Source organism: Vanellus vanellus, assembly GCF_965231255.1.
Source record: "Vanellus vanellus genome assembly, chromosome: Z".
NCBI lineage: Eukaryota > Metazoa > Chordata > Aves > Charadriiformes > Charadriidae > Vanellus > Vanellus vanellus.
Window position 1 is genome coordinate 71,105,723 of NC_138908.1, and position 60,369 is coordinate 71,166,091.

Here is a 60,369-nt window from a genome sequence, read left to right on the forward strand (position 1 = left end):
TGCTTTATCCATTTGATATTGCAAGAATCACTTGACCTAGTTTTTCTTACGGAAAAAGACTGTAAAAATGTCTGGCTCAGCAGCAGCTCAGAGTCAGGTCAAGAACAGGTGCTGATGGGCATTTGGTTTAGAAGTTCTACAGTTTGAGACAAATCCATCTCATCCACACATTTTTGGCAGCTGGACAAATGCGTAATATCAAATTAAGTTATTGGCAGCTCTGTACAACCAGCAGCCACTCTGAAGTAACACACAGGTATGAGAGCAGACCTGCACAATGCCTGGCTGGCAGCCACGCACTGATATTCTCAGACCTCCAAGTGCTGCATGGTGGATGTGAAGCAGTAAGAGCCCACACGCCGCACCTCCATCCAGTGATACAGAGCAATCCATGGGAGGGTGCAGCTGCAGCTCAGGGCGTGTGTGCCTGTTGTGCAAAGGCAGGTGCTGGGTTCTGCTATGGAGAGGGTTGTGCTGCAAGATTAAAAAGGCTGAGTCTTCAGAGGATGCAGGGAAGGAAATGATGGGAAAAAGGTGACCCTACTAGGTGCAGCTTAATCTACATAAATCAAAGTCCTTTAATGAGCTGTTCTTCAGATTTGTGTTCTGTGTGTCTATAATACAGCAACGGGCAGAAATATGAAAGGTCCTTCCTCCCATGTATAAAATCAGCTGCCTCCTGGGGACAGTGTCTCTTGTTCCTGGACCTTGCCAGAGCACCTGTGAAAATGTGAATGTAGCCAGAGCTTGGTTGAAAACCTAGCAGAATTTGGGATATTGGGAAGGACAGAGGTCTTGAAACACAAGTGCAATGTGAAAGGATGGATATTGCATTTTACACACATCTGTTCTCTTGGGAATCCAGCTGGCTCCTGGGGTCAATTGGGGAGGGCACTGGTGACATGGAGATCCTGTAAATATGTGATGGACCATCTTTGGACAGCCTTGCACTGGTCCTGAGCCCAAACTGTCCAGTTTAGCTAAAGTGACAGCAGACACCATCAAGGTCTGGCGCACGGGGATGTTTGTTTCCCATCACTGTTTTAAGTGGCTGGTATGGATGCAGCTACAGCGCCAAGGCTCCGCATGATTATAGACAAGGGGTGGGTGGCCAAACTGCTCAGACTGGGACAGTGCAGAGAATAAGTCAAGCAAAGAGGACCCAAGTGTGTAAACAGTAGGTTTAGGTGGATGCTGAGTATTTTTTGTTGAACTTTTGAGCCATGTGTTTGTCTCTTTTGGTCTTGTGTTTACCAGGTAGCGTAAAGAAAAAGCAAGGGGCAATTTGCTGTTTGCTCCCCAGGGAGGCTGTTTTCACCAGATTTGCTTTTTGGTGTGTCGTTACTCTCTTGGCTCCTGGTATATTCCTGATATATTCCTTTTAAAATACAATTCAATAGGTTTATTCCTACATATATTGTTACGGAAAAGGACTTCTATGGATAATATTTTAAATATCAGTAATAAAGTTTGCAAAAGGGACGTGATTTGGTTAAAGAAAACACAATTCCTAACAAAATTTTCAGCTCAGTAAATATATTTTTTTTAATTACTCTGATTTTGGTGAAATTACTGCTTTTGGAAAACAGCATAATCTAAATTAATTCATGAATATAGTACCTTTAAATCCAGCTAGAAATAAAAACTATTAATAAAAATCTGAATGGATTACAACTGGGTAGAATGTTAGTATTTCTTCAGTATCCAGTAATGGAAGAAATTAAAAAAAGAACATAACAGTGCATAGCAGAAAATTATGCAAATAATTAGCAGTAAGTAGCATACTAAAGCAAGAACAAGTAGCTGCACAATAACAGAATGTCGAGTGATGCAACAGGTCTTCCTGATTAGCTAGGCAGGTTGCTAACTAGATTCTTAATTAGTGCAGCCTTACATTTAGGCACCCATTCATGTAAGATTTTTCACAGCATTCTTCACTGCATAATCCTATTGAAGCTGTGAAAAGCAACAGGTGTTGAGTTTGGGTATGGCCGGCATATTAATTAGACCTGAGGAAAAAAACTTAAAAAACCCACAGCTGTTAATTGTTTCAGTCCAAATAAACTCTAGTACAGGGCTGAAGCTGCGTGTAAGGGTAATTTGTCATCGTCCGATTCAAAATCTGTATGGCAGCAGAAACTACTTTTTGTAAGTCTTTGTGGTCTTTTTTTAAAAAAACTGAAGAAGCCCATCAACATTTTCTTTGGGCATTGGCTGAAAAAGGCTAGCTAACGTTTTAACGGCAGTGCTGTTATACATGATGTAGTATCCGTACTGAAATACTTGGATATCTTGAGATGCTCAGCAGTTAGTGGATGTTGTTAGAACAGGCTTCAGTCTCTTACACAGCCAGTAGCAACTAGCTTGCTATGAACATTCCTGGCAGTACGGGAAGGAGCAGAAAAACGAATGGACTAGAATACATATCTTCTTCTTTTTTTTTTTTCTTAATTTAATTTAAGCTGGCAGTAGTAAGAATTACTTACTTATAGCATCCCAACTTAAGTGCTGAAAAAAACTCCCCCAAATACTGAGGGCAGAAAGAATGTATGTTCGGCCTGATTTTAAGTACTATGGGGCAAACAGTATAGAACACAAAATACAGGAATTGTAAGTCTTCTCAGTGGTTGGTGAGTCATAAAACCTCTGCTGGTGTCACCCACAGAGTTCGGAATCTTGCATGAAAAATAAGCATTTAAACAGAGCAGCTTTTAAAAATGGGATAAAAATGAAAGTGCCAGCGCCAGGAATGCAGAAGTAGGGGAACAGTTTAAAAGGATGAAAAGAGAAAGGAACAAGGAAGCAGAAAAGCAAAGGACAGAACACCATGGTCAGAGGATCAAGGAAAAGAGGAATAATTATAGGGAACAGGAAGTAATTGAGAAAGCAAGTAGAGGAGTACAGGGAATGTCTCAGGCGGTGAAAGGCGCCAACAACAACAAAAAAATAAGGGTGTCTTTGGATCAATACAGAAGAAACTGGGCTTACCTGTGTGAGCTGGAAGGTGTGTGACGGCATCATCCAGGGGAGGAGAACGTGAAAGAAACTGAGATGCGGGAAAAGGGAAGGGAGCTTGGCAGAGTGCCCCTTCTGTCAGCAAGAAAAGGGGATGGGAGCCCTGGATTCTGTGTCTGTGTTTTGTGTACATTTTCCACCTGAAGTGCACCCACACACGAGTGAACGAGGAGGCAGCTTTTCCTGCTAAGAACCTGAAAATCAGGAATCAGGCCAAAAAAAAGAATTAAAAGGCAGGGAAAAAAGCCAGTGCTTATTTTTCTTTTCTTTGTCTGTCTCATGATGCTTGAGCTGTAGGATTTGGCGATATTACTGAAGAAATGCAAATCGTATAATGTTTCTTAAAACCATTGGTATCCACCTAATTCACATTTCATTCTCATTTGTGTTGACATTTTGCGTACTTCCATTCTGCCTAAGAGTGAGCATTTTAAGTTTAAGCAGTATTTATGTGTCTGTGCGTTGAGAAAGAAAATAAACATACAGTTTCCCATGTTCTTTTCAACAAGGCCCACAATATAAAAAGCCCCGAGCAAGGAACTCTGTATGTTTAATAGCAGCTTAATCCTCTCTCACAAAGTGTTTTAGAAGGAGGCAAATAGAGATAATTTAACAAATTCTACATGTGTTCAGGACCCGGCTAGCTAGAATGAACCAGAGAAGAAAGGCTTTGTGAGATCATTGTAATTTTGCTCCACCCAGGCAAAGAAGAGGGCCTGAGGGTACCAGGCTGCTGCTCTGCACAAGGCTGGGACATGTTGCGGTGGCATTCTGCAGTACCGTGGCTAACCTGAGTGGCACAGAGATATCTTCCAGCTGGTTAGGATGCTGGAAACTGTTTTGGATGACCCTTCATCTGCACTCCTGCGTTGTTTCTTAGCCAGACTCAGTATTCGAGATGGGGAGCTTGAAGGGCTACGCTGCTGTCCTGGGTGAATGGTTTCTGATCAATAAGTTAATTCTTTCACAATGGGTCTGGGTGTCTCAGCCTGGCATACCTCCAGACCTACATGTAAGGGTTTAATTCTGGCAAAAGCCGTAGACCTGACTCAAAACCCATGCCAACAAACTTGCTGTTGACATGGGAGTTGGGAGACAGCGAATGATGTAAGTGGAGTTAATAATGTAGACCATTCAATTCTAGAATTTGTCCACAGTTTTTATTAAGTTTCAGGATATAATCTAAACTATTATTCAAATTAAATTTTAATCATTATTCCCTATCTGGCCCCTTTTCATTGCTGTAAACATGGTATATTTAATATATACATTTTGAATGCTAATACTTTTTAAACACAAGGTGTTTTCTCTCTTTGTGTTTAATCCCGAGTAGAGGCAAAGGAAGAGAAAATAGTGAGAGTCTTAATCAAAGAAAGTAATAAAAATTTAGCTTTGGTGGTTTGGGTGTATATCCAGGATTAATGGATACGTGCCATAAATTGTGCTCTGTTCATGCCTTCCTTTCATATATTAAAAATGGGGATAAAATGTTTTCCTGTGTCAGAAGATAAATCCATTACTATTCATGGGAATCTGAGATATCATTGTGATGAATGCCATGAGAAACTAATAATTCTGGGTGCATCATAGGCTTGGGAAGACTTGCACTAAATAAAGGAGTGGCCAGAAACTGAATGAGCAGGGCTGAACAACTGCCTTTTCTGTTAACTCTCATCCACCCATGCACTAAATGAGGCGGGGATCCTGTGGACAAAAATACCGAGCCAACATGTAATTATAGACTGCGCACAAGGTTATAGACCCATCTGCACAAGGAGGCAGAACTGAGTCTGTGCAACGACAAACTCATTTCTTGGACCTCCTAGCATTTGAGTGCTTCACTCCATAGTGAAGCTACATGTAAAAGCCTTTCCATGTAGGACGGTCTGGGGCTGCTCTACAGAAGTCATCAGGGTGTCCTTTTACAGGTCTATTAGTTTCCTCAGAAGTTGTCTTATTTCACATAAAATACACACACACACACGTGTGCGCATGCATGTGCATACACACACACACACACACACACACACCCCCCCGGTATCTGTGATGAGGTAACGTAGTGGTAAGGGGTCATCTAATTCACACAGCGAATCTAGGTTCCTTCACTGACTTTCCTTCCCCTTACTAAAGCACAGATCTTCATAGTCGAGGTGGATTGTGCAACAGGATCGCACATAGAGAGGGGTTTTGTTAACACCAGGGGAGGAGTAGCCAAGGGATCTGCAGTTATGTGGATCGAGAATATAAACCTCTTACGCAGGAATGCACAGGAGATCAGCTGCATTCCTGCCATCCAGAGCCTGCGGTAACAGCAGAGAAATGCTCTCAAGCTCCTGAATTAGAGCAGTCTTTTTTGCCCTCCCAGTTTTGATTTTGCTTAGTCTGTTTACTGGGACACCGCAGAGGTACAACACAGATGGAAACCAGCTCTATTTACCTTAACTGGGGTGTTCATGCTGAAGTCTAATTTTATGTCAATATTTTGATGTTTTCACTGCTGAAAGTTTTAGCAGACACAGCCAAATACTCCAGGATTATAGACTGAGTTTGAAGAGGGAAAAATATAAAGAGAAAGAACAGCTTTCCTTTTCTTTCTTTATGACTTTTAAAAGATAATAGAATAAATTACAGGTGAGAAACCCTTAAAATACAGTCTCTATTAAACTGCCTAAGTATAGATTTTCCTGTCTGGAAGATTTTCTGCTTACATTTCACTTTCTGGATAGTAATTACTGACAAACAAATGCCATATTGTAGTTGTGCTGCCTTTGCAGCAATAATAAAGGTGATTTTCACTCTGTCAGCTGCTCAGTGATAATTTTCAGAACTTATTGTACTGTTGTTCTACTTTGGCAGAAGATGGTGCAACCACATTTCTTGTCAGAAAGCATACTTTTATTCAGAAGAAGGAAAAAAAATGCATCCAGTGAACAGTATTGGCAAAATAATGAAAAGAAAAAATACACAATACCAGTAATTTTTCAGAGTGTGGTCCCTTATAAATACATTTCAACACCCTGTAACAATCACATTATATTTAATCTGTGCAAACAATGCACAGATTTTTAGCTTAAAGTATCCTGTGATTATTTCTTTTGGTGATTTGATGTATCATAAGACCAATTCAGTCAGTATAATCATTAAGGAAACACAGTACCTACAACACATCAAGGCTAAGAACATGAAAAAGCTATTCAAAATATATGACCGAAAAATCTCACACAGAATAAAATCCACTTATTTTTCAGGGGCACAAAAGAGGTTTGTGTTCTTTAATCCACGTTACACTATATTGAAAAGGAAAGTTCCTTTGTTGGTCTTTCTGCAACACATGAAGTTCTACAATCAGTTAAAACTAAAACAAGACCGGGCATATATGTTAGAAGTTAACACAAACTCTTTTTGACATAATTACCTGTGTAAAGCATAAAACTATTTATCCTATTGGTAGCTGACAAGTCGTTGTGTATTTCTAAGTCTCTGCATTCCCTCTTAGTTCTTTGGCATACTGCTAATTTGTTGCAGATACTTTCTTGAATGCCCCTGAAAAATAAATAAACCACCACCGGTGACTTAGCCAAATAGCCAGACACATTCATTGTACTTAACATACAAGGTCATGTTTTAAATTTGGGAGCTGGTGCTGATGTCTACACATAAAATTGGTATTTGTATGCCTGGATGCTGGTTGAAGAGAAATACAGAACAGGAAACTCAAGTTTGCATATAGCTTTTCAGTGTATTATCAGTGATTTTAAATACAGTATAAAATAGCTTATAGGCTATTATCTCTACAGTTAATTTTATGTTTGATATCCCCATAGCATTATACCTCCTTAGAGATATACTGTATTTTGAACCATCAATAAAAGGCGCTTGTGTAAGATGAAATCTCAGCTCCACTGAAGGTAAGACCATACATACCTCACTGACTTCAACAGAGCAAAATTTTTTTCATGTTTATGAGCTAAACTTGCTAGCTTGCTGCGTCTCACTGGTTTTCACAGTGTACCTTACTTCCCTTGAGGATTATAGGGAACTTGATTATCAAGAGAAGTTGCTTACACTGATCCAGCTGCATTGGTTGTTACAGTTTTTCGATTGTCTTGCACTACAGCAAAAGCATCACATGTTACTGATACACGTTCCATATTCCCCACAAGCTCACCCTCTCTATTGGGAGTTCACTGTAAACACCTTTTGATTTCTGGTGAGTTCTGATATATAAGTGCAAAGTGATATTTATTGTTTTGATTTATCCATTCATTTTACTTTGATTTGCTACGTGCTTGTTCAGAGAACAGAATTACCGAAGATCTTCAGAAATAAATGTTTCTACAACGGATAAGCCTGGAAACGTTTGATTTCTATACTCTCATTTAGCCAAGTCTAGTGTAAAGTATAGTACTTAGAAGAAAAAGATATCTATATATACGTATTTAGCCTAGAAGTTATTTCCAACCAGTTTATCATTGTTTTACAGGTCCATTTTAATGCCTAAATTACTATAGTGGCAATAACAATGTATCTTCAAGCTAAACAGAAATTAAATCTTAACCTACATGTTCTGAATATATTTTCAGCAACACTATGCTATAAAGTAGACTCTTCTATGGTTTATATCTCAGAGTGCTGTATGTAAGGCATATAACATTACTATTTTAATATTAGTCAAAAAGTACCTACAAAACGGTCAATAAATTTTAGAGAATGCTATTCCATCATTAGTACAACATAGAAAAAGAAACTTCAGCAGTAATGGTACATGGCTGTACATGTCAGTGTAGCTAACGCTATTGCAGTTGGAATGGCAGGTCAGCAATGTATTGTCTTCTTAGATGCCCACTTTTGATTTCCTGTTTTCACAACAGGATGTTATCACCAAAGGAAGCATTTCTTTCAGGAAACTGTCCTCCCCAGAGTGGCAGTCTCTGGTGTTTAATAGACCAGAGCCAGGGTAAAACTTGTTCCCAGAGTATGTTGTCCTCTGTATCCATAGACCTGCACTGGCCTCTTTGGGTATAGCTAATTGAAGAGCTGTTTTTACATGAACTGTCACAAATATGGAAAGGAAGTGGAAAATAGTAACCTTAACTTTAGCTCATATTCCCTGAATTTTAATTGCTCTGATAAATGGCAATACAAATGTCATACAAAGCAAGGGATGACAAAACCCTGAAATCCTAAAAAAGATTAATTGTACATTTATAAAAGCGTAACCATTTAACTTGTGATCAGCTTTAGTGACTTCTCTTGCTTTCACAATTAGGAAGCCCAAAATAGATTTTGGTCTTCAATGAAGCTCGTACTTGCATAGAATTCTGCATCAGTTGTTATCATAGATGCAATCTGAAATGGAAAATAAAATGCAAGAATATTATTATTGTGTAGTACTTCTACTCTAGGATAAAGTTATTTGGTGTAATTTAATATAGTTACTGTATTGTTTGAAATGTTCAACATACCATCACCAATATCATCGTAAATCTCGCCATCACTGTAAGTTAAAAAAAGAAAAACAACATATTTAAAAATTGAGACATCAGACATATTACTATTTGCATGCAGATACCAAATAGTGTAGCAGTATAGGGCAGACATGCTATCAAGGAATTCAATTGCTAATTAGGAAAGTGCAACCTTTGTGGTAACAGAACAGTGTTGAACAAGATAGTTAAAGGATTTTCAGTGAAGGGTAGAGCTGGATACATGAAAGGCATGATTTATTAAAAGGTTGGGGTTTTTAATTAAGTTTTTAAGTAACTATTTAACAAACTCATAGAGATATTTCCATAAAAATGAAATACTGATTTTTTTAAATGAAAACTGGAAAAGATGAATAAAAAAAATCAGTATGCCCTTGAAATTCTCATTTGTTTCTGTGCTTGGCAATGCCATAAAGGTTTTGGAGGGGCAGCTTTTTGATAATGAATTTAGGTAATATCTATAAATGATACATGCTCATGAATAGGAATTTTCAAAATATGTCACTTAGATATGTGAACAAAACCATGGAAACCAATAAGGATATTTCTATGTATAAGTTAAATGTGTGTGTAAGTGTTTGCAGGCCTCAATTCTAAAAGTGACATCCGATTTGATATTTAAATGTTTAACATAAAGCCCATTGAAGGAAGTGGAAAGGCTTTGTCTGACGTGAGTTTTGGATTAGAACTTAAATGCTGAACTCCATGCAATGGCTCTGCGCAACACAGAGCCAAATCTGCTCAATCCCAATAAGACCAAAATAAAAATAAACTTAAAAATTGGTCCATTTTAGTTAAACATTTGAAAATGGCATCAATACACTTAATCAAGATTAATGTGCAGTTGAGTAATAGATTTTAGTACCAGTAATGCTTAATTTATGTAATTTTTCACGGTTTAAGCCAAAGTTTATTGTTAAGCAATGAGGACTGGGGCCCTGGAAAATTTCCAGCATGGATGTATATGACTAATTCTTAAGAAATCTAAACTCCATAAAGATAACTTAATTTGCAGGACTAGAATCACATACTAAAATAATTACATTTCACTTTTATTTAACAAACATTTTAGAACAAAATTGAGTGTTATAACAAATTTTTCAAAAAGATAATTTTGTACTTACTTCATAACTAAATTGCTTCTCAGAACATAGCCATCTGTAAAATTGAAATATATATGTATTTAAGTTAAATTTAAGTATTCATGTTATTTCTTCTGTTGCTAGCACTAATGAAATGCAGTTTTTCTCTTTTAGGTATTTCAGACAGAAAGACATAATAGATGGGGGGGTGGTTAGCAGATCGAGAGAGGTCTTCCTTCCCCTCTACTCTGCCCTGGTGAGACCGCATCTGGAATATTGTGTCCAGTTCTGGGCCCCTCAGTTCAAGAAGGACAGAGAGCTGCTGGAGAGAGTCCAGCGTAGGGCAACTAAGATGATTAAGGGAGTGGAGCATCTCCCTTATGAGGAAAGACTGAGGGAGCTGGGTCTCTTTAGTTTGGAGAAGAGGAGACTGAGGGGTGATCTTATTAGCGTTTATAAATATATAAAGGGGGAATGTCATGAGGATGGAGCCAGGCTCTTCTCAGTAGCGACCAGTGATAGGACAAGGGGTAATGGATTCAAGCTGGAACACAAGAGGTTCCACTTAAATTTGAGAAGAAACTTCTTCTCAGTGAGGGTGACAGAGCACTGGAACAGGCTGCCCAGGGAGGTTGTGGAGTCTCCTTCTCTGGAGACATTCAAAACTCGCCTGGACGCCTTCCTGTGCAACCTCATCTAGGTGTTCCTGCTCCGACAGGGGGATTGGACTAGATGATCTTTTGAGGTCCCTTCCAATCCCTAGCATACTGTGATACTGTGATACTGTGATAACAAAGTACAATAGATATGCAGTAAAGAAAAATTTTGTTATGTCCAATTTTAGTTTTAATTATTCTTGTCTACTTGTTTAGTATAATGTGGTGCCTTAGATAGGGAATCAGAATACCATAGTAGCTCCAAGACCAGTTAGATGGCTACTGTGCCATGTACTTTCCACATTCATAAAATGTCATTTCTCTTGTTTCGTTGCAATAGTTTCCATTGTGTACAGAACTAGTGCTGAAAGGAGAAAACACTAATACAGGTTATGCAAGATTAGGTTTTCATCTTGTGTTTTAGTTTCCTGGTTGCATGAGAGTGGCGTAAAACAATAGGTATTAACACAAAATATGTTACAGTTCACAAACTATACCACAGAAATGTGGTATAGTAATAACCACATAATAATATTTATAATAATAAATAATAGAAATATGTATAGTTTCCTACAAGGACAAAAATGTCTTTCAAGATGTACACCAATACACCAATTAATTATCATTCATTGTAACGGTTTAAAAATTTTTAACTGTATCATATTGATACGAACTGTTTATCTAGATAATGGAAATACCTTAGAAAAGCTACTCACTAAAGAATTGTTCTATTACTCTGTCACATTATCATAGAATAATAGAATGGTTTAGGTTGGAAGGGACATTTAAAGATCATCTAATTCCACCCCCCCTGCCATGGGCAGGGACACCTCCCACTAGAGCAGGTTGCTCAAAGCCCCATCCCGCCTGGCCTTGAACACCTCCAGGGATGGGGCATCCACAACTTCCCTGGGCAACTTCTTCCAGTGTCTCACCACCCTCAGAGAGAAAAATTTCTTCCTAATAGCTATTCTAAATCTACCCTCTGCCAGTTTGAAGCCATTACTCCTCGTCCTATCACTGCACGCCCTTGTAAAAAGTCCCTCTCCGGCTTTCTTCTAGGTGCCCTTCAGATACTGGAAACTAATGAAATTAGATAAAACTATACATATTCTTCTTCAGTATATTTAATCTCCTGAAAAAATTATTTGCTTTGGTAAAAGATATCTACTGAAATACTTGTCAATTAGAGTAACATACACAAGCAAAGAGAAAGCCATAATGATAGCTACATATTTGTAGGTAAGCATGAGTATGTTCGTACAAAATCAGGACAGTTCTAAAGGAGAAATGTGATCTTGTGTTATATTTGAAATTACTATATAGATTTTCTTCTTTTATTCATTGAGAGGCTTCAACGGTCACATTAAAATTATAGTGTATTAGTAATTCATACACAATTCATAGGTTTTATAATAAATTTATTAGCTTGACTGGTACAGTTCCTTGAATTCTTTGAGCTGCTACTGCTCCGTGAACTTAGAGGTACCATTATACAGTACAGAAAGTATCAGTTTTCTGCTCATATTTCTGGTGGCGATCCTTCCGGTCGGTCTAGCTGAATCTCCAGATCTTACTGTTTACCTTAAGAAATTATTTCCTCCTTTGCATAAATTTTTCTTTTCTGATACTCCAGACATGAAAGTATCTTTTGTTTTTTAAAATGCACAGTTATGTCCATCTAAAGAATCTCATATTTTGTATTAATCCTTTGTTACATCCAAGCCCTAATTTTATTGTAACTTAAATTGTCCTTTTCAAAATCTGTTACTTTACTGGTAGGGGAACCTTCCCTTGTAAATTGGCATCAAACACAATGAACTAGTACTGTTTCAAAAAACTGCTGAATTATCACAGTTTTCAACTGATATATAAAAATGTCTTATGATTCCTACGTGGAACACTGGAAAAAGTACCTGACGAGTAATATCCAAATAGTAATACATAACTAATTCTTATCCACAGCTTTTCTTCATAAAGAAAAAAATTGCATAATTCATTTTAACTTTGTGTATTTCCATCTTAAAATAGGTAGATATCAGATATTGCTATAAATATAAAATGTAAATAATTTTTTTCCCCAGAATATGCTGAATTAATTGCTATAGATAAAGTAGATGAGCAATTTGCTCTGTGAAGGCCATAATATATTAAAAATACTGCATTTTTAAAGAAAAATTCTGTATTGTGCTAGAACTGAAGGTTGTATGAAAAAAACATTAATTTAATGTGATAACATTTTATTTGACACTAATCTCCTTTACTTTCTGTTTAAGACTTAACGGTTATATGAATGAAAAAATAGTTCTATGCATTTAATATTTGATTGCAGCTAGGTAAGATAAAATTTGCTTCCTTTGCCAGTATTTATATCTTCAGGCTCATGAAGATTTGATACTTACATAAATCCTATTACAATTTTTGCCCACTAAAAATGTTAAACTGCAGGTAATCTTCAATAGTCAAAGAACCCAATGCTGCAGATTTTCAGTCACCTGCATATTCTTTCAGGCTGATTGCAAGTCGGTACATGTAGGGAAAGCTCTATCTATTCAGGATATTCTTAGCCTGGTTGTCTTTCCTCAGATTTTATTGTCTGGGATAAAGGCATGGACATCGATTTTTTTTTTTTTTTAAATACCATCTTTTTAAAATGCTCTTTAAGCAGAGTTCAATAATTTCCAGGACTCCTGAAGTCTCCCTGGTAGTCATTTAAAATCGTTTGACTAATCTAATTTTCTCCGTTTCTTGTTTTAATTTCCTCAAGTGAAATACATGAAAGCAAAATTTCTTCACTTAGTGTCATGGTGTATAAACACAGTGTGCTTGCAAGCCAGATGTGCATGTGCCTGTCCTTCCCCCGCTGCAAAATATAATCTAGGTTCTTCTGATGGTTGCTAGCCCCTAAGTATGTGGGAGATCCAGCCGCTGCTGATCTCACACTCCATCAAACTTACTAACCCAAAACTACACATCTAAAGTTTCAGTTTCTAAGTAATCTATTCATATTAATGTGGCTTCCACAATAGGGACCAATGCAGCAGGTCAGCACACTCCATCTTGATTACTTAGCACCACTGAAAGCTATGACGCATCAGGCCAGCTACTCTCTGACAGTGTGAAGGGATGTTGGAGAGGATACAACTTACATTTTTAGGCATTAAAGTCCATATATATCCTAATGTTTAAGCAAAATCTATGAAAGTAAATTGAAGTTTTTTGTGTATTTCAAAAGGCACATGGGTCAGACCAAAGCAACAGTAAGAAGGAATTTGAGAAGGTAAATGAGAATCAGTTCCTTGATTCACTTTTGAAATTTCAAATCATTTCATAACATTTAAAATAGGTGATAGCAGAATACATTCCTAAGATCACCAGCCCTTGCTTAAAAAGGTGAGAAGACATTATTATATAACTTGCAGTTTTGTTTAACTGCTGGTACAGGCATGAAGGTATGGAAGTGCTTCATAAGTTAACAATCAAATGGAAGAATTCACGTACAAGAAAGTAACAAAACTATCTTTAATTGTTGATTTTCAGTCTATCTAGCCTTTGAAAGGTAAAAGCATAACTTCAAGATAATGAGGAACTAGAGCCACTAGACAGCCAAAACTGTCATGCACTTAAATAAAGTAAGATTCAAACTGCACTAATTACTGTGAAAATTGACAGAGAGTTTCAGGGAGGATATTTTTATTTGTTTTGCTCGTTTATGCATAGCAAAAAAGTAGCTCCTGTCACTATTTGAAAGGCTTTGAAGACTGTGTGAGAAAAACAGCCAACTTGAACTACTTTCTATTTTGTTGTTGGCTTGATTCAAAAAATGCAGCATTGAAAGCTGCTTTTAGGAAAGTGGAAGCACTAGCGCGATCCATATTTTGAAAAACATGTGTGTTGTTATGCAAGAAATTCTTCCTCACCCTGCAGGCCTGCCAGGAAGAAGGCTACACTCCAGACTGTAACAGTTGAATACAGAGGGGAAAAAAACAGAAGGAAAGTTACTGAATGCCCTTCAGAGGTTTATGGCATTGGACCGTCTTCTACATAGGTCAGAGGTAAAAAGTAAAGGTGAGTGGCAGGATGCTGCTACTTTGAATGTAGTCTGTTCCTACATAAAGTGAATTTTCATTAGGAGATCTGAGAAGTATTATAACTGAAGCACATTAAGAAATCAAAATCAAAAGTAGATGGTCCAGACTTCTCCAAAAATGCAAAAACTTCTGCCAATGCACACCCTGGACAAGGGTTTCAGAGAAACACTGAAAGGCCTCACGCAGTTCCCAAAACCAAGTAGGCATGCCAATGAGGTCATATGCCTTGGATCAGCTGTGGGCTGGGGGGAAGACTCCTAAGCCATTTCCGCACCAGCCTGTTGAAAAGATTAAACTCCATCTCTGGCAATCCAAAGTAAGAATATTGTTATTGATTTTCCCTTGGTTGCAATCAATAGGCAACTACTTCCCAGAGGTGCAGCAAGGGTTTTACTTTTACTAGATTCTGTGGGGTATTACAGCTATACTCTTTTTGGCAAGTAGAGGGAGACAAGCAATAAAAACATCTAATATTAGTTGATGCAAATCAAGATTTACATAAATAAGTTGTCCTTTTTATCACATTTGGTGTCTCCAGTCTATTGGAGTTTTATTTTTTTAAGGCAAGCTGATCTTAAAACACAATAATAACAACAATCGACCTCTTGTTGACCAGCAGGCAAGGAAAAAGACAAGTATTAGGCTCTGCTTTAATATGACAGAGAGGAGGGTTTTTTACATGTCCTAACTCAATCATTCTCTGGCAATTTTATTTGTACTACAGCTTTTTAATAAAACTTACATTTTCCTTCTTCATTCCTGCACAGGACCTTGGTATCATCTGTACTTTCTATAATTTCAAGTGACTCCCCTGGTTTAACTTGTAAATCTTTAGGTCCCCATCTTCTCTGGGGTAAATCCTGGACTGTGGTGGTAGAGTAAAGAACTTTAATTTCACCTTCAAACTGCAAAAATAAAATAAGGAGATGCTGATTAAGAGCCATCAATGTAAAGCTTATGATCATGCAGTTTTTAGACCAATATATTCCCATTTATGACTAAATTTTAGAAAATCAGGCAAATAATTGTTTATGCTATATAGCATGTGCCCATGCTTGCCATTTGGACTTACAAATGCTCAAATCACAAGTAGTAATACTTTACCTTTCAGAGGCAAAAGAATGTATTATTTACAAATTAGGGGATACAAATTAGAGGACAAAATACAGATACTTTAATCTTTATATTTTATGTGAAAAAACTTACTTTGAACTTTTTTCTGAACTCTTTCTCTTCTCTTTCCATCTTTTTAAGCTTTTGTGCATCTTTTTCATCTGATTTATGTTTTCCAAGGCTTGCTGATTTTGATGAACTAAAACAAGAGATAAAACAGAAAAAAAATGATCAAAACAAAATTAGCAACACATCTGAGATATTGACAACCTTTCTGATAATTTTAGTGGAAATGCATTTGCCTTCATGTGTCTTCAGTATGTTTTTGTTTCTCTAAAAAAATAATATGGTTAACACAATAGAGATTTGATTTCAAAAGAAATAAAATGTTGTGGTTGTCTTTCCTACTTTTCTCTTTTAATGAATTCTGATGTTAATATATCTATCATGTAAGTGAATATGGAAAATTGTATGAAGTATCTAGCTGTTACAGCAATGAACACCAAAAATAGGTTAGGTAAATAATGCCCACCACTTTAGAATTTCTATGCAAGGAGCATTTTTTGTGAAGTAGGCTGAATAACACATGGCAGTAGGCTGAATAACACATGTCCCACTGTGGAGGCAGCTGGAACATCTCAGCCTGTCATATGGCAGCTGTGTTAGTCCTATGTTCCCATAGAAGACCTTGCTACCCCAGGTAATCTGCATTACATGACCCATTTCAAGTTCTGTTGTTTTTTTCCACATTCCACATCCACATTGTTGACTGGGTGCCAATAAGCATGGAAGGCTTTCCTGATGCTGTACCTGGGAATTTAAAGTCTGACTACTTTTTGATCCTTTCTGATCTCTGTAGGAGTTGTGGATGACAGTTTCACTGATGATTAATGGGTGTGTGTGAACTAAACTAGATTTAGGTTAAGAGTGCCACGTGTTTTCCTTTGCATACACAGTTCAAAGTGCTCTCTCTGTTTTAATGCCTCCAGACTAGATTACTGTAGTGTATTCTGTAGTTCCACCTGAGTGGAGTTAGTGACAACAGAATGTGACAAGTTGCAGTCATCTTCACATATGTATCTGTGCTAATTACACATCTGTGCTACAGAGATGGCCATAACTTCCTGGTCCAGGGATAAAAGTTTTCCAAGTTGAACTTTACACCTGCAGATGTGTTTCATACTTATAACACAGGGCACTATCTCCGTTCCTCTTAAAATACTACAGCACCTGGGATCAAGTACTTATCCTAACAGGCCCCAAATTTTGATAGGAAGAGGACTGCATGCAGGGAATCTGCAATGAAGTACCTTTAGGTCATGCATTCATTTCTACCTCTTGTCCATCAGGGACTAAATTTGTTGAAATTCAAAGCATGGTCATTTAGTCTATAGTCTGATTATTACTTCAATATGAAATGGAGGCAGGGACCATTCAACTGCCATTGTCAACAGTGGCGTTAGGAGAATTACAAAACCTGACAACACCAAATAATGCATATATTAGTAGCAATCTGCCTCTAGTAAATACTTTGAAAATGTTTCACAGTGTATGACTGATTTCTAATCAGGGGAATAATTCCTATTTTCACTTGCTTGAGTTCAGGCGGTGGACCAGGGAAGTCTGAAGAATCTACGTCATCATAAACATCATTGTCTCCACAATCTGAAACGATAGTGTTTAAAAGAATAGAAAATTATTATGCGATCCTTGAGTAGTAAATACATTGTGTTACAATCTCTGGTTGTGTAGCTAAATTGGCAAGAAACTGTGGCAAGTACTGTAGCCATCTATCCTCTATAGTAACTGTGCGTTCTCAGTTTTGCACAATGTACTGTACAAAACAAACACCAGCCAACCTTTTCAGAATAAGACTCTTTATTAATAATAATAGGCATTCACTGATATTTTAATCTTCTTAAGCTGAAGGAAGTTTTAGCACATGTTGGCTAATGCAATAGCCTTTAATCTTAATTTTAATTAGTCCATTTCCCACTGCGTTGCATCAAAGTATGTTTTGGGGGTTTGATGTTAATGTACACTCAGGCACTTCTGTAGCACTTTGGTCAATGCAACATTGCTTAGAAGTGGATGTGAATCACTTGTACGTTAGTTTTTAGGCCATCTTGCAATGCCAAAGCATTGAAAAGAATTCTTACCCCAAGAACATACTTTGAATCGCATTCAGCATATTTGTAGAGAGGAAACAATTGTTCAACTGATCAAATCAATGGCTAGAAAAATCACAGTAGGAGATAAAAGGTTTAGAGGTGAGTTCAGGCAACAACCCCAAAAATTGTAAGAACTCGCCTTTTATTCCATGGAAAAGTATTTATGAGTATATGTTATCTTACAAAGACATTGCAAGTGATAAAAATAACAACAAGCATCTCTCTTTGCTTTTGAAGTCTTGCATTAAGTGTTTCTGTGCAAGTGTATCTGTTCACACTTAATGCCCAATAAAATGAACTAGTGGAAATCTCACATAGAAAAATCATGACTTCTTTTAAAATACATTAAATTGTTTCCTAGAGAGCTTGCTATGTATTTGTATCTCCTTGTCTTTAGCCAAATCAGTGACAATATTTGAAATTTGTTTGCTGGAACTGGGTAAGCAATGGGAAATCCTGTTTCCTTCCTTGGATGTATCTTTGTGACTAGCATGATACAGAGTAATGTATACAGAAAAAAGGATCAGGAATCAATATGGAGACCGAACAATAGGCTATTAATTACCTTTTCCAAACTGCTTTGTTGAAGGAGACATGCTGAAAAAAAAGATGTCTATTAATTATTTATATCACATTAAAAAGCTTTTGCATCATTTAAATCATTTAGAAAACTTGCAACACAAGGGCTCCAAGTAATCTTCAGACATTTTGAAGCTCCACTGACACCAGCAATATTCATGGACTAAATGTATTTTTACCACCAAATAAAGTAAGCTGGTTCAGAACTAAATGAGAGAAATGGTGGTAAAAACACCAGTTACTGATCTAACCTCTAGGCAAGATGGGTAGAAGACGGTCTTTGGATTTTTCTGTTTGGCATATTATTCCTAAAATTTGAATTAATGAGACTAGATTTACCAGTTTACCTCAGATACGTTGTACTGATGAGCAAAGTACATTTTAACTGAGGATACAGCAAACTTACATCACCAGAGTGGCACAAAGATGATGGATTATTTTGGGGATCTTCACACACAAAAAGTTTTGGTATGTTTTAATTACCAGACTTGTGCAACAAATACAGCTTGTTAAGAGATTAATTTTCTTATGCAGATGAAAAGAAAGGAGGTCAGTGTTTTTGCAGAAAAGTATCATTCTGAGCTGCAATTTGATGCATGATTCATTAGACTGCTGTAAGAACATGTTAGTAGCATATGATCAATCCTTTGTTAGAATTAGTTAATGTGCACTGTGATTTCCTGGGAGAGTCTTACAACAAATCTCCATTATCTTCTGCCCCATTGACTTTGGTTGTTTTTTCTCGTACACTTTTCTTTTTGCCATCTTTGACCTTTAACCTCTTCAAGATTCCCCAGGACCAGATACCATTCTTATCTTCATCCTGTGATACAGACCTTTGGAGTATGCATGCAATTATCACAATGTAAAATGTAACATTCTTTATAAAGGTCCAGTTTAAATTCTCCATTGATGCATATAATTCTCATTAATGCCAACAATGTATATACAACAAGGTGAGGACACTTACCTAAAAGCTAAACACAAAATGCGAATCTAGAAATATGTATGTAAGTTCATCTGTAGATATTGAGATATATTTGTAGGTATAGATATTAATCTAGTGGCTTATTGTTTTCATGTTGTTACTCAGCAAGCTAACATTTTAGTTTGTTGCTTTCACTTCAGAGCTAGTCTGTCTAGCTGGGGATTTGGGGGTTTTCATGATTGCAGCTGCTTTTGCTGACATATCAAAATTAATTACAGAACAGGACTTCTCCAAAAGACCAAAGAAGCGTTTTTTTTAGATTCATGAATCCATCCTGATGTAAACCCACTTGCTGATCATCCTAATACATGCTAATTATTGCACCTCATTCAAAAATAGTAAAAACTGAAATGAAAACACTTTGTTAAAGAAGCAAATTATTTAAATGATATAAAAACATACCTAGTTGCAGCATCTTCATCATCAATCCCATCATAAATTTCTTGATCAGAAGGAGGAGGTGGGAACATCTCTTTAAGAGATCAAACAGTGAATTAATGCATTTATATTTAATGCTGCTGAACAAGGTATTCATTACTGGCCTCTTAAGTATGTCATATGTGTGTGCAGTTTGTGCAATATCCTTGCAAATGGAATCTTTTCTGTAAACCAGCACAGCCTATTTATTAAAACAGTGATTAAGACTAATCCCAGTTTGGTATATGATCCACAGCATTTAAATGTGGCACTGCCAATCACAAGACCATGAACACTGAAAACAAATGCATTTACACTGTATTCCATGAAATTCTAAATGTCTGATTTTGGCCCAGTCATTATGACTGATGACTTAAATTTTTGTGTGTGATTCAAGTGATCACTGAAGATGTCAGACCAACACACTCAGCAGTTACATCTTGTGTTCATCCACAGAAGTCAGAGCCAATGCAATGTAAGCTTCCCATTTTGGTCTCAGTTCTGACCTTTGAGCCCCACCTCTTTCAGTGCAGGGTTAGCTCAGTTTCCATGTCCAATTCTAGCCACTGGTCAGAGTAATCACTGCAATCTGTACGTAGCTGGCAGCAGCTTCATTCAGCACTGCCAGGGGATGCTTCTGCCATGACTAGTATCTAAACTCTAAGCTGAGAAGATGAGCTGTTCTCTTGTGATCAACAGAGAATGCTACATAAATATATGTACTACCAAAGGGGAAACTGGGTTTGAATGTGTGTTCTTGACAGTGTGAAATTGCTGCAGTCATGCTGGTTAGGACTCCAGAGTATTGCTGAAACTGAAGTTCCCCTTGACTCTGTCAGCAAAATGCAGCTTTAATAGGTAGTATTACTGGCTATTTCAGAACTGGGTATCTTCTGCACTAAAGCTCTTGGTCATGTTAATATTTTGCCAGTTAGGTCTGTGCTGTTTTGTGGGATGATTTACCTTCACACAAAATAAATTAAAGTTTTGACATCTTCTGGCATGCTTCCGATACACAGTAGCTGAAGACAAAACAAAACTTTTTTCTTGCCCAAGTTCCCATAGGTGGAAAGAAAGTTAATTTGGCCCATATACCTCCTTGATTGTTACCCGTTAGCTAAACACTTAGCATGCTTATGGATAATTACTGCATTATTTGGAAGCTGCAGAGGTCTGGATCTGAAGGTAAGCATGACACAGAAACAACTTTCCCAAAAACTGTATGTAGAACTTACTTCCAGCTCCACTGTGACCACCACTCTGACTGGAAAAGCAAACGAGAGACGTTTTAGAGAAAAACAGTCATCCTTTGGAAAAAGAAAACACCCTGATCACCCATCACTTTTGTAGTTTTTAGTTCTAAACCTTTGGCTTTGACACTCATCTACATTGCCAGCTGACCACTACAAATTCTGCACTGGAATCTCAGGCAGTGAATTGTGTGTTCTATACAGACAACAACTAAATGTGCCAGTTCTTTCTTTCTCTCTTTTTTCACCACACTCACACCAATTTCTTACACTGAAATAGTAGTTGCATTCTCACAGATGCTAAAGAAAATGTGTCATGTAATTAATAAGTGAACTCGCTCTTAGATGAGGAGAGATTAATTTTTAGTAGATTCAGATTAGTAAAGCAGGAACAAATACTTTCAGATATTTTAAAATATCATTTACAGTAATTCAAAGGGTTTTAAGAGAGTTATCAATACCATTTTTAGTTAATGTAAAAATAAAAGGACAGTATTTTATAAGTAAAGCTCTGAAGCAAATTCTCTATTTGCATAAATCAATGCAGATATTTCAAGCCAAGGAAGGTGCACATTTTCATGCAAGCCCAACATTCAACCTAATTGTTAGTAATTGTTAGCAACTGTTAGGAATTTCCAATAAAGCGTCATTTTCAAGGAAATGCACATTGATGTCTACAGCTACAATGATTTACTACATCTAGAATATATTTTATATTCCTGTTGATATCTTTAAACCAAAGTACAAAATATGACTTAGGAACATAGGATAATTCACATTGGAAGGGATCTCAGAAGGTCATGTAGTCAATAAAATGATGTCAATAAAAATATAACCTTACTGAACATTAGAGAGTGCATCCACACCACTTACATTCATCCCTTATGAGGGGATTTCCTTGAGATGAAATGGTAAACAAATTAATTTATTGCTCAACTAGCTTTCATTGGGTGATGCTTTAAACCTCTAACCGCATGTTTCTAGTATTTCAAAGATTCCATATTAGCTCAGTGTTCCAATGGTAATTGAAAAAAACCCAGATAGGTTCACAGTAACAGAGATTATTTCCAGGTCAGAGCTTTACTTAAACTTCTACATCAAAACAAGGTATTTGTTAAACTCCTGTGCCAAAAAATCCTGAAATACCACAGCCTTAGTCACTTATTAATTTTGGAATATTAACAATACTACCAATAATGAGATAATACTATTTGGTCAAGAGGCTTTTTTTTTTTTTTAGTGTGGCATTCTTACAGAGGTTTCAAAACGTGTTGATGTATGTTAGACCTTCCAACAATTCATGCTCATGAACTGAACCGAATGCTATTATTCACTAGAGAAGATAAAAATGTCAAAATACAGCTTAAAGGATTCCATGAATCTGAGACATTCATTCATTGTTCCAAGTTCCTTACATTGTTGTTTTACTATGCAACACTGTATTATTGTCTGCTTTTGAATTCAATAAATTTTCTAAATTCTTTGCATTGAGGTCAGTAATTGTAATGCTTGCCATATTGAAAGGGATTGCCCAAAGATACCGCTGCAATGAAGTACCTCACTCTCAGATTACCTAAAACCTATAGCAACTAAAGCAGCTCTTCTGGCTGGGTTATGATGCTATCAGACCAATGTGCAGAGAGGAAAACTGATACTGAGCAACCTGGGAAAATATCAGATGCAATACTATATTGGTTGCTTAAAGAATGCCAGCCTGAAGGCAGATCTTTCCAAGTGCCGTTTCTGGAGCTCATGGGCACGTTCTAGCAGCTGAGGATCAGCTGCAGCCAGCAGCCAGCTGGCTGTGGTCCCTTTATTCCAGCCAGGCCTCTAAGTTGAGGTTCTGGGAAGCAGTAAAAGCAGGCGTAATGGCTGAGTGTTTCAAGATGGTTGTCCTACACATTGAAATCCTCCACACCCATATGCAGATCTCTTATCTGAATCCCTGGGTATGTGTTTCTGCGCATCAGGACAGGTAATGGAGAATGAGCACTGGTTTGTTGCATCACATGACAGAAGCAGACTTTTATGTGAGGTCAGGTAATGGAGCTACCACCATCATATTGGATCATGTGGTAGCCTTGACCCTTGTCACAAGAGTACTAGGATATTTCTCTAACAGCAAGTTTGATATGCTGCTGGAGATGGCGCTTCTCTAGCTGCAGATATATTTGACATGAAAAATACGGCATATAGAAGTAGAGAGTCTGCAACACAGCACCACATCACAAATGCATGTGAGATTGTGTCATAGCAGCGAAGCTTCTCATGAAGTCAAAAAAGTATAGGTCATGGGAAGTTACAGGCCTTATTTTCAGGACTAAACACGTGAGCCACACTGTCTTCTGAAGAGCCATCCTAGTCATGCTTCTAAAGACCCTTCTCTTTAAAAGGAAAGAGGTAGTAAGATTCATAATTTGAGAGCAATGGGGGTGGTATGGAGTTCCCCAGTGCTGTGTTTCCACCGCTTTTAGAGTCTTTTGTTCTTGCACATTAGGAAAAGCAGTATCTGACTTCAAAAGATAGAACAAGGAAAGAGAGGGAGGGAACTGCACTTCCTGCAGGTGATTTTTAATCCTGCATGTTTTGCTTTTTATTCTCTTTTGGAATGCAATGCTGTAGGTCCTAGTCCTCTTCCAATAGCATGGATTCCTCCTGAGTATGGGTGCTTACAGATGTTGGATTCTAGAATACATTCTTGTTCCTCTGACTATTTCAGTTTGAATAGCTCAGTTACATGTTTCTGATGTAACTGGCTGTTCTTTTGTGACAAAGAGTCTGCTTTGTTGTTGTAAAAATTCCTCTGTCTATGCTGACTTGAGTGAATCATTCACCCCTTTTAGTGTGTTCCTTATACGTACCTGCTAATACTGTCCTGCTCTCCAACATCATCATACACTTCTTGGTCACTCTCTGGATTTTTCACAGCAGCTCTGGTAGATGGCTGTTGCTTTCTTCTTAAAGAATCATAATCAATCTCCACGATTGTTGTTTTAATGTATCCATCTAAATGAATCAAACCATGCAATTAGGCAGAGATATTTTGAAAGCTCATGGTAAAGGGATGAGTTTAACAGAAGGTTCAGAACAAGTGATTGAATTGTTTCATATGATCTTTGAACACATTCAAACAAATGCCTCATTCCAATCACCCTCAGCTTGAGTCTCCATCTGTCTACACAAATACAAATCTCAGATTTGTCTCAGATCTCTGCCCAAACCCTTCTCAGCTGGTGTCATGTTAACTTCACCTTTATTTGTTTCTCTACTACAGCGGAAGAATTTTCTGTACAGACTCCAGGAATCATGGGGCAAGCTCACTTTCTCAACTAACCTTGGGACCACTGCAGTCTTGTGGCATATTTTAGGGCAGTCATAGAATCATAGAATCGTCTAGGTTGGAAGGGGCCTTTAAGATCATCGAGTCCAACCATTAACCTAACACTGCCAAAACCACCACTAAACCATGTCCATAAGTACCACATCTACCCGTCTTCTAATTATCTCCAGGGATGACGATTCAACCACTTCCCCGGGCACCCTGTTCCAATGCTTAACAACCCTTTCTGTGACTAATATCCATCCTAAACCTCCCCTGGTGCGACTTGAGACCGTTTCTTCTTGTCCTGTCACTTGTTACTTGGGAAAAGAGACTGACCCCCACCTCGTTACAAGCTCCTTTCAGGTAGTTGTAGAGAGTGATAAGGTCTCCCCTCAGCCTCCTTTTCTCCAGGCTAAACAACCCCAGTTCCCTCAGTTGGTCCTCATAAGACTTGTTCTCCAGACCCCTCACCAGCTTTGTTGCCCTTCTCTGGACACGCTCCAGCACCTCAATGTCTTCTTGTAGTGAGGGGCCCAAAACTGAACACAGGATTCGAGGTACAGCCTCACCAGTGCTGAGTACAGGGGGTCAATCACTTCCTGAGTCCTGCTGCCTACACTATTCCTGATACAGGCCAGGATGCTGTTGGCCTTCTTGGCCACCTGGGCACACTGCCAGCTCATATTCAGCCGGCTGTTGACCAACACCTCTAGGTCCTTTTCTGCCAGGCAGCTTTCCAGCCACTCTTTCCCAGACCTGTAGTGCTGCATGAGGTTGTTGTGACCCAGGTGCAGGACCTGGCACTTGGCCTTGTGGAACCTCATACAATTGGCCTTGGCCCATTGATCCAGCCTGTCCAGATCCCTCTGTAGAACCTTCCTACCCTCAAGCAGATCAAGACTCCTGCCCAACTTGGTGTCATCTACAAACTTACTGAGGGTGCACTCAATCCGCTTGTCCAGATCATTGATAAAGATGTTAAACAGAATCAGCCCCAACACTGAACCCCAGGGCACACCACTTGTGACCAGCCAGCAACTGGATTTAACTCCATTCACTACGACTCTTTGGGCCCAGCCATCCAGCCAGTATTTTACCCAGCAAAGAGTACACTCATTCAAGCCATGAGCAGCCAGTTTCTCCATGAGGATGCTGTGGGAAACCCTGTCAAAGGCTTTACTAAAGTCCAGGTAAACAACATCCACAACCTTTCCCTCATCCACTAAGTGGATCACCTTGTCATGGAAGGAGATCAGGTTAGTCAAGCAGGACCTGCCCTTTAATAAACCCATGATGACTGGCCCTGATCACCTGGTTGTCCTGTATGTGCTGCGTGATGGCACTCAAGATGACCTGCTCCATAACCTTCCTAGGTGCTGAAGTCAGACTCACAGCCCTGTAGTTCCCTGGATTTTCCTTCCAGCCCTTCCTGTGGCATCACCTTTGCTAACCTCCAGTCAACTAAAACCTCCCTGGTGAGCCAGGACTGCTGATAAATGGTGGAAAGTGGCTTGGTAAGCACATCTGCCACCTCCCTCAGTACCCTTGGGTGGATTCCACCCGGCCCCATAGACTTGTGTGTGTCTAAGTGGTGTAGCAAGTCATTAACCATTTCCCATTGGAATATGGGGGCTTTGTTCTGCTCCCCATCCCTGTCTTCCAGATCAGGGGCTGGGTACACCGAGAACAACTGGTTTTACTATTAAAGACTGAGGCAAAGATGACATTAAGTATCTCAGCCTTTTCCTCATCCTTGGTCACTATGTTTGCCCCTGTCTAATAAAGGACAGAGAATATCCTTAGTCCTCCTTTTATTGCTAATATATTTATAGAAACATTTTTTTTTGTCTTTAACAGCAGAAGCTAGATTAAGTTATAGGTTGGCTTTGGCCCTTCTACATAGCCTCACAACATCTCTGTAGTCCTCATGAGTGGCCTGCCCTTACTTCCAAAGACCATAAACTCTCCTTTTTTCCCTGAGATGCTACCATAGCGGTCTGTTTAGACATGCCAGTCTTTTTCCCCAATGGCTTGTTTTTTGGCACATGGGGACAGCCTGCTCCTGCGTCTTTAAGACTTCCTTCCTGAAGAACGTCCAGACTTTCTGGACTCCTTTGCCTTTCAGGATGGCCTCCAAAGGGACTCTACCAGGCTCCTAAACAGGCCAAAGTCTGCTGTCCAGAAGTCCACGGTGGCAGTTCTTCTGACTCCCCACCTTGCTTCTCTAAGAATCAAAAACTCTGTCATTTCATGATCGTTATGCCCAAGATGACCTCCAACTGTTACATCCCCCATAGTCCTTCTCTGTTCACAAACAACAGGTCCAGCAGGGCTCCTTCCATAGTTGGCTCCATCACCTGCTGTGTCAGGAAGTTATCCTCAACACACTCCAGGAACCTCCTAGACTTCTCCCTCTCAGCTGTATTTTATTTCCAGCAGACATCTGGTAAGTTGAAGTACTCCACGAGAACAAGGGCTAGCAATTATGAGACTTCTCCCAGCTGCTTACAGAACATGTTATCAGTCTCTTCATTCTGGTTGGGTGGTCTGTGACAGACTCCCCCCATGATAGCTGCCTTGTTGTCTGTCTTTCCCCCTGATTCTTACCAATAAAACTCAACCCTATTGTCAATAACCCTTGCTTCTTTGCTGCCACATGGATCTCCCATCTTCTGCTTTCACTGAGGCAGCAGATCGAAGGACCTCACTAGCATACAGTCCTACAAACATTGGGACACTACCCCCAGGCTTATCTCTAGCAAGCCTGGTTTCATCCCTTTCTCCCTTCAAATCTAGTTTAAAGCTCTTTAAATGAGCCCTGCAAAATCCTGCGCAAAGATCCTTCATGTCCATGACATTAAGATTCTGACAGGTCATTAGGAGGGAGAGACACTTTGTTTGCAGTGATTTTTCTACGGGTTGGTAGACATGCTGCAGCTTCATTGCTATCCTCTTGTCCTGGGTCTTTGTAAAAAAGATCTGGTGATACCCCTGGGTGCAATGGCTCGGGACAAACTTACAGCAGAGCAGCTGGCCTGAGATTGGGAACTCTGTCTCTGCTGAGGGGAATTTTAGACAGGTGTACTGCCTGTACAGAAGACAGACTGAATGGATTTTCTCGGAGTTGAAAAATACTCATGCATTTCTTGAAAATAGAAAATCCCCCACTCCACTGCTTCTGAGTGAATCCAGTTTTTAGTGTCCTTCCCCTCAAATCTGTAACGTATTGATAATTTTCATTTATTTGACCTTTACTGGCCTCTGCACATTGAAGGCTGAAGCGTTGGTGAAACAAATTGGGCTGTACTGTTGACACTTTTCAGTGAGAAGCCTTGTAGAGCTTGCAGTTTTGCTGAGGCAAGAATCAGTTTATGAAAAGTAAATTAATTAAAGGTAAGTTAATTAATCAACTGCATATGCTCAAGAAAACGCCCTTCTCCCAGCCCTCACCAAGATTTGTTTTCCTAAGTACAAAATGATCCATGCAAAAGACTTATTTACAAAACTTTAAAGTATCACAGAAAAGCTGATATTGGAACTTACCTATTGAGATCATCTTGGCCAAGTAGGGACCACTACAGCAGGTTGCCCAGCACCATGTGCCATCGGGTTTCGAAGACCTCCATGGATGGAGATTCCACCACCTCTTTGGGCAACCTGTTCCCTTGCTTGATTACCCTCACAGTAAAGAAGTGTTTCCTAATGTTCAGACAGAATTTCATGTGTTTCAGTCTGTGCCTATTGCCTCTTGCTCTGTCACTGGGCACCACTGGAAAGACCCTGGCTCCATCTTCTTTACACCCTCCCATCTGAGCCGTCCCTTCACCAGGCTGAACAGTCCCAGCTCTCTCAGCCTCTCTGTACGAGACACAATCCAGTTCCTAAATGCCTTTTTACCTCCAGTACTACAAAGTGCTCAGCTGGTATTGTCCGGTTCTACATGTGTGAACTGTCTTACTGAATTTATTGTTGTTTTAGTCTCCTTAAAAATCAAGCAAGTGCTTGTAATAATTTTCATTGATTTTATGGATCAGTCTTTTAATGTTTTTGCTGTAACCCAGGAGCCAGATTATCAACCCCTTACCGTACTTATAGATCCACTCGTGATATTTATACAATTGGAGAAACATCTTGGATTGTAGGCAAAATAAAATCTAGAAATCAGTTAGAAACTTTCCATAGCTATAGGAACAGGCAAACTCTTGAAACAGGACCTTATATTCTCTGCTTCTATTTTAGGAACACCGATGTTCCTTTTAATACAGAGACATGAAAAAATGTGATCCTTGTTACTTGCACAGAGCCAATTTCTGATGCTATTTGGAGACTGACATGGAATTACCTCTCAATAGGTCTATGACAATGCTGACATATTGTTCCAAACTTATTCTAGTGCCTGTAGATGTTACATTATGTTGTACAATAACTTCCTACTATGAACTAAGCCTTGCATGCCTGCTAAGCATGGGAGGGTGAGTTGTGGTAATTATTTACTTTGGTGGCCAATGACTCAGCCTTGGTAAGGCTACTGCTTGGTGTAATGCTCACATGTTTGCTGTCATACAGTGAAAACATTGAGGAGCACAGTGAAGAAACAGAACTCACAACATCCTTTTATCCTGCCCAGCCACTTTCCTTCTGGGTTGTCTGTGAGGCGAATAATTTCAATCTCATCTCCCTGTTTGACAGTCAGCTCATTCTTCCCTCCCTTGTGGTCAACACAAGCTCGTGCCTGATGAAGGACTTGGATGGGTCCCGTTAGCTGCAGAGAAGACACAACAAAAGAAATTACATATGTGCAAAAATGAAGTTCTTTCCCAAACATTCAGACAAAAGAGAAAATAACTGTAATGATGACTACTCGTTTCGTTGACATTTAAAATAATCCAGGCAAACAAACAGAAAGGCATTACTCCTGTCCCCAACTACCCACTTTAAATTAATAATCAGGAATGAAAAGAGAGGGCAACGGCATAACAGTAAAGCAGTTGAAGAAGTGACTGGCAAAATCACAGAAATACAAAGACTAAAACCAACAGGCTAACCTATGGAGCCTTTCACAGGTTCACAAAACAGACATATGTTTAATTGCAGTGGGCAGCTCCACGTAGTTCCAGCAGAACTACTCATATGAGTAAATGTTCATTAACATAAGTACATAGTGTTATGTGTTTACAATTCTACTCTATAAATGATCCTACAAGTACTCAGAAGAAAGTGTTTATTGTGTTTATCACAGTGTTTGCTGGAATTCAGGATTCTCTTTGTGAGATCTTTAGTATATGTTACGGAGAAACCACTTTGAATTTAAGTATCTTTGGCTTTACGATATACATGATCTTTCAGAGGCATGTGACTGTGACTACAAGAATATCTATCCTGTATAGGGGTTGAAGAAATGAGAAAGAAAATATGCAATAAAATATATTTGTTTGCATTTAAGAATAACAACATACTTTAATGGCCACAAGAGAGCAGTCTTCAGTCTGAAAGCATTCAGTAGACTAATGCCTATCCTTCACAGGAGTGGTCTGAAAAATAGACTTGGGGCCTGACAAATGCCAGCTAACCCAGTATTGTTAACTATTAGTATTTTCCTTTAATATTTGCTTCTCAATTCATGTCATTCTCTCCACAGCAGACCAAGGCCATGGTGTGAGAGAATCACCATGCCTTTACTGTGTACAGAGAATAATAGGAAGAAAAACAAAGCCGCTTACTATGTACAATGATGCTGAAAGAGGCACAGTGGGCCATTGTGAACAGGCATTAGTTAACAGAAAATGGCTGGCAGATTTGTAAACTGTGATAGCATGCTCACCACCAGCTATATAAAAAAGATACAAATCAGAAAGAACTCTCTCATCGTTTAGCCTGTAGGCTTTGACAGTGACTGTAGCTCTCCTACATGTGCCCAGTTCCCTTCCTCCCCACTTAGGCTGGAAGCCCCTTGAGGTCTCTTTAGATCATGGCAAGGGCAATGTGTTGTAATAGAATGTTGAAATCTCTTAAGGGCTGGATACTGTTGTATCTGACTCCAGTGACAGAAAAGAAACTAAGTATTTGGGATCCAATTCCTGCTTTTTTTTAAGGACTTTTAATGCTATTCTAGTGATGTAAATGCTTTTTATACATAAAAGTGAAAGGAAATGTTTCTTAAGGCTTTTTTTACATAGAAAGACCATGAGAAGGGAATTTAACGAAAACTATATAAGCACTGAAAAAATGTCTTTGCCCTCAGTAGAGAGCCTGAAGTCAAGCACATGCCAACCATAAAAGGGTAGCTTAAACCTTTATTCAGAATTAATCCAGGTGCTTGAACTACCAAACATAACAAATAGTTTTGTAGCCAGCTGAAAAGTGTATTTTGAACTCAACAATGCTAAGTAATGCTTCTTACATGTCTTTGGCCAGATTACAAAACAAAAACTTACTTTAAATTTCTTCCTTATTTCCTGCTCTTTCTTTTCTTTTTCCTTTTGTTCTTTCTTCTCTTGGTCCATTCTTCTCTTTTCTTCCTTGTCCCGCTTCTTCTCTTTTCCCCTTGGTGATCTGAAAGTGCATTGCCAGGACTGAATGTAGCAGTGAAGCAAATCTCACTACAGCGTTCTTACCCAAGGTTAACAAAGAACTACATGTGATGGAAGAAGTCTTCTCCCAGTGTAATGAAAGCTCCAGATTCTAAACCCTAGGGTGGCAGCAAGAGATAGAGTAAGCAGCCCTTTCTCTTATATCACATATGTAATTTAAAGTGGCTGTCCTCAAGAGGACACTACGCCAGAAAAGGTTATCTGGAGGTAAGAGACTGGCTCTACATGTGGACGTCCAAACATTTCTCGGCTAATTTTGGCAAGCAAGGTTGGAAACTGGTAGCAATCTAGGTGTTGTGGCACTGGCTGCAGCTGTTAAATATTTACCCAGGCCATCAGTGCTTGATGCAGCCTGAACTGAATCCCGAGCTACCACTGGACTGCATTTTTGAACCTAATTGCAACCTATCCCAGCAGTCTACGCAAATGACAGTCAGTCTTCTGTGCTTCATCGTAAATGTGTCTGTCACGCCAGGGTACACTGCCTGCTGTGCCTCAGGTACTGGATAGTACTGAGATCTGGGCCTTGGGAAGTAATTAGGGCTACACCTACAGCTCTGCCATTTGCTGCCAGTGGCTTGGCCGGAAGGGCTATGCTTTACAAACCCTACGGAACTGATTGAGTGAAGCTCCCTTCTATTCATTTTTTGGTACTTTTGCTAAACTGATATGCTCAAATTATATTAAAAAAAAGACTGAATGAGGATGACTTGTTTTGGTTATATAGTTTTAAAATTATCTATTTTCAAAGGGAATTCAACAATAATTTCTTTTGCTGAAAGTCATTCTACATCTGAAACAAGGTATTTTTGAGTAGGAACTTTAGGCTGTTACTTATTCCAAGGGATTTAGAGCTTTTATTTGGCCATTGTGATACAGTGAATCCCACACATTCAGACATTAGCAGGGCAAGAGGGTCCTCAAAGTAAAGGGCTAAATGGCAGAAGAATGACTAGAGTTCATATTCTGGCTCTGTAGCTATGCTAGGGGACTCAGGCCATGAGAACTGTAAATCTGGTCTCTCATAAAAGTTCTAAGTACATTTATGTAGAAAGCAAGGAAAACAACCACAACAAAAGATCTATCTGGGACCATAGCACCTAGGGGCTAAGCTTATTTTTCCTCCTAGGCTGTAATTCCAAACAGTGATTCAGACATGTTCCTTAGATCAGAAATCAGACTTTTGCTATCTAGATCAGAGTAACCTCATGGTTTTACTGCAGTAGTTTTTCTAGCCCAAGGCATATCAGTTCTAAGTAGGAAAGAACCTGTGAAAAACCTGACTTTCTCTAGGTAAAGTGAATGAACACAACAATAACTGGCAGGGACTGCAATAGAATCACACTTTTGTGCCAGATGAATTATCTTTGTTAGCAAGCTTTTAGTAATAAAGGTACAATAGGTTATAGAGTTCAGAATTAGTACCTGATGTCATTTATGTCTTCATATGTCTCTCCATCACTTTCTTGACCCTATAAGAAAAAATCAGTTTTCAATGGCCTAGATACATTTGGAAAGACATGAAGAAAATGGACCTGATATGTAAGCTTCATACAAATGATATAAAAAAATTTACAGCAAAATGTAAATGCAAATTAATTTAATCTTCCCAAACCAAGTTACTACATTATTAAAACCCACTATGCTTTTTTTCTGATTTTTTTTTTATGATACCACAACTCTAAGGTCCCAGATTGTTACAATCACACTAACATCTTGCTTAATCCAAAGTGAATATTTTAATCGTGATGTTAGTCCCAGAAATCCTTTATCTGTGTTGATGATTGCACTGCCATGATGAAGGTGCCAGAGTTAGCAGTAGTTAAACTGGAATGCTAGGGATCTAAATGGGACTCAGACTAGGGTCCCAGAGACTGTTTTAGTCCTAATGTACCCAGGTACTTAAAGACACAATACAAACCTGTGCTTAACTGAAACAAGCAGTTTATTACTAGACTAGAACAGGGCCCTTGTTTCTGGAAAATTTCAGCGAAATTAAATGTCACTGGAAATAGAAGGTGTGGTTTTGCTTTTTTTAAAATCGATTTTTGGCATCTAGCCAGCTTTGATAATTAGTTCCAGTTTGCGTTGCTTACCCGGTTTTATTTCTGTGCTTCACAATAAGTAAGTGCTTCTACAATTTACTGTCAATATATACTGGATTCATTCTCTAATGCATTGAAGGAATTTTACTAAATTTGTAAGTTTATGCTAAAAAGGATAGGTTTATCATGGAGGATAACACTTACCCCCTCAGTATTTCCATGACCTATGTGATGAAAAATAAAAACAGGGTATTTATTTTTTGCTCTACAGAAAACAATTAATTCTGAGTTAACTATTTACAAGCTGCTAATAATACCAGGGATATTAACTAGAAATATGTGTGGGCTTCTGGCCTTTAATGAAGGTATAAGTTCAAAAATCAGAGGTTTTCCAGGTTGCTTTTGCAGTACATTGCAAATATCTACAAAATAACATATTTCACCATGTATTTTTAGAAGTGGAAAATTAGTTTTAAGGATTTTTTTGTGACACTGATGAACTTACCTACACTATTTGTTTACAAAATGCCTATTTATACAAGAAAGTCATTGTTAAAACCCTAATAAATCCAAACAGGACTCAAAGAACTTGCTTGCACTAGCCCAACAGCTGAATAAGGAGGCCAAAGGCCCTTTCGCTAAGCCAGCCTCTATCCTGGGCTGCAGGAGAAGAATCTCTGTGAATCTCCTGCTTCCTCCTTACTCTGCAGGTAGTTAGGTAAGAAAAGAGCCTGGGCTCAGTTTCAGCTCCCCAGCCCACATTGCTGTGCGGCACGGATGGCTAGCACACTAAACGATGCATACTGTGCCTGGCACAGACCAAGTCCTCTTGAAGAGAGATCAGCAGGCAGATTGAAATTCTTTGTGTCACAATCTGCTTCTTTGGCTGCTCCTGGTACAATATAGTGACTCACTGCCTCTTATTGAAGGCAGACCACAAAGCAGCATTAAAAGCACAGTCAACAATTTTTCTTTTTTTTTTTTTTCTTATCCAGTATAAAACAATGCCTGCTTCACCAGAGCACACAACTTCAACTCTGAAAGAGCAGCATTCATTTTGGTTCGGATTTGAAAATCTGGTAATTTACGGTCCCAGCATTTTTCTAACCAAAGAAAGGGGGGGAGAGGCAAGTTATTTAAAACAGTTCCTGAGAGTCTGTCGTATTAATTATGGAACAGTTAGTGTTATGAGACAACTACCTTCACCCATAAAACTATAGAATCAGCATAATTAGTTATACAAGTCACTCATAAATACAATAATAATGATGATAATAATAATAATAATAAATAGAATATGATTACAACTTCTTATAGCTGCTATTAATGAACATGTATGCATCTTACCCTGTGAAAGAAATTCAACATCATCATAATTTTCTTCATTGTCTGGATTTCTGTAAATATGAAAAAGTGGACATGTGAAACCTATGAAGATGGTTTTGTGATTGCATTTTCTGGTGATGGTGCTTTCTTCAGCTATTTTATGCAATGGTTGGACAGTCTGTTGAGCACTATATGCTACTTAAGTACCTATGAGATTCCCTAAATTGTTATTCCTGACTGTGACTCAGTTTTTCACATGGGGACACCTTGATCATGAGTATAAAAGGAGAAAATGAGCCAAAGGTACTCAGATACCATTGAGATGAGTGCAGTATGAAAGATATAATAGGCAGATGGGCTGATTGAATGGAAAGAATCTGTTGGGCTTTTTAACCATCTTTCCAGGTGCAGGCTTCCGACACAATGGACAAGCAGAAAGCCAGACTTTTGCACAGTGTTAAACATAGCTTTAAGATTCGCTCCTTGACTTGTAGAGCTTAAAGTGTAAACAAGAGAAACAGCGGTATGAGGTTAGGCCAGGTCAAAAGTCTCTGATGTTGTTAGATTTAAAAGTGCTGTCAAACTGAGATAAGCAAGAAATCGAGAATGTAAGTAATGAGAACATCAGGGACTTTATAATAACTTATAACAGTTGAAAGAAAACTAGGACCGACAGTCATCATCAAAGAGGTGCAATCAAAGAAAGGACTTGAAAGCAGAAAGTGATCATTTAAAATTGACTTGATGGAGAAAGCACCAAGACAGGGTGAAAGAAAACATGTCAGCACCCAGGCACACATTTTCAGCGGAAGGTGAGTCCAGAGGGCACGCAGAGAGCAGGACAATCTGGAGATAAATTTTGCAGGGTCCTGAAGGCAAAGAGGACACAGTTGGCTCCCAAGCATTTGGCAAGAAGGACATCCAGGATGGTTTCTGCAGGGGCTGCAGGGTGGCTGGCATTGCCTGTTGCTCTGGCCATGAGATGGGGCGGTGATGGCAGTGCCGCAGGGCTGCTCCCACAGCCCTGACCACAGCAGCAGCAGCAGCGCTGGACTAATGTTGCCACACTATCTGTGCCGAAATACAGTATGCGTGCTGACACGCACCTCTTTAATGCTTAATATATTCTCCCTGCCTGCTGTTTGCTGCTATTTGTAGTAACTGCTGGCCAGAGAGCAGCTCATCATTCAGGCTCAGCCTGGTTCCGGTCAGTTTTGACACTAGACCAAAGCGCTTTTAACTTTTTGTCACTGGGAGGTTCCCCTTTTCTACACAGCTCTTCAAAGAAGTATGAAGAAAGGAGCCCCGTATGTGACAGAGGCTTCTCAATGTTACCACAACATGCCACAACGTGGCTTCTGGTGCAGCATCACAACCTGCCCCCCTCCTCTTACCAACAGGGCAGAAAAAATTGTTTTTATAGATAAAACATTTTAGGGAAACAAAGGAGTAGATGGAGGGTTCAAGCTGATAAAAACTAATTCCAAACAGTCCAGGGACAGAGTAGGACAAGGAAAGTGGTGTGGGACCACTCCCCCAGAAACAAGGGACACCTCCAGCCTTAACCTGCTGCTGCATGAGCCAAGCAGTAGGCAGAAAAAGGTGAGAAAATAAAGACCTCGGGGTTTGCGTTCACTTACGTTGATTCAGAGCTGGGCTTGATGTTCCTGGGAGGCAGGCTGGGAGCTGCCGGGGCCTGCAGGGATGGGTGAGAGGCTGGTGGAGGAGGTGGCAACTGAGTAGCAGAGTGTGGTGGATGTACAGGTGGGGGGAGTGCTGCTGAGGAAGGTGATATCTGTTTCAATCCTTCATTTTTAGGGTCTGAAAAAAATCAGAACAGACTGAATTTATCAAGGAAACAGCTGAGGAAGGAGCCTCGCTGTTTACATGAAGTATTAGGAAAAAATATCAATACTGCACACACCCCAGAGCAAATATATTTTTTTGAACCTACTTCTTAGATGTATTTGGTGCCTTATCTAGGCACTCATCTAGAGTAGAGAGGCTCTGTGTAGAAGAATGTACTGCCTACAAAAGGCCTTGAAAATGTCTTTGCCGCGACATGAACAAGGCACGACTACATCAGTTCATCCAGTATATAAACTCCTGTTATTTAAATTATCATTTTATTCTACAATTTGCTTGAAAAGACCAGCTGCAGAGTTTCACATGAGCACTGATGCAGTCTTGCTGGAATTTTCCTTGCTCAGAGATAGAATTTCAAGGGAAGGGATGATTGGCATTGATTAAGAGTTGTACAGGTCTCTGTACATATTCAAAAATGTTTGTAACGTAAGTTGTAAAAGGCTGGACTTAATTTTCTAGCAAGCCCATACTAGAAAAATGGCAGTTTGAGAAGCTGCAGAGAAGCTACACCCTCATCAAACAGGTGCAGCCTTGAAAACAAGATGATGCAGTGCACCACGCACAGAAGCCATAATTACATGAGTGGGCTGGTGTGCACATGTGCTGCAATGAATTCATGCTCCGTGTACAAGCCACAACCAAACCAAAGTAACCATTACTTTTAGAATTCATATTGAGAAGTTATTCAGCACAACCAAATTAAATGACTATTTGGATGCCATCATGTTAAACCTAGAATTTTGTTTCAAATAACACAAGTGCTTTAAAAGCTACCCAGCAAGAATTGTCTCCAGCTGTACAGAGGGAAGTCGAACAAAATCTAAGGAATAGGAAAGCAGAAAGAAAAAGCAAATTCACAATTCAGTTAAAACCAATTACAATTGAAAAGAACCCCCTTGTCTTCTGGAGATTTTCTTCAAATTCACACCTCCATTTTGGAGATTAAAATCTTGTCAAGAAAAAGAACCTTTCACCACATTGGAAAAAAAAGGTGATTAAAAACACAGAACGACAAATATTTAGTAATGCTTATCAAGAAAGTTACAAAAACTACTGAAAGAGCTTTCTTTAGCTGTTTGGGAGTTGGAAATTCTGTCCTTGGGATAGACAGAAGGGAATTGATAACTATTAGAAGGACCTCTCGCGTGTCTTACAGAAATCAAAGTGAAATTACCAAGCCTTGACAGTGTTCTGCTTACTAACAAAGAAATAAAAAAATTCTGAATAAATTTGACTTCATGGCTGCTTGGAGCAACTTGTCAACATACGTGTCAACAACAGTGCATTTGAAACCTTTTAAGTTACTTAAACAGCAAAGTACTAAAAGTCCCAACAGTGCTGATTACACAGGTGAATTCTTTGGTGTTTTTGTTAAGGAACATTCATCTTGCAAAAGCAGAACTTTACAATTTAAGATATGCCAAGATTAAAGTTGTACAGTATGACATGCCTTGTTATTCATATATCTTTTTATCATTTTATTCAAAAGTATAGGCCAAAAGTCAAGTGAAATAATACTATCTCCTAGTACTGAAGAGGCTACAGAAGGGTTAATGCATGCCAGATGGAGAGAGCACAAAGGAGAAGAGTGAGAATGATCAGAAGTCTAGAAGACATGAATTCCTGGAGATATTGAACAAGTGGTGGTTGTTTAGGGGAATATGATAAGACTGAAGGAGAACAAAATTAAACCTAAGTCTCTGGCAAAGAAGAAAGGGATAATTTTTTAAAATTTCTTTTTCTTCATTTCCACGGTAGAGAAGGCAAGAAGTAATGTGTTTAAAGGCCAGAAAAATTTGTTAGGAGGCATTTTCTAATAGTGAAGGTGGAATTCCCATGGCTTGAGATCAATGTTGAAGAAGTAAGATAAACTTACAGCACAATTAAGTTCTAGTGCAGTTGGTTTTACCCTACACAGAGGGATGGACCAAACAACATCCCTTCCAATTCAATGATAACATCCTGTGTTTGTTGTCCTATATTTTACAAGACATCGCATTTAAAATACTTGCCCCTATATGGAACCCAACAGCTAGACATCTACTAAAATACTATTTTGGCTAAAACTTGTCTTCCAGAAAGATGTCCCCCTTGTTTGAAGATGAGAGAAAGAATGTGCCACCACTACAATGTTTGTTTGGTTAAGTTTGCTCACTGTTAAAATCTGTATCTTATTGTTTTCTAAATTCATGAGGCTTCATGTTCCATTACTTTTATTTCTACCTCTGCTTAATAGATCAAAAGCCTTTTTATAACCACTGTTTTCTACCCATAAGGTATTGATACCACTGAACTTAACCAATATCTCAGATTTCTCTTTGATAACTTTAAAGACCTAACCTTTTTAACCTCATCTCAAGGCATATTTTTGCCCATCTAGCAATTAATTTGTAACTATTTCTATAGCTCTCCAACTTTTCCAGCATTGTAAAAAATCTGGCACTGGAATTCTACACAGCATGCACTTGTCTGCCACATGCAGTGATGAAAATTACAAGTCATTCTTCATCTGGCCATACCTCTACTGATTGCATCCAGAGGGTTTCAGTATTTGCTTCCATTGCCATCCCTCCTCCTGTTTTGGAAGTGCAGATGCCTGAATATCAAGCTGAGGCCCATTAGCAGAGAGCTTTTATTCAAAAACTTTGTAACTATATGAAGATTTCTTAAATGCTAAACTCCAAGAATTTAGGGTTACAAGCTGACAACCATTATGCATTAGACTTTTCTGTCACATCGTCGTCCTTACTCAACTGTGGAGCTGTTTATGATGTCTTGATTTTTTCCCAAGGCATTTCCTATCTCCTTTCATAGATATGACTTACATTCTACATGTATATTTGCATTTGAGTAAAGACAAACTTTTTTACATGGGCTGAGATTACCTGATTGTGCTTTTGTTGTGTCTGAGTCTCTGAGGACTGCGTGTTCACATTTAACTCTTCACAGTCTTTATTCATTCACAGATTTTGTCAGCTATAGTCTCTTATTGTTCTAAAGCCCCTGATAAAGGTGAATAGCACTGTCAATCTAAGCACGTAGCTGCAGTTGAAGTCTTTTAAGCAGATTCCAACCAAATAAAGAAATCAGAAGGGCGGGGTTTTTTTTTTCATAAAAGCCATGTTAATTGGTATTATTTATACTCTCAGATTTTTGTGTTTTAACAGGGAATCCTATATCAGTTTTTACAATGTTACATTTATGTTGCCTTAATACATTGTTATGTATATACACAACATGCATATGTGCATTATGTCATCATACAGCATTACTTCAGTGTGATTAGTTTGTAGGACTAAGCTAAAAATTCTGCCCAAGCCTCTGTGCATAATACTTCTTCCATCTGATGTCTCTTGAGAGCCAAATCCAGGCAATAGGAAACTGAACCAGGAAAAGACACCACATGCATTTTAGATTAAGTGCTTATTTTTAAGTATAAGGGCTGAACAACCTGTCCCTTGTAATTTATGTATATTGCTGTAATCTAACAATAACTAAATGATCATCATAGTAATGGAAAGGCTGCTTTTTTATTTTCTAACTATTAGAACTGACTTTTCCCTGCCTTTAGAATTGTAATTACCTACACTTACACTGACTGAGACTGATGGGGGCGTAAACTGCTTTAATTCTAATACTGAAAATAATGGGATGAGTTAGGTAGGAAGGTGACATTCAGTATGACAAAGCTGTTATAATCAGACCCACAAAGCCAAAGCTATCATAACATTTCAGTAGTATTTTGTTACTTATTTTAATGGAGCATTTCATTTGGACTCCAGTTCAGTCTTTTTGTGTCTCTGAGACACTTGGTACTCTGAAGACATGGATAAGCCCTGCGCCAGTAACGGAACTGAAGTCAGCTCTGGACACTCAGAGCAGGAAATCAAATTGAAACTACATCTTGGCTTCATATGCACCCAATGTACTCTCATCACAGGAAACAGTGTTAAGGACCATCACTGTGTGGTAGCTTCGACCACTAACACCTCAGTTTCCTGATAGCCTTTTCTCTCTTCTTGGGAGTCAGCTTTTTCGCATGCTGTGCTGCACAGAAGAAACAGATGCAGAAACTGAAGCTCTTCACAAAGAAATGAAATAACAGATGAAAAGGAACGAGTTCCTCAAAACCTGTGCAGCTGTATAGCTTCTAAGAGAAATTTATCATAGAAACTGTCCATAGAAAGTACCAACTGTCTGATTACACTGCTGCTTGTATTAAACTTCTTTAATTGTGCTCAAAGCTTCAGCAGGTACAGCAGAACTGCACACAGAACACTGCAAATACTTCTCTTGTGTTCTTGGTGAACCTTCTCAAACAACTTCCATATATGCAGCAACCAAAAGGTCACCTACATTCTTGGAGTTGTCTCGATGTAAAACTTGTGATTTTGACCCTTGCCATTCCTGGCTTGTGAAAGAGAAATATTGATACCTCTTTGCTAGCTAACACAACAATTAGAGAAAGAACCCATCTTCCCTTTATGTCCAGATGTTCTGTGTTCAACAATCTCAGGAGAAATCAACCTGTGTATAACAGTACTCTATAATTTCCATGCCTCTCCTGTGTGAACTCAAAGAGAAATTAGTGAAAACCCCCCAATAAATCCAGCTATTTGGAATCCATATACTCTGTGTAGTCAAAAGCAAATTTCAGGGCAGGATGAGAAGAAGATATCCATATTCTTACCTTGGTGAAATCTTCAGTGCTGTTCTGAGATGCTGTATTACTCTGTCCTGAGATGCTAATACCAGAAATACTTGGCAAATTGAAGGGAAATCCCAGAAGTGCCTGGAGTCCTTATTGGAGGAACACATGCAACAAGCAGTACTCAGTGGATTAGGCACCTGATGGGAAGCAGTACTGTGGCCAGGGCCAGTTCTCCCCAGCCCTTCTCAAAATCATAAAATCAATTTGCCTCATGTGCAAGGGTGCTATGGGCTCCAATACTGACAAAGCTGAAAAGACATGTCTCTCTATTTCTTCCCTAAATACCAGGGAAGATATCACAGTTTGGATGAGAGACTGGCACATAGGTGAAGAACAGTATCTAATTTCCAAACTGAGCAGAACAGAAGCAGTCAACGAGAAAAAAAAAAGCAAAGCATTTTTAGCACTCACACCTGCAGTTCAACATCCATTGACTGAAGATACAAACCCTGATGATCAATTCAACCTGTACTGCAATAGAATGTGATTACTTGACACAAAGCTTTTAACTGGCAATGATGACAAATAATAATTTTGATAATCTCTCTTAAAGTAGGAAACTATCCCATCCTAGTAAAGAGTGGTCTGGCTTCAGCTATTCATATTTTTCTCACACCTTAGCTGAAATGCAGCAATAACGTGTACGTGCTCTCAAAGTCATTGGTGCTTAAAAAAATCCAGTTAGCTCAGAACAGCTGTATTGCATCTTATCAGCAACACACACTCTTGCAAATGCATTAGCCTGGCCCCCAGCCTCTACACAGTCTAGACTTAACTGCAACGACAACTCTGAATTGTGTTTAAGGTATCAGGCTGTAGCATCTAGGCCATCCATTGCCTCAAACCAGGAATTTCTAGTCCAAGACTGCATAGTAAACAAAACTGGAACTGAACAGCAATGCATATCACACTACCTTCCATTTCAAGTTCACTCTGATCGCACCTACTCCACCATAGATACATAGCAATATACCTATGTGGGAAAATCCCTTCTGAAACAAGGCAGTATCTTGCACATACAGGGGAAAACCTGTTTCTTCACTTCATATCCTAAATAGCAGACCATCTCCCTCTTTCTTTGGCATTGCTCTGGCAAGACCTTATTCCCTTTGACCCCTGATGCAGTGAGCTACTGATGAGGTGCTGACTCCTTCTGCTTTTATTAATGTGAAGAAAACCTGATAATGATCAGCTACTGCAAGGAGACTTCAAGCCTTCTGCAGAAAAAACTTGCATGGAATTTTAAATTTCTTAATGAATTTATTTAGTTTTTATAAAAAAGGACTTCAGGATTTTTCAAGCTGTTACATAGTCAAGAGTTTTGCATTTTGAAAGAAGCATCCTTTTATGAAATAAAATGCTTTTAAGCTACTCTGCAAATGCAATGTCGGTTTTCAGTTTTACTGCAAAACACTTTACCATTTCTACATGCAAGATCTGGGAAGTTTTCTGGGTTTTACAGTGGGTTTGCTAAGAACCTGCAACAGCATCTGCAGCAGCTGATCACCCACTTCCTACTTTATTCATAATTTGCAGAGAGCTGTTCTCTGCTCAGCTTCCCTAACCCGCATATTCATTTAGATACAAGCTACAGTTTCAGGTTTCAAAATTATGCTGCTTTGGAGCTGCTCAAAGTAAGCAGGCAAGCTTACGACATTACTGAAGCTCAGTGCTTTTGATTATGCTGTTGTGACACATACCGTAACAACAAAGGCACAAAGATTATTGGAGACACTGCTCACGCCTCAAAAACAAAGATCATGGAAAGTTTTTGATTATTGCCCTCCTCGAGTCCAGACTCCACTTAAAGAAATGCCTGGGTACAATCTTTTCTTCATTTTCTTTTCTTTTCTTTTCTTTTCTTTTCTTTTCTTTTCTTTTCTTTTCTTTTCTTTTCTTTTCTTTTCTTTTCTTTTCTTTTCTTTTCTTTTCTTTTCTTTTCTTTTCTTTTCTTTTCTTTTCTTTTCTTTTCTTTTCTTTTCTTTTCTTTTCTTTTCTTTTCTTTTCTTTTCTTTTCTTTTCTTTTCTTTTCTTTTCTTTTCTTTTCTTTTCTTTTCTTTTCTTTTCCTCATCTTTCCTGATTCTACTTCCAGTTAGAGGGTGAAGCTGCTTTTTCAGCTTTGTACAAAGGATATGACCTCCAAAAAAAGGGGGAATTCTGGAGGAAGGGGAAAAAAGGAAAATCGAGACCTAGTGTAAGTCTCCATCCATTTTAAGACTGCTTTGTTGATCGTTGCTCATACATCATGAAAAACATGATCAGAGCAGATGGAGAATTCGTCCTTTTTTAAATCAGAACCTCTCATTGATCTCAATTGGGAAATCTTGTTTCCAGAGCAGATGCACAGACTACCTCAAGTGTATTTTGCATAACACTTAACACCTATTCAATGCCTCATATTCTCAAAATGACAGAGATGACATACTAAGTCCCAGACCACATAACCTGGTAGGGGATTTTTCCCATTCTGTGTGAGAATGTAGAGACAAACAGATGAAGGATAAACAACACCTGAAAGTGAGCGTCTAAATCTACATTTAAGGTTGAAAGCTTAAAAATATTAAGCATGCTCGTAATATTAGTCCCAAAAGAAAATCCACAGGTTTCATCCAAAGAACTTCGGTATGTAAAAGCTTGCAGGGCTGAGCCTTATGATGGCTAAATATGAGGTTAGATATTCCTAACACTTTGTCTGGGCAGTGCTCACTGGCATAAGGAAAGTGATTTCAAGCGGATGTGTAATCATACACAGAAGGCTGTCCTTATCTAAAGGGGAACACACAAATAATTACCAGTTGAAGTATAGGTAGAACTTTTCATTGTCTGATAAAAAGCCTTAATGATGACTTCTTTTTTTAATAAGAAATATTTATAAACCCAAGCCAGTTAATTTTATATTGCATGGTATCATTTCATATGCAAGAAAAAAGCAATTGGAAGTATTCAGAGATGAAGGACATGCAAGATACCAATAGTTTAAAATAAATTTTTGGTAAATCATTTATATTTGAAAGAGAACGCAAAAGAAAATGCATACAATGATGCAAAGGTAAGCAAAAAAACCCCAAAACGTACTGGAAGAAATGTACTTAAAATATGACTATTTAGTTCCCAAACCAACAAATTGATGAAGGGGTTGATAATTTCATAAATCTGTTTTTCTATCTGAAAAAATAATTACATCATATGTAGCATGCAATTCTAGTTAGAAATTAATCACAGGAGTATAAACACTGATATATGAAACGTCAGTTACATAAAAAAATCCCACACAACAAAGTCTTGCATTCAAATAGTGGGTTTTTTTCACATTTTGTCTTCAGGATCTGCGAATAAGGAGTATCATTGTTACAAATGTACACATTTTAGGAGGGTTCAGTTTCAAGTGGAAACTGATGGCCTCAGAAATGTTCATTAATAAAATTAACCTTTTAGGATAAAATTAATTTTTAATATACTGTTTCAAAGGCTTCCTATCATCTTTACTATGAAATGCTTAATATTTGCTTTGTCTCTATTAGTATTGAATATTTACTTTAGTATTTAATAATCAAAGATCAAAGCTTTCAGGAATGACTATCTGTTTCGTATAATGAACCATTTGGATGACTAACTTAGTTAGTCAACTTATTAACTTGTGCGTTGTTACTCATGTAATGCAACAAAAGATTCATTCAAAGTGTTTCTTCCTGTGAACCAAAACAGGTCTAGGAAATAAAAAGATGGAAATACTTGTTCCAGTATTGCATAAATTTTCTTAAATTTAAATGTTATGCATGCTGCATCTGAGAGCCACTGAGGAAATGCTATTTGAACAGTACAGAGGAATGAAGACTTCCAAAATCAAAGAGAAATTTCAGTACACATCAAACTTCAAATATATGAGAAGTATACACCAAACACTCTTGTAATTACGAGTAAACAGACTACAAAGCATTTTTTTTGGAGCTAGCTAAACAAGAGACCTTTAAGGTTCAAGATGTATTCTCCAATAATGGTACCAGCAACATGTACAGAAATTCATCACCACCATATTTTTGTGTATCTGGGAAAAAAGAGTTTTATCTAGCTTTACCATAAAGCTGTCTATACAGTAATGTCATATGCTGGATATACTTCATTGCTACAATTAGTTGCAAAGTGGATTTTCAGCAAAATATGTATCAACTTTAATAATGGTAAACTTTCAGCCAGTTCATATCATTCCTATTGAGTTCTAAAGTAAAATTATTAATATAATTTGTATTTTTGTTATTTTCTGGGATATGGAAAGGTTTCAGATTACTTGTGGCTTTGGTATAGCAGAACTACTTGTGTACTGTGACCCACGTAATGGAATCAAAGGATGAAGGTTCATCAAAAGTGTTTCTTCATGTGGATCAAAACGGGTGTAGGAAATAAGATTTCAAAAACTAAAACAAGGAATCATAATTAAGCAGAGATAATTACTCAGTTCCATTGGTTTTACCGTTTTTCTCTCTAGTAGTTTCCTTTCTGTCACCTTCCATTACAGAATCCCAGAATGGTCAGGGTTGGAATGGACCTCTGGAGATCATCTAGTCCAATCCCCCGCCAGAGCAGAGTCACCTACAGCAAGTTGCACAGAATGGCGTCCGGGCGGGTTTTGAATGTCTCCAGAGTGGGAGACTCCACTTCTCCGGGCAGCCTGTGCCAGTGCTCTGCCACCCAGATAAAGTCAATCCATGATAAAGTCATAGCTGACTTTTTCTTTCCTCCTTAGAAATTCTCCTTTCTAACTAGCGTTCTCAACACTTATTCATGAAAGTTTGTTTTGATTGTGCTGGAATCCCAAACACATCATGTTAAACCCATCCAGCACCGACCCTGCTGGAGGGTGGACACTGGTTTCTAATACAGCATAACATATCATGGGTTTCATTCAGTCCTTTGCAGAAGTCCAGACCTATTGAGAGAGTATATTAGGCATATACTTTGATTCAAAACAGAAATGGTCTCAAAACTGCATGTCAAAGTGATTTGGATTTGCTAGTAAGTGCTTGTTTAAGCTTACTCAACATAATCAACAGGTGCATTTGCATGGTTTATCTTCAGAGTCCTAAATTCTGCATCTTAGATTCTGAAGTTTCTGCTCAGGAACGATAACAGTAGACTTAATGGGATTGGGCATAGTCAACTGCAGGAATGGCTCTAGAATTCAGACACAGACTACAACAACTGTATACGTGAGAAAAATAGATTTCTGTGCCTCCGTACTATGATATAAACAACCCATATTTTACTGTTAATTTTTCTAGAATCGGATCATCTGGAAAGGAACAACTGTGCCACGTAAGGCCCAACAAACAAAAATGGAGTTATTTAGGGGAAAATCTATGAATGTGGCAATTGCAGAAGCTATGACAATTCACAACTGAGAACTGTCCTCTGGCAGCTTGCTGATGGATATGTTTTATTCCTTTTAACTAAAAATATACATTAAGTTATTTGAAAGATATTGCAGATGGTTGTAGCTACAGAAGTAATAAAGGGCAATGACTTTAAATACTAATTTACAATGTTTTTTGTGTACTTTTGCTTCCTAATGCACGACACAGCAAGTTGTACCCAGAACAAACTTCTGCAGGGAAATGCTAAATGTTGGTTTCCCTCAAGACTTATTTTATCTGTAACTTGGATTAGATGTATCTGTTTCCTTAGGCAGATAAATAACTTGCCTCATTGATATTTCTATCAGGATGGTTGCCTTCATTTTTAAATTGCAGTGATTTATCTTTTTTCAGTGCTGTAAGCCATGCTAGCAGTTTAATTTGCAGCTTCTCCACATGTTTTAGCAGAATTGTATGGCGAATCCTTCACCAATTAAAGGTAATGCTTCAAAAACTTCAGGGTGGCAGGGTTTCCTCCATAGCATTAATATTCCTTGCTGTGGAGGCTCTTAAAAAATCTGAAAATTTTTCTTTCTGACTGAAGCAGACAGAAAGCACGTGTCCACTATTTGCTTATTGAAAAAAAATTAGTCTTACATGCATATTCTTAGTTTTGGTGCATGTATTTATAGCTGGAGAATGAAGATGTGAGCAAAAAGACTGATGGAAATTTAATTCAACCAGTCTTTTGGTGCATGTATATAGCATGTATATAGCTGGAGAATGAATATGTGAGCAAAAAGACTGATGGAAATTTAATTCAATTGGACTTTTGGAACTTACAGGTTGAACTATTGAAAGATGGACAAAGAAATAATATTGAAATTAGACAGGAATTCAAACCTCTTTTTTGAAACTGACCTTATAGCAACGCCATGAGCGAGAGACAACTCCTTTGGGGTCAGACCCACACAGGTTATGTCATTGCACTTGTACCAAACCAATGTTATTGCACTTGTACCAAACTATACATTCTGTGGGATTTTATATGACGTGGTCTGATTTTCACAATAAATGCACAACTCTGACTCTATTTCAGCTGAGCATCATTCTTCATACCTAGGAAGTTCAAAAATGTATTCTTCTGTTTCTCAGAGATGTAAAATATCTCAGTATAATCCTGCTAAAAGAAGAATTGTTTGTGCTCTCTCACTTTCAGAGAAGGAGAGAAAGGAATGTCCTTAAAGGAAACCTGAAAAGCTTTTACGTTTGTTTCCACTAAAAACTACAGACAACTGCTCACCCAGATTTTGTAGTCGCTTTCAAGCAGATCCAGCAAAGTTCTGTTCTTGGTAGATCTGCGTGATCATAATTTCAAGTTCACTTCCATAGTTTTCGGGTAAATGTATGGGGGACCAATAATAACATATATCAACATCATGAAATCTAATAAAAGACCAGGTAAAAAGCCTTGAAAGACTTCAAATTCCCACGAATAGTCTCACTTCACCACTTATTTGATATTACTTAAAATTCAACATTTTATATAGCAAAGTCCAGGCATTATGTTGCACTTCATTATCATGCTATTCTGAAATTATAATTTTCACACTTTCTTGAGCTCTACAGGGTTTTATGGTGTGCTATAGTTCACCTGTGCAAACAGAGGCATCGCATCATTACAAACAGCTACCCCCACCCCACTCTGAACATTTTTGTTTGATATCATCACCTACTTTTATTTTCATCTGTCTTAGAAACAGATGATTTGACTCAAGTTATAATTCTTTTTATCCCCTTACACCTTAATACTGAGCTGTTGCATAACTTTATCCAACCTAGCACTGAGGTAAAAAAAGAAAACCTACATTGACCTTTTAAGTCCAGATTCTTCAGTAAACAGCTGTGACATCCTGTGATAAAAAAATACCCTGTTCTTTCCAACTTTGGAAGATGATGTTTCATCTTGCTAAGTAAGAAAAACAACTGACTGGTTCTAAGGGGCTTTGTAAAAACAGTTAAAACATTTACTGTCCTCGGGAGTGGTGCTTGATTGTTAATTACTTTGCCAACAGAGTGTTGTGATAACTTTGAAAATGTACCTCAAATTTTAATTCCTCCTTTCTCTCTGGTTGTCTTACCCAACTCAAATAGCCACGCCATTGTGTGGATACACAATCCATCAAAGAACACAACCTCAGCAAGGAGTGCAACCCTAGCCCAAATTATAAATCGTGAGAATTCTCTTACATGTCTTCTTTTCTCCTAGATTCAGTGGTTTTCTTTCATGTCTCCCAGTAGAGCTCAAAATCTTCTCCCTAGCTGAAGCGCCATTGTTTATTGTTCACAAGGCATTCAGAGGTGTTTAGAGTGCTAGGGACTCTGAGCTGTCAACTGACTTTATGTGGGTGGCCATCTGTACATGCACAATCCTATTGAGGTCAGCCCAGGTGCAGTTCTCCTCTGAAAGCAGCAGTACGGTTGTAGCCTCACATGGAAAACTGTCTGCAGAATGACTTTGCTTCTCTTCCTTCTTCTGAAAAAGCCCTGTTTGCACTTTGGGTGTTTATTATAAAACAGTATTGTTAGTATTATTTTCTGAATCTAGAAAGCACATGCATCTCATTGATTCTGAGCTGACATGAATATGATCTACTTTCAGGGAAATTTGCTGTAATGGGACATAACACAGGAATTTATCAGGGTGCCGTGAATTCACAGGCCCAGACAGGAATTTCTTAAAGCCTGCCTTTGCTGGAAAATAGTAATGCACCAATAGGCAAACTTTCCTCAGCAAGACACTTGTATCTAAGTTTTACCAGGAAAAGCTTTTCAGGACCAGGTGAAAATTTCTAATACAAACCAAGGCCAATGCCAAACCAGCATCCCATATTATTCATGGAGGCATTGTGGACAGTTTAAATCCTTCTACCACCCATAACTACGACTGCTGCATCTAAGGGAAGTCCTTCAACTTCTAACGTTAAAGTTACTTCATGCCCATTGAATACTTGATTATGAAAAAAGAGTGCAGCAGCTTTCATTGGAAAGGATAACAAGCAAAGAAAAAGGGGTGAATTGATACTACTGAGAAAGCCGAGTTCAATCTCCTGGTTTAAATCAGGCAATACAAGGCTTTCTGCACCCCAGGAACATGCCCCTAACAAGTATGACAACTGCCATGTGTGGAGCTTTTCTCTTCTCAAAGGACAACACAGAGCCTAAATTTTACCCTAGTATAGATCAAACCCTCCAAAGGCTAGATCTCAGAAAGCTTTGTTGGATGGGAAAACCATTTCCATTTTGTTCTTTTTACTCATCACCTGAATCACAGCGGCAAATTAAGTAACTATGGCAAGCTGCTGCTTATCAGGACAAAGTAATGAGCAGGTAGAATTTGTGCTGTGGGGGTGGCATCTTCCTGACATGACTTTGATTCTTGAAATGACAGTTAAAAAAAAAACCAACAAAGAAAGCAGTTCAGTTTAACTGCCTTTCCAAAGTAGGTATGTTTTGTCATTCAAGTTTAACGTTCCAAGAAACCCAGCAGCAATGAATAACTGAAAACGAGTTTGTTCAGGATTCTCTGCAGAACACCTGGTCTTTCCACCAGAACTGTTCTATGGAGAGTTCTGGACACAAAGAAATGAGATGTATTAATTAAAGCCAAACAGAACATCAAGGTCTACATGCCAGCTCTGCAGGGGAAGGCTGAAGTACAGGGCCACTATGAACAGCTTTGTACTGATGTGGTCTCTCAAATCTAAAAAAAAAGTAGAGATGACCATGTCTGACCCTTCAGTTCTGCTTAGTGTATTTTGCAATATGTTTGTAGGACAAACTGTTCCACCAAACTGGGCAGCTGCCTCCCTAGCTCGTGTTCCCAATGCAACTCGTCTTGGCTGGTGGCTGCACTAGTGCTGGTTAGTGACAACTGGAGATTCCCCTTCTAGCAAAAGTTGTGGTATTATCCTTACAGTCCTGTTCACAGCACTAATTTCAAATGCATAGGATAAATATTTCTTAATCATCAGTTTTAAAAAGAGGATGAAAAAATGCTTTGTGTTTTATAACTGCATGGGAACAAGAAAAAAAAATTAAATAATTGAATAAACAACAACAAAAAATAATTCCTCCATTAATTACTTGAAAATAAACTAAACCAAATGTATTTTTAAAAAAACTATTTGTAGTTTTGGGTGTTTCCTGTCTTTGCCAGGACTTCTCAAAGTTCTAGCTCACAAAGCTCTTATTGTTTTTGTTTAATCAAAACATTTGCTGGTGTAATTTGCTGAAAGTGCTGCCTTCCCACTTTGAGACAGCTCTGGGCACTCAAGTAAAGCCAGTCATGCTGAGCAGTGCTCCATGGAAAAGGGGCAGCTGCTGAGACTGTTGCATATAGGCACATCTTTAAAGAGATGCACAAATTTACACCATTTCAGGATCTGGTCCTGATTATGGATTTGTGAGAACATTTCCATAACTGTAGGGTAACACAGGAAAAGCAGAATGTAATAGCTGACAAGAAAGTACACTTTATGTAACTATCAGTATCCTAATTTTTGAGTGGAATTAATAGTAACAGAATATATAGTTGCATGCCCACTCTGTGTTTTTAGTGTGGCTTTTTGTCTTTAGAGAACATCAGCTCTGAGCTTTGTCATCTGGTCATAACCCCTTTGAATGTCTTTTGTCTCAGGAAGACCAACCTTATGTGCATTCAAAATTGCTGAAGCACAAGCCATACTGTATTGTAAATACAGGCACAAGGACAAATTTTGTATCAATTAAATTACACGAATGTACCTGATGTATTGCACATGCACAGTGTGGAGTTATTCAGAGCACAGCAAAGCATTCAGAGCATAGTTATTCATAGCATCAGCTATGTCAGGCAACTAACATTAATGCTCTGAATCACACCATTGGGCATCTCCCTTTCCCAGTGATTACACTGAAAATTTAGGAGTCTAAGTCTGATCTGTTTAATTAAATCTAAGAGAGATGGTTACGGCAGACTAAGGTAGGTGAAATGCCTCTCATTACCAGAAATTACTTAGCTATGTGTATCACCTGACACAGTTAGTTACGATTACTTAAGTTAAAATTATTTGAGCTGAAAAAATATATGTGAGGATTAAATATATTATTTGCTTCCTGAACTCAATGCAGACAGAAGTGCATTAAGAAAAAAAAGAACAAAAATAAAACCCCAAACCATGAAAATTTAACACAGTAATAAGTTTTTGTTTCTGTCCTTGTTTCTCTCATGCACCGAGATCAAGAACAGCTTTCCTCTGGACCCATGCAACCTAAAACTTTGATTTTAAAATGTAAACAGAATTTCTCATGCAATCATAGTTCCTAGGACCTGGTGCTGTAAGAAAACAGAAAAAGCTTCCTTCAGCTACTATAAAACTTGTAATAGAACTGTGTCAATTGATATCACCCATTCCGACTGGTGTGGCTGTTTTTAACTTTTCAGAATTGTCAAAGAGTGCCTAAAAGCTTTGGAGGAAAACCTTAACCTGAAAGTTTGAAATACAGGTGATTTAAGGGAGAATTAAGGACATTAGGAATCTCCACAAAACTGATCTCTCCTTCAAAGAGGAGACAGTGGATATCTAGGTCTAACTTTAGGAAACTACATTTTCACGGGCATATTTTGAGTGCCTCAGAAACAGCTTATTTCATAGTTGTGATGTCTTATGTGGTGAAAGGAATCTGTTGAAGCTGAACTTTTTGCGGGAGTGGAGTCAAAGCAATTTCTTTTTTTCACAGGGGATTTGTGTCCTCCTAGATATTTCAAATGTATTTACAGGAGCTCTTGTCACACAGAAGACCATTTCAAATTTTACAGAAACCTAGTGAAAAGCCTTAATATTCATGTCAGAATTATGATCATCGGAAAGTTCAGAGGCTTGGTTCTTCACAAAAATACCAAGGCAGAGCCTCAGGTGCTACTAACTGCCACACTACTGAAGTCATGCAAACCTAACAGAAAACACTAAGTTCAGGAGATTATTTTGGAGTCTGGATTTGGATCTGGGTATAAAATCAATGCAGCTCCATGTGGGAACAATTAATACTGTAATTTTGCACAGTATTCAACTTTCTAAGCAAACTTTAACGTACAGGAACTTTCAGGGTCATGCTGGGATTAGTCACTGTGAAAGGCAAAAAGGAAAAAAAAAAAAGTGTGGTTACTACAGGTTGTAGTATGTAATTTTGGTGGCCCTCAAGCTGTGCCCAGGAAGCTGCTCTCAAGAAAAGGACACACAACATCAACATCTCATTTATAGGAAGTCAGGACTTAAATGTCTGTTGAGAAAAATACTTAAACTCTTGGACACAAGCTATAGCTACATCTAAGTAGTTTTGAAAAGCAAATAAACCCAATACAGAAAGCATTCATCCTACACTTAATTGCTGAGGGAAGGAAAATATAATTTTAATTTCTGTCCTGTAGAGCAGAGACACAAGCACAGGTTAAAGCTTTAAGGGGTTGCCTGATTGACACCTCATGTTATTTCTGAACAGAAGAGGGGATTCCACCTGAAATGAATAGGGTACTAAATGCATAAAAGAGCCAATACTCAAGAAAGCAAGAACAGAAAGGACTCACTGTCTTTTGGGCTGTTTTTCCGGAACCTTTCCAGGTCCACGTTGGGAGGTCTGTTGGGCTTCTGCGGGGCCTGGCCCAGCTTGAACAGTGGGGGCAAGGCTTTCCGCTTGGGGGTTCCTGAGCTCCTGTCCCCATCCTCTTTCTCTTGTGATCCACCTGATGGCCTTCCTGCAGCGAGGGCTGTGTTCGTCTTATGGTACTTAGGAGAAGACGAACCTGATTCTTCCTGGATGATTTTGTTGAGAAAGATGTTCTTGGCAGCACTCATTCCCTTTTCTTCAGTCTTTTCCTCCACATTTTTGGGGGTGCCTTGAGATGAGCTGGACCAGTGGCCAGTAGGCTTTAGAGCCATGTTAGAAAAATGACTGCCTGAAGCTTCTGCAGCACAGCTACTATTTTCATCCTTTTCCTTTGCTGCTTTAAATGAGTGTACTTTTGGTCTATGACCTGATAGTCCTTTTTGCAGAAAAACATTTTTATTAGAAGCATCTTCATTGTGGGAGACCTCGTGGTTTAGAGAAGGTTTCTGTGCAAGAAGTGGTTTAGAGACAGGAGGCTTGGGTTCATTTTCTTGTGTTGCAGATGTGAACTTTTCCTTAACTTCAGTTACTTTTGAAAATACTGGCTTTGTCTCACTCTCCTGTGGTGCAAAATTTGAATTTGGTTTTGTTCCCAGAGGGTTTTTTTCTTTCTCATGAGGAGCAGAGTTAAGGAACCTGTTCCCTGCAGGTTTTGGATACAGGGACTTTGGCTCTTCTTTTACCAAGTCCCCAGTTCTGGTGGGAGGTTTAGTGCATCCAGCTTTTCCATCATTTTCTCTGTTAGTTGCCTGAAGCTGGACCCCAAACCTTTGTGCCACTGGTTTCAAATATGGGAGCTTTGGATCCTTCTCTGCTTTATCATCAATTGAAGGTTTGACCCCCACAGGAGGCTTAGGATGAACAGGTTTGTGAAAGGTACTGGGTCCTGAAGACGAAGTTGCATTTCCTTGACTTGTGAATTTCTCAAGTGCTGCTTTCCTCGTCTGTAATCCCGTATGGATATGCTGTCCTGGGACTTTGAAGGGTCGACTGATACCAGAAACATCCTCTGTGGGGCTGCTACCCGTGTTAAATTTCGCCATGAGTGACTTCACATCTGCCTTGCCATCCTATAAGCATGAAGATGAGAAAAAGAAAGAGCAGCAATGAGAAAGTCCCTGTTGCAATGTTCACACATACTGTACTTTAAAGAGTTTCCTGGTCTGAGGCTTGTAGTACTGCTGATTGGCTGTGGAGATATTGTAGCACATCTTCCTGTAGGGTTAGAGAAGCTGAGCATTTTGTTATATCCTTGCTGTGGTTATACAATCTTTTAAAATTTAGAGAGTTGTCATGCAGCTCCCTTTGGGTATGCTATAATTTCTGTTTATTTCTGGAACTGAGAGCTGAACACCTAATAAATATAAGAAAATACATACTACTTTAAAATTAGTGTATCCCTTAAAAATGTGGTGAGAAGCATAGACTGTCCTAGAACTTGGACTATGTACCAGACTAGCGTTATTCCTGTCAACTCTTTGGAGAACTGCAAGTTCCTTTGTGAAAACAGAAATTCTTCTGGTTTGGGGTGCGTGTGTCAGTTTTTCTTTCTCTTCTCAGCAATTCTCTTCCCTGCTGCTCCCCCGCCCTCGCTTTGTCCTTGTTCCTCTTCTCCATTTTGTATCTGAAAAAAATTGTGCATGTGTGGATGGAAAATGAAAATATGTGAAGTAAAATAGGAAGAACTGACAACTAATACATGCAGATAGTGTCCAAGATACTTAAATTCTTGGGGGGAGAGGGGGAAAGTTGAACACTTCCAGGTAGATAAAACCCAGCTTCATTTGAAAATGTTTTAATTGGTCAGCCCTATTCAATACCTTTCAGGACCAGCCTTTAATATGAACAGAGAGCAAAAGCTCAATACATTTAAATTCTGTATAATTAAAACACAGCGCAGTGAAGGATGGGGGCAAAGGGGAGTGAGCTGGTCTCACTGCACTGGGCTGGGGGCACTTTTGGGTTCCGCGAGCCCTCTGCAGCAGGGAGTCCTTTCCCAGACAACAGGGGCAGCAGGGATGCAGCTACAGCAGATATGCTGGCAAATCTGATTCATAACTTGTTTAAGTGGGATCTGATTTAGGTGTGGACGTTAAAATGTAAGGCTAATGGAGGGATGTTATAACTAGGAAGGGCTCTGAATCACTTGTTTGGAAACGAAGTATCACTACAAAGCATGATAAATAGGTGTCTGAAGAAAAATTTTAGAAAGAGGTTGAAGAATGAACTGTGTCTTCACTAAGTACAGTTCAGCAGGTGTTCAGTAATTATTTTTTTTTTTTACTTCATTAACAAGAGCTTCTAAATTGGGGTTTTGCTCCTTTTGCATTCTGTTTGATTGTATTACATTACATGAATTACCTGTTATGTTGGAACAGTTTTACCTGCGACTCCTGCAACTTAAAGTCAACTTTCCTGGTCTTTAAGTCTCACCAAGAAATTCAGTCTTTCCAAACCGTTTGTATTGTTCTACAAGGTTACTTACAATAAATGCAGCCAAAACAAGATAGACAAATATGAAACCTACCCCCAGGGCACCATATTGTTATCTCTTTTGCACATATAGGAAAGAGAGGAAGTACACATTTACTATGGAGATTATCAGGTTTAAACAATCTACTGCTGGTTGACGTATATGCACTCACACACAGAGACAACTGCACTGGAGAGATATGTATATGTATCACTGATCATTCAAGATTTCTCCCACAATACCTCACAAAGCACTGATTTTACCCACTTAAACAGAAAGTTAAGCTAATTGCAATGCCAGAGAGAATAACAAAGCCTTTTGTTTCTGATCTCTTTTGACTTTGTGCTAATGCATGCTTTCTTTTTAACTTCTGTAACAAGATCTGAAGCATCAGAGATACTATAACTTCAGCTGTGTCTCCAGTCTTCAGAATTTATAACTTACAATTTGATCAGCTGCTTGGACAACTCAGCAGCTCATTTCTTTTGAAAGTTATAATGATAAATTGATTCTTCTGCTACCTCTACCATTTGAAATTTAAGAAAATGTACTGTTTCAAACTACAGTAATGTGAATGTTCTGGACAAGAGGCATTCAGCATGTAGACCTTTTGGAAGCTGGAAATGTGACTTTGAAGAAACTTTTCTTATTATGTTGTATCATTTCTGAGAATTTTTCTACATCTTTGCAATAGCAAGAGCAATTACATTCATATATGCTTTCAAATGCACTGAACTATTCACTACTGCCATGTTAGGACTGTCAATGGATTATTTTAATAAATTTCTTCCCACTACTGTGAACAAACCTGGCCTTAGTCATGCAGATTTAGAAGCTCTTCAAGAATAAAAAGCTCCTGTGCATGTGGAAGGGTTTACAATCGGCAATGTAGCCTCTCTCATTTACTAATCAGAAGAGAGTAAGAAACTCCATGAAATCTTTCTGCTTCTCTTTAATGTACGTCACCAGTTCCTGCTTTCATAAGCTATGCTATACTAGAAGCCATATTGTGGGTTCTAACGCACAACCTGACTGGCCAGGTGGACAGATGAGGAACCGAGTGAAAGAATCTTTTATTTGTGGCCCGGTTTATAGAGTAATGACTGCATTTTCTGTATTTCCCTTCACAGAAGCAACAGCAGTTACCTATTCCACTAGCACACACAATAGGTTGTAAATCATGAAATGGGAACTTGAAAAGATTCTGAAGTGAGATTAAGTTCACCCTACCCTTCCCCTCTAAAGTGCAAAGTGCCTGTGGGACAGAGGAGTCTCATGCAATAAGTACTTGGGTTATTTTCTGAACTTTCTCTTTGTGCTCTATTGGGAAACTCAGTGCGAAAAATTTTGGCTTTTCAGCTTCTGATCTGAACTGGAAACAGCAGATAAGGTGCACAGTAACATTTGCTTTGACATGAGGTGGTTGCATTATTCAAATGTGTTTGCTCAAATCTAGGACAATATCCAGGTTTTAGTCCCTATGCCACAGATTCATCCAGAAGATTTATACACAAAGTGCTTTCCCAGACTCCCACTGCCTTCAACAGAGACTCACATAGATACCAAGATACACTGGTACAGAATTCTTCCACAACTAGATCTTAATTACACCTTAGTGTAAACAAGTGCAACTCTCCATTATTTACAATATAACTACACATTTCTGTACAGAAGTACAGTGTAATAAGAACACAAGAAATATAAAGGTTCCAACTGTAGTCTTTCTGAATTTATTGTGAATATTTCAGTCTCAGCTAGCAGCCTGATTAAAAACTATTTGTTTTGCTTTGGCATAAATATGCTCTCATTATTTACTTTCCAGTCTTGGTGAAGACAAAAGATCATTTAAATTCAACTTCCCCTTGTGTTTGCTCTTTCTTCAAACAGCAGCACTGGATCAATGGAAGGAACAGCAGGTGTGTGTGCATACACATAAGAAAATGAAATACATGTAACTGTTGACTGTACAAGGAATTGTGCAATTCTTCAAAACACATGCAGATCTGATTTATAAAGGAAAAGTCCCTGTCTTTTCACTTCTCATTTGTAACTTTTTCCTTTCTATTCCCAAGTGATAGGGACTTAATAGGCCTTTAAAAAATTCATTATCTTTTAACAGCATCAGATCTTGATATTTGCTAGAAAGTAATGAAATAAAGATTACAAAGCTACCCCTTTAAGAAGAAAAGTGCATATACTCATGAATTATGTGACAGTGAAATAACCAGAGAAGCTGATGACCACTAAGGGAACTGAGCTCTAACCCATGGACAGGATATAAGGAATAAGGAACTGGACAGAAAAGGCAAGGAAAATGACATATGAAAGTTTTAGAAAAATGCAGATCTGAAAATTATTTGGCAACTTTATAAAGGCCAGGCTTAATTTCTACTGAAGTTAATGGATTTGAGGGAGTCAGCTGCTTGCACAAGATGCTAGTGCCATTCTGAATGCATGATAAATGATTGCTTGACTATTTCCTTTTCCAGACAGAGAGACTTCCGAATTATCATTATGCAACTTTGTTTTTTCCAGAAGAGACAAATCATTTCCAAGTTGCTTTTCTTCCCCTTGAGTCTAGTTATAATTACTAGTTAAAGAAGACTCTTTTAATAGTGAGTGCAACATTTGGAAAGTGCAGTTGAGCCGTTGCAATACTCTATACCTATGAATGTAGGTAGTGGAAGTACAAAAAGAAGGCAGAAAGACAGCGTCTGCCCAAAGAAAAAGACTTGCTAATACAATGGCTAGTGTACAAGAGAAATGAGCCCTCATCAGATACTAAAACATGAAGAGGCAGGCTATTCTGCTGTCTGGGTTTTTTTGAAAGGCAGACCTCTAGGATGGAGAGGATAGAAATCTAAGGGATTCCCCCAGTAAGACTATTCCCCCCCCAGACTATGTTATCATTTCGAACATCCCTCTAACACAAGCACGATGAAACCAGCATACTCATGAGAACATGCAGTTGCCAAAATTAGACAAAACAGTGTTCCAGCCTGATCCCAATGTATTCTGTGTCTTCTTTGTTGTGCATTTCTCTACACCTTTGTTGTCCCTCCCTTGTCACTTTTGTCAGTTTTTACCTAATCATAAGACAAACTACATCGTATTGTGGGAACATTAGCGGACAATACAGTTCATCCAATCCAGGTCAGTTTGAGACCAGGACTAGTGAAGGCACAGGGCTTGACCAGAACAGCCAGATGACATCCCTGTTTGGTGCCAAACTATTGCTGTGAGAGCCTATGCTCAAGGCCAAAGCATATATCCATGCATGGTATTTCATTGTATGTCCTGATAAGTTCAACACAAAGTTTCACCTTTATTTTCTTGCTTCTTTTTGGTAGCTGTCTACATCAAAATCAGAAAAACTATCAACCATTGGCAACTCAGTCTTCAGCAACAGAAGCCTGACAGCTTCAATTTTCCGCCACGAACATCTGTCCAATAAAAACAGACTAACTAATATCCCTTTCTGTAAAAAGGTTATGATTTTTTTTTAACATGGCTTTATATAAGCACAGAGTTTCATGATACTTAATATTTTGGGCTTTTAAAATTATTTTCCTCTTATGCTAATCAACAGCTTTCAGAATAATGTAAATTTTCTAGGAAGTTTGCCCAGAAATCAAGCAGACAGATCCCCCTTTACTCAGAACCCTATTTATATATAGCATATACAGTGAATCCCTTATGAACGTCTTTGATTTTACTCTGGTTACTCCACGAAAGCTAATGTAACATCTCCGAGTCTCAAGGAAGAAAATCTTGAGTTCCTGCCACTTAAAAGTTCCTACCCTTGTTTCTAGAGTTTCAAGATACTATATGATTTTAAAGGAAATTTTATGCAGTTTTGAGACATTGAGTACCATTCTGATTCACTGCTGGAAAGAAAAATATTTTCCATGACCATGACGAACAAAATGCATACACTGATATCTGAAACCAGGGTATGGTGTATTAAAAAATACCCCACCCACAAACCAACCAGCTACAAATAATGCAAAAGGAATTACTAGGAAATAATTGCCTTTAAGCAATACCATGTCAGTTATTATTCAAAATACAAAGGTCACTTAAATTAGGACTGCTCTTAGTAAAATTTCAGGGAACCAAACACAAAACTTTGAGAAAGAAAAGTCCATTTCATCAGCTTGGAGTCTTTTCAGCTCCACAACGAATTGTGAGTAAAATCTACAATTAAGATTTCAGGTTATATGAGGTTATATGTAATACCTTGTGCTGGTTCTATTTCTCCTGGAACTTTGCATGTTTATTTCTAAGACAAACATGTACAAAAATTTACCTGGACTCCCCAAAGCTCTCCGATATTTTTATACAAGCAGAAAAACTGGCTCCCTCAATGAGACAATCCACAATCCACGGGTGTATCACCTTAACAGCTTGGCCTGTTTGCTAAGAGGAGTTCTGCTTCTTAGCGAGGGTTTGCATAAGAATGCCGCTTGTGGGTTTCTTTATCATGATCAGTACAGAAAACTGCTCTCCTCAGGATATTAGGCAAGAAGTGGTGGGGGAAAAGGGAACTAAATGTGTTCAGCCTGTTTGGCTGCTGCCATCAGCAGTATTCACCATGTGATATCAAGAAGTGTTGCATTTACCCCATATTTTGGAGTCCAGTGAAGCTATGTTGGTGCATAGAAGCTTGAGACTTTACAGAATAATGGCTAATGAAATGTGCGTGGTAATTACAAGCGTAGACAAAAGTGGACGAACCTCTTGGATCACCAAGTCTAGTCCCCTGCTACCATTGAGAATCACTGCATACATTCTCACTCATGAGGCATCAGCTAATGTGTTTGTTTGCTCCCACGTTTGCCCGCAGGATCTCAAGAGATTCTGCTTGCCACTTTTTTAAAGCTTTTGCTGTGTGGTGATATTTTTTTTTAAAACACTACGATCATACATTTCTTCTGCCTTTCTGCCTATGAGTTCATTACACAAGCCAAAGGCAAGGATGGTATAGGATAGGAAAACCAATATTGAGAAAATAAGCTTCACAAGAAATTTTAAACCGGTGTTTGTGTTGAAGGTAAACCCAAACCACAAAGGCGGAACCCTCTACTAAATACAGCTCCGTGAAGTTGCTGGAGCTCTGCATGGGGATGAGATT

General features: G+C 38.5%; 1 protein-coding gene and 1 long non-coding RNA gene across 4 annotated transcripts; one reads left to right on the plus strand and one right to left on the minus strand.

The window, feature by feature from the left end:
* Nucleotides 1-6,466: 6,466 nt before the first annotated feature.
* Nucleotides 6,467-59,688, minus strand: FYB1 (FYN binding protein 1). Of its 3 annotated transcripts, XM_082497558.1 has the most exons (20): nucleotides 59,545-59,688; nucleotides 52,683-53,832; nucleotides 35,772-35,952; nucleotides 34,153-34,202; nucleotides 33,010-33,029; nucleotides 32,186-32,232; nucleotides 30,605-30,722; nucleotides 28,776-28,932; nucleotides 23,710-23,854; nucleotides 20,834-20,862; nucleotides 19,584-19,653; nucleotides 18,889-19,029; nucleotides 18,180-18,211; nucleotides 17,039-17,108; nucleotides 15,537-15,642; nucleotides 15,073-15,235; nucleotides 9,626-9,659; nucleotides 8,481-8,512; nucleotides 8,325-8,364; nucleotides 6,467-6,558 (listed from the first exon to the last, which is right to left on the minus strand). In XM_082497558.1, the coding sequence occupies exons 2-19, from the start codon at nucleotides 53,803-53,805 to the stop codon at nucleotides 8,342-8,344; spliced, it is 2,541 nt and encodes an 846-aa protein (XP_082353684.1). In that variant the 5' UTR covers nucleotides 53,806-53,832; nucleotides 59,545-59,688; the 3' UTR covers nucleotides 6,467-6,558; nucleotides 8,325-8,341. The 3 variants fall into 3 exon arrangements, with proteins under 3 accessions (XP_082353684.1, XP_082353686.1, XP_082353685.1); XM_082497560.1 differs by lacking the exon at nucleotides 18,889-19,029; XM_082497559.1 differs by lacking the exon at nucleotides 18,889-19,029 and having other exon boundaries at nucleotides 17,039-17,114.
* On the plus strand, nucleotides 6,525-15,629 carry LOC309682852. The gene is made up of 3 exons (XR_014270164.1): nucleotides 6,525-6,923; nucleotides 14,167-14,307; nucleotides 15,585-15,629. It is a non-coding gene; the product is annotated as an uncharacterized lncRNA (long non-coding RNA).
* Nucleotides 59,689-60,369: the final 681 nt, after the last annotated feature.

Coding starts and splice junctions, on each gene's coding strand:
- FYB1 (XM_082497558.1), bottom strand. CDS start 53,805: ATGGCGAAATTTAACACGGGTAGCAGCCCCACAGAGGATGTTTCTGGT. Junction 19,030..19,583: donor GATGAAGATGCTGCAACTAG/GTATGTTTTTAT, acceptor CATACTCCAAAG/GTCTGTATCACAGGATGAAG. Junction 18,212..18,888: donor GAAGATAATGGAGATTTGTT/GTAAGACTCTCC, acceptor CTTTTTTTTCAG/CATGTCTCCTTCAACAAAGC.